This window comes from Acanthochromis polyacanthus, chromosome 18 (genome assembly GCF_021347895.1).
Source record: "Acanthochromis polyacanthus isolate Apoly-LR-REF ecotype Palm Island chromosome 18, KAUST_Apoly_ChrSc, whole genome shotgun sequence".
NCBI classification, from domain to species: domain Eukaryota; kingdom Metazoa; phylum Chordata; class Actinopteri; family Pomacentridae; genus Acanthochromis; species Acanthochromis polyacanthus.
The window spans coordinates 18,886,456-18,949,360 of NC_067130.1; the positions used below are offsets into that span (position 1 = coordinate 18,886,456).

General features: G+C 40.4%; 1 protein-coding gene across 1 annotated transcript; it reads left to right on the plus strand.

Moving 5' to 3' along the window:
- Positions 1–4,804: 4,804 nt before the first annotated feature.
- cwc27 (CWC27 spliceosome associated cyclophilin) lies at positions 4,805–49,626 on the plus strand. Its single transcript, XM_022198340.2, has 14 exons — positions 4,805–5,013; positions 7,122–7,218; positions 8,943–9,055; positions 9,176–9,319; positions 9,475–9,573; positions 9,678–9,781; positions 10,509–10,578; positions 13,035–13,114; positions 13,197–13,233; positions 13,318–13,493; positions 28,564–28,667; positions 40,787–40,896; positions 41,009–41,112; positions 49,131–49,626. Exons 1-14 carry the CDS (start codon positions 4,972–4,974, stop codon positions 49,291–49,293), a joined length of 1,443 nt encoding a protein of 480 aa, XP_022054032.1. The 5' UTR covers positions 4,805–4,971; the 3' UTR covers positions 49,294–49,626.
- Positions 49,627–62,905: the final 13,279 nt, after the last annotated feature.

The window sequence follows — 62,905 nt, forward strand, 5'->3', positions numbered from 1 at the left end:
CTTTTCCATTGTCCTCTGTCCAGTTTAAAGCCAGCAATATTGCTGCCAATTCCCCAGTGTACACTGATAACTTATCGCTTGTTCTTTTATTAATAGCAATGCCTAATTCAGGAATAACAAAGGACACTCCAACCTGACCTGAAAGTGACCTTGACGCATCAGTATAAATAACCAAATCATTTGAATAAACATAAGAAATATACCCATTAACAGAACCACTACTACACTTCTTTTCCAATAAGCTTAGATCCACCTTTATCTCTGTCAGTAACCATGGAGGAGTAAGAGAAATTGAAACCGTTGGACTTATTTCAAGTTGATCTATTCCGGACTCTTGTGTCATGCTTTCTATTACCCATCCAAAGCTATTAATCTGCACCTTTTCTTTTTCCTGACTTGGCTGCAACACGTTCAACACCGGATGACTTTGTCTATGTCCCTGCAAGTTAGCCCAATAAGTCAGAGCTAATTGCATCCTTCTAAACTCTAATGGCATCTCTCCCATCTCCACTTGAATGGCATCTACTGGGGTTGTTTTCATTGCTCCACAGCATAACCTCAATGCAAGACTCTGAACAACTTCCAATTTTTTCAGGTTGGTCTTGGCAGCTGAACTGTAAACTACACAGCCATAATCTATCACTGATCTAACCATAGCAATATAAATTGCTTTAAGACAATTCCGGCTAGCTCCCCAGTCCCGACCCCTCAAACATCTCATAATATTTATCACCTTCTTACATTTTTCCACCACCTTACTAATGTGCAACACCCATGTTAGCCTTGGATCAAACCATATACCCAAATACTTAAACTCACTTACTTTTTCTAAATTCACCCCATACAGTTTAACATTTACTTGATCAACCTTTTTTCGTGTAAAAAACATTGTTTTTGTCTTACTGACAGAAAATCTAAAACCCCACCTTATAGTCCATTCCTCCACTTTGTGTATAGCTTGCTGCATTTTACTCACAATAAAATTAATATTTTTACCCCTTTTCCACATTACTCCATCATCTGCAAAAAGAGAACATCCTACAAAACCTTCAACATCACAAAATATTTCATTTATCATAACACTAAATAACACAGGGCTTACTACACTACCTTGAGGTGTGCCGTTTTCTACATCATACTTAGCACTAAAATCTTTCCCCACTCGCACTAGAATTTTTCTTTCACTTAAAAAACTTTTCACCCATCCCAACATCTTCCCACGGATTCCCATCTGATGCAACCTTATGATTAGCCCCTCCCTCCACATCATATCATACGCTTTCTCCACATCAAAGAAAACAGCAATCACACTCTCCTTATTCACTTGGGCCTTCCTAATTTCATATTCCAAAATAACCACAGGATCCAAAGTACTCCTCCCCTTCCTAAACCCATACTGATGGTTTTTAAGTAACTCATACTTTTCTAAAAAGTAACAAAGTCTGTCATTGACCATTTTCTCCATCAATTTACCCACATGGGAGGTCAGTGCAATAGGCCTATAACTCTCAGCTAAACAAGGATCCTTACCTGGCTTACAGATTGGTATAATTACAGCTTCCTTCCATTGTTCAGGCAAATAGCCCTCTGCCCACACTTTATTATACAGAACAAGCAAAAAATTTTTACATTTACCACTAAGATTCTTTAGCATACTATAGCTAACTTCATCTTTCCCAGGAGTTGTTTTACCACACTTGCTTAACGCGTCATTTAGCTCCTTCATTGTGAATTCTGTATTAATCACACTATCATTGCCCCCTACATTCTCAAACATATTAATATGACTCCCCACAGTCTCCTCTCTTGCTCTCTTCTCCTCTAAACTTAGATTACTACTGCTATGAACTTTTACAAAATGTTTAGCTAACAGCTCTGCTTTATCTGAATTTCTAACAACCGTCTGCTCACCATTTTTCATTACTGGGTAGTTATAACTTTTATAAATTCCTGACATTCTTTTAATTGTTCCCCATACTTGGCTTATAGGTGTCTGCCTACCCAACTTCCCACAATACTCTCTCCAATAAGCTCTTTTAGTCCCTTTAATTACTTTCCTTGCCTCTGCTTCCTTCCTTTTGAATTCAATATAATTTTGATAAGACAGATTTCTTTTAAGACTCTTATAAGCTTTATTCCTTTCTCGAATAACAGTACTACAATCTTCAGACCACCAAGGCACAATCTTCCCCTTGCGCCTTCCTTCCTTCCTTTTAATCGTCTTTTCTGCTGCTCTTACAATTGCCCTGCAAAAGGACAAATTATAATCATTAACATTAGATTGCACATCAATACATTCCATTTCCTTGTCACACAAAATTCTAAACCTATTCCAATCTATGTCTTTATAGCACCACCTCCTCACTCCCCCTATATCCACATTCTCAATATTTACACCCACCTCTATACTAATTGGGCGATGGTCACTCCCTATAGTTGTCTCTCTATCCACTTTCCAACTACAAATCCCAGCAATATTTTCAGACACTAAAGTCAAGTCAATAGCTGACTCTGTTCCTCTTTTAAAATCACACCTTGTTCCACTTCCATCATTCAGGCAAACAAGACTCTTTAAATCTATCATCTCCTCAACCACTTCACCATTCTCATCATTACGACCCCCCCACAGCGTACTGTGAGCATTAAAGTCACCACAACAAATACATTTACCCTCAAGATAATTCATAATAACTTCCATTCCTTCCAGTGATAACTTTTTACATGGATTATAAAAATTGACCACAACAACCCTACCCTCCTTACCCCACACTTCGATAACAATAAACTCCAAATCTTTCCCTTTATTTAACACCCTATACTGAACACCATCTTTAATAAAAATAGCACATCCTCCACCATTTCCTCCTTCCCTATCCCTTCGTACACACTGGTATCCTCTAATAACGAAATCTAATGAGGGTTTGAGTCGAGTTTCCTGAATACAAATTAAATCTGGCTTCACCTCACTATATTGCACATATCCTTTAAATTCCTGTCCGTTCGCAACAAGGCTCCTGGCATTCCATTGAAGAATATTCAGGTCTTTTCACTAATTGCTCCACTCATCTTACTATCCTCCTCCAGCCTCCTGTACACCTGCTCCCATGACACCCCTCTAGCACCCAGATACATCTCTGCACCCTTTACCACCATCTTGGTCTTATCCACTTTATGCTTTGCCTGCTCATTACAATTAATCACGTAGGACAAAAACATCACTACATCCTTTACAGACAAAACAATACCTCTCTCACCCCTATTGGAGCCAATTCTGGACTCATCCATACCAACATTTCTTTGCGTGTGAACCTTCTTCACAGCTTCTGCGTACGAAATGTTATTTGCCACTTTAACCTTTTCAACCTCAACAGCCTTCTTTCTTACCTCACACCCACCAAACGTCACAGTGTGTTGCCCTCCACAATTGCAACACTTCACTGGGGCATTTTCAATACAGTCCTCAATCCTGTGATCTCCTCCACATTTGGAACACTTCTGCTTGCCCCTGCACACCGCTGCTATGTGGCCATAAACCTGACACTTATAACATCGAAGCGGAGGTGGTACATATTCCCTAACCGGGAAACTCAAACAGCCAACTTTCACTCTCTCAGGAATCACATTATCTTGAAACTGAATCAAAATCGACCTGCTCTGCACTCTCTGGCCATCAACAGTTCTCATCAACCTTTTAACAGATACAACTCCTGGCCCAAAACTGCTTTTAAGTTTCTCAAGGTCCTCATCGAATGGAATACCTGTAATAACTCCACGGGACCCTTTCTTCTCACCAACAACTTTACGCTCACTCACAACCAACTTTCCAATGCTTCCAAGCTGCATCGCTGCATTTTTCTGTTCTTCAGACTTGCACACTATAATAAGACATCCATCCCTCAGTACTTTTGCAAAAACAACCTCACCTAGTTTCTTTTTTAATTCCCTCGATAAAGTCAATATTCCACAACTTGCCACATTGCTCTCATCTTTAAACTTAAGGATCACTTTAGGATTAACCTGCTCTCTGACTACTCTTTTCCGATTTCCTGAACTCCCTTCCTCTGAATTCACACTTTCCAAACCACGCTTGCTACTCTGACTCGGACCCCTAAACCCAGATCCCCTCAGCCCTGATCCTGAAAAGTCAACAAAGTCACTCAATTCATCCATGTCACTGTCACCGTCCACTTGGGACGCCATCCCGCCCCAGTCACAAACCAGATTATGCCAACTACCCATTTTCCAAAATCTCCTTGTGAGAAACTCGCCCCGTAACTTCACACCAACCGAACACTTTTCAAACGGAGGGCGCTCGCCCACCTCTTCACAACTGCAGTGCCGTGGAGTCTCAAGTACGGCGAGCCGTGAGCAAAGCTATATCTGACTTGTCACCTGCCGGTTGTATTTTTCAGTGATAACCTATACATATTTTCAACCGATAAATTATCTGATATCTTATCTCTTTTCATTTAAAATGGATATTAGAGGTGTGCATGATATTATTATATTACTTCGACCAAGTTAGCTGTTGTGGAACGATATTGCTCCGTTGTTTCAGGGGATTTCTTTCTCATTGCGTACTTAGATCAAACCAAAGTTAATTTTAGGGGAGTCTAATATACTGCTTTTGGATTCTTATTGTCACCAGAACTTTTGTAGTTTGATACCATATGAATGTAAGTATCTCTAAATAAATTATAACAAAAAGTAACCAATTTAACTGGGAATTTGTTAAAAAAATATATAGATTTATTTTCCTGTTGAACACCACCCCCATGTACTCGTTAGTAAACAGTGAGCTCACATGTATAGCCAATATGGCTGTTGAGAGGAAAGTATGAAATTTTTCACCTTTAAAGCCAGCTGCTGTAACAACTATTAACGGTCTTCTGTCTGTTTTTTCAAGGCGTTTAGGGTCACACTGCGTAAGAATATATATTTTCTTGCGTTAACAAAAAACTTAAACTCAAAATGAGTAATATTTACATTCAAGAGCCACCAACAAATGGAAAGGTAAGCGCCACTTTGCAAATTAACTTGCACTTTATTGTCCTTTATGCCAAACAAAACAAAACAAAAGTTTCAGTATTTTCTTTACTACTCGAGTTTATAGCGTTGAGAACGTTTAGCTACCGATAGCTAGTCACTGTTTTCCTTGTGTATGCAGTCGCTAACGCTATTTGTGTGAGGTGAAATGTTATTGTAGGAGAACGTCTTGTTTGCTTGACAAGTGTGAGTCGATATTCTGATTATCTGGGAATACTAGCATGCCAAAGGCAGATGTTTGGTAGGCAAGGCCTGCTAGGAGCAAATTGTCAACTAACCAGCAAAAAAACATTTTATTAAATGGCTTTTCTGTATATTTCTATAACTCACAACAGTGCACTGACACATTCCCTGTGGCGAAAATCTATGAAATTAACATGAATCAGTTGGAAAGCAAAATGACGGACGAGTTTTAAATCATGCATCAAAGTCACAGATATAAAACAAGAGACAGCAGATCAACACTCCATTTGTTCTGACACTGATGTAATGAAACCAAGCAAAAAGATTAGTTGGAAGCCCTGTGCGAATACAAAGTTATGTTGGAGGCTGTTCCTATATGATTCACACCCACAAATATCGAACAATTAATAGAATAAATAAGTGCTAGCTCTGGTTTTAAGAAAAAGAGTGACGTTTAAAGAATTAATCAAGATAAAGTAAGCCTTTATTAGAGGAAATGTGCAGTCTTACAACAGCAAATGGGATTGTGCAAACATGTAATTTACATCAGTATAAAAATAAACTAAAATATGCTTAAGTACTGTTTGTTCCACATGTGGACCTTTAGATATTGCACAGGTTCCTCAGTATGTTGAAAATACCAATATCTCACATATGAGTGGTACTGCACAGATTCTTCAATGGGTGGAAATATAGATGTTGCCCATATTCTTCTGCAAGTTCTGGAGAAGGAAATTCAGCAAAAACTGACCGATTCATATATAAATATACAGCTTTTGTGTCAAGTTATAACAGCAGCTAGACTTTGACCAAAACTGTAATATATTGTTATGGCAAGACAAAGTCACGAACCTAGAAAGCATTTAAGAAAACACCCCTATGAGAAGTGGAAACATCAGGCAGCAGATGGAGCATATCAGTGCCCTATCGGGTGAAAAAATAATTTGCCTGTTAAAGGTGGTTTGGTGAGTTTTTTATATGGAACTCACATTCCTCTGTTTAACTGCAGCAAGTAGGGCTCCACAATATGTTTTTTCGACATTGACATTGCAAAGTGTGCCTGTAGAATAGTCATATTACAGCAATGTGATGAAAGACAAATGAAGTCAAACACATCTTGCTACAACCTTTTTGGCGGCTTGATAAAATACTATCTCTCACTTTCAGACAGTGTTACCAGATCTCGTGGTGGAAACAAGCCCATAAAAGCCCAACAGATGAACTGCCATGTTGTGTAAATGAGAGGCCTTTTGATAACACTCTAAATATATACATTTATTTTAGTTTACAGTAAATTGACATAAATGCGGTTAACTAAAAACTTTGAATAACTTGAATTTTTAAGCTCTGATTAAAATAAAAGGCATGTGCATTATGCATAAGCAGCAGAAAATAAGCAGCTACACTTTAGAAAACAAGCCCAAAAACCCACAACCCGTGTCTGATGAGATGCCAAAGCGACTTTATAGAAAAACAAGCCCAAAGTCACTTTTAAAAAGCCGACTTGGCAGCACTGCTTTCAGACTGAAGCCACATACAGATGGATTACAAGTTAATCTGAGTGTACACTGTCACACTTTACTGAAGCTTAGTGTTGTCATTGTAATGTAATTGAATTTTTTATTTGCAGGCTGACCAATCCTCCAATTAGCCTCACATCAGAGTAATAACAATACACAAGACAGATGTTTATACCGACAAAGAGAATATTTTGCAAATTGTTGATCGACTGTTGCAGTGTTTTAAACGGGTATCAGTGCAGTCACCTGCAATCTACTTTACCACTGTAACAGCTGCCTCCGCTCACCAGTTAACCAGACGCCAAACTCGAACACCAGATGTAAATTTACAGCTTTACACTTAAATTTCCCGCTCTGTGATCTTTCTTTTAGGTCTTGTTGAAGACCACAGCAGGTGACATTGACATTGAGTTGTGGTCCAAGGAGGCTCCTAAAGCATGCAGGAACTTTGTACAGCTGTGTATGGAAGGTAAGAAATGGCTGCATTTTCTTACACACTGTAGAAAATGATGAAGACCTGTCATTACCGCAGAATCAGATATCCACCTCTATCTCCCTGTTCTTGAAAACTCTGCTGTCAGAATACATGCCGTGGTATTTCTGTGTACATGACGGGATTTACTGCTTTTTACTTCATCAGCCTCCATGCTTAAAATTAGTTTTACATGCATTAATGTAGGTCACAGGTTTTTTTTTTTATTTTGTTATTCATAGATTTCCCTGGTTTGATAGTGCTAGCTATTTAAAATAATTGTTTTACCAACATATGTTCTATGTTTTATTCTGAAATGACATTATGATATCCATTCATCACCCTGGTGTGATCATACAACTGTTGGACCGTCATTCTATTCTCCAATGAAAACCACACTTGTACTTTACAGTAAGGCTGATGCTACAGGTACGGACCCGTACCTGTAGCATCTGTACTAGAGGTACGGACCCGTTAAGGTCACTGAAGAGCTGGTGCCGGTTAACTACTATTTGCTGCACATTACAGGCAGTTTATATGAATGACTTTGATGGCGAACATTGTATAATTTAACCAAAAATACACCGTCTCCTCTCACACTTTAGACATTGCAGTTTTTACGCTTTTAGACGCCGTGTATAAATTGTTTGAAGTCCAGCTCCTATTAATTAGTTTACCGCGTTCAGTGTGAGTGGAGATACAGCATATTGTTCTTGGGGAGGTCAGATTGCAGAGCATTGCAGCAGTCCATCCTGCAAATGATAGTAGCATGTAGAATCGTCTCTCTATTGGAATGGTCAAATGCAGTCTTCGTTGTGCTGTGAGGCTCAAAAAATTAGATTTGAGTCAAAATTGGCTGCTAATTTTTTTTTCTCCTGTTGCCATGTTTTTTTTGTACAAGTGCTGCAGTTTCACATTTTGTTTCTTGCTCTGAGTTTCACCACCAACGACTGAGGATTCCGTTTTTGTCCTGACTGAGCTGTTAAAAATTATTTGCCAACATGACTTGATATCTGACATGCAGTTAAAAGCTGTAAAGATATAAATTATTAAAGTCGGCTGCACAGTGGCTTGGTGGTTAGCACTTTTGCTTTGCAGCTAGAACATCCCTGGTTTGCGTCCCAGCTTTCTTGGGATCTTTCTGCATGGAGTTTACATGACTGTCCTTGTGCATGCAGGGTTTTCTCCGGCTTCCTCCCACAGTCCAAAAACGTGCTGAGGTTAACTGGTGATTCTAAATTGTCCGTAGGTGTGAATGTGAGTCTGATTGTTTGTCTTTGTATGTAATCCTGTGATAGACTGGTGACCTGTCCAGCCCCTGATGACCCAAATGAGGATAAAGCGGTGTATAGATAACAGATGGGTGGTTTATTAAGTATTAAAAATGTCAACCACTGCCTGATGAACTCAGAGTTTGTACTGGCACATAGGTCACTCAGATACAGCTCCCTCCAGAATTATCAGCACCCCTGGTTAAGATGTGTTGAAAGCCTTAACATAAACTCAGTTTTTATTGCAGAAGCACACTCTCACACTGCAAATTAAGTAATCAGTAAAATCTAAAGCCTACTGGAAGCCGGTGATCAGGAGTGATGTGATCACATCTCTTGGTTTAAAGCCCGACATATTACATTTCATTAAATACGATTATTTCACGCTTCTTGGGCATTCTTTTCATATTCCGGGACTGGTAAATAAGATGTTGCTCCTCTGTTTTCTAGGTTATTATGATGGCACAGTTTTCCACAGAGTGGTGCGTGAGTTCATCGTTCAGGGAGGAGATCCTACTGGAACAGGAGAAGGTGGAGAGTCCATCTACGGCCGGCCATTCAAGGTCCGACTGCTTTACTGCTTTTTTACTTATGGATTTGTAACTCAGTGTTTAATATGAACACTAACAGAACCTGATAGTGTTCTTAAAGCTTACCATGACTTATCTTTTTCAAACTTTTAGGATGAGTTTCACTCCAGACTGCGCTTTAACCGGAGGGGTTTGGTTGCTATGGCGAATGCTGGACCACATGATAACGGCAGTCAGTTTTTCTTCACCTTGGGACGTGCTGATGAGCTCAACAATAAACATACCATATTTGGCAAGGTAAATCTGAAGAACTGTAGGGGTGTACGTTACATACTGGACACAGAATACATGTTTCCCATCTGTGTTAATCGACTGTCATTTTCCCAAGCTGGCCTTGTTTAAGTTTTTTCACCATTTCTGCTTTTTTTTCCCCCCAACACTCCTCAATGCAGATCACTGGAGACACAGTTTATAATATGCTCAGATTAGCAGAAGTTGAATGTGATGCTGAAGAGAGACCACTAAATCCCCACAAGATAAAAACCGCTGAGGTACTTTAATCATTTATGTTTTTGTTTTACATGCTTGACACCTGTTTTTTTTAGTATTTTCAGTGATTTATATATTGTTTTATTGCACCTTTTGTGTCTTCCAGGTGCTGCATTCTCCTTTTGATGACATTATACCTCGTGAAATAAAGAAAGCAAAAAAGGAAAAAGACAAAGAGGAGGGAAAGAAATCTCAGTCAAAGGCCACAAAGTGAGTCCTCAGAATTCTTTCTGATTGTAACAAGGTGTTTGTACGGCAGATACTGAACTCTTTTTGTTTCTTGTTCCTATTATAATAAATTTCCTTTTTTTCTCGTGTTTTTACTGCTACTGGTGTGTCTTTAGTGTTTGAATTAGACCTGCAACAATTATTCAATTAATTAATTAGTTATCAGTTAAAATAATCGGTTATTCAGGAGGGAAATCTAGATTCTGTGATTCCAGCTTCTTAAATGTAAATATTTTCTAATTTCTTTCCACCACTATGGCAGTAAACGTAATACCATTGCAGCCTTTGTGTGAATATCATTACAACCATCATCTTAAATAATTTGTCTGCTTTTAACCTGTTTGTATTGACATTCCTGTGAAATCTGTAGTCATTTTTGTAGCTGTTTTCATAAAGACTAAATAATAATGTTATTACTTGATGGACCAGACAATTATTGGATAATACGACTGAAACAACCCACACGCTTCATTTTAATAGAAATTTACACTGGTTATTGATCAGTAATTTGAGTTGGGCATCCATTTCTATTTTTTAAACCTAAACAGATATTGTCATTTTGTCTCTTTTTTTCTTTTCATTGTTTTTCATCTTTTGCAAGTCATCTTCAGTCATATTTGATTCATGTGCTAACTCTTTTCAGTAGCTAGGTAATTAAATGTGTTTTCTCATTTTGTTACTGATGCCAATAGTATGTTCAATTTTGTAGGAACTTCAGTCTTTTATCATTTGGAGAGGAAGCAGAAGAAGAGGAGGAGATGGTGAATCAAGTCAGTCAGGTACTCAACAGTAAAGCTAGTCTGAGTCACCGGTGCAACTGGGAAATTCTGTCTTTGACCTTTGTGTCAGTCACACATCACAGCAACGAGGAGAATCTGAGTAATATTATAGTTATTGTGTGGTCGACATTTCGGCTCTGTACACTGGATTTGAAATTAAACAATCAAGATGTACTTTAAGTGCTGAGTTTCAGCTTTACTTTGAGGGTATTTAAATGGGAAACAGGTGAATGGTAGAGGAATTAGAACACATTTTATATGTGATCCCACCTTTTTAAGGAACCAAAAGTAACTGGCCAGGCGTGTGTTATAATATCAGCTCAGCAATGTCAGAACACCCAGAAGACCACAGAAAACAAATGTGATGGATAACAAAATAATCCTTCCTGGTCAAGAAAACAAACCTTCACAGCAGTTGACCAGATCAAAAGCACTCTCCAGGAGGTAAAAAGTCAACAGTTAAGATAAGACTTTACCTGAGTGAGTACAGAGAGTTCATCACAAGGTGTAAACCATTGGTGAGCCTCAACAACAGGAAGACCAGATTAGAGTTTGCCAAAAAAAGAAGCAAATCTTAGAGAGCCCGTTCAATTCTGGAACTAAATCATATGGACAAGTGAGACAAAGATCAACTTGTGCCAGAATGATGGGAAGAGAAGAATCTGGAGAGGAAAGGAGCTGCTCAAGATCCAAAGATATCATCTCATCAGTGAAGCATGGTGGTGGCAGTATAATGGCGCTGGCAGGTAGGCTGCCAATAGAATGGGTTCTCTTATATTTATTGATGATGTGACTGCTGACAAAATCATGAATTCTGAAGTGTTTCAGGCTATATTGTCTGCTCATATTCAGCCAAATGCTTCAGAACTCATTGGACAGTACTTCATGCTGCAGATGGGCGGTGACCCAAAGTGTACTGATAAAGCAACAAAGATTTTTAAGGCAAAGAAGTGGAATGTTCTGCAGTGGCCAAATGAATCACCTGACCTGAATCCAGTTAGTTTATTTATTACTTTTGGTACTTTAAAACAGTGGAGGGCACATATAAAATGCGTTGTAATTCCTACACAGTTCACCTGATTTGGATGTTGATACCCTGAATTTACAGCTGAAAGTCTGCTCTTTAAGCACATTTTGATTGTTTCATTTCAGAGCCATTGTGTTGGTGTACAGAGCCCAAATGCTGAAAATTGTGTCAGTGTCCAAATATTTATAACCTTGTCAATAGATGGTTTGGAAATCCCATCGTGGAAGTCACAAAATGACCATAAAAACCTGCAGTTGAAATGAGTAACCACCGAAGTAAATGTCAAATTTACAATATGCCTATATTGTGGAGTTGAATAAATCTTATCTATTTGTAATTTTGGAGCCAGCAGGCTACACAGAATGAAAGGCATTACAATAAAAGCAAAACTGAGATATCAAGTTATTCCAAACACATTATAGTGGGCCCTTTCCAACTCATAAAATGTAAGTCTTTTATGCAAGAGGAATGTGTATATGCATGTGGAAACTGCATTTGATTTTTCTAGAGAGGCAGTTGAAGTGTATATATTGTACCACAGTCATTTTGAATGGGAAGTAAGGATAGCTTGATTAAATTTTCTTTTTTAAATTAAATCTCTGCCAGTACAGAGTCCTAATCTGATTCTATTTTCCTGGATAGTAAACACTTTTAGTACAAAAAAAGAAATTAAAATCATCTTGCTTGACAGCTGAATAACTCTGTCATGTATTAAGAAAAAATGCATTTCTGCATCCAAGCTCTTTCTTAATGTTACATAGGTTGGAAAGGTTCAGAAAGATGTCTGAAATGTAGGGTCAAGACAGCGAAAACCTTTATTTTCTACATACAAGTCAAAAATATACTGTGAATTAGCTAAAGTACTTGGTTGTGCCACCAGGTGGAGCCTGTTGTAACAATTTGAGGAAACAGTTGGGCAGACTACAGGCGGGCCAATGTACAAATTTCAGGGGGGGGGAGACAACCCTCGTGTTGTCCTTACCAAAAAATGTTGTTGCCTTGTCTGAAAAAAGTCCAAAAATTCAGAAAAAATTTCCCCAAATTTATAAAAATTTGCAAAATCTTCAGGAAGAAAATTCCTGAAAAATTTCCCTCAAATGTTTTATTCTTTTAAATTAAAAAAAAATTCCCAAATTTGACAGCGAAATTCAAAGGATTTTTCTGAATATTCTTAAACATTTTTTTATTTGTTTTTTTTCCACCAAAAATGTTCAAAAATTTCCTGAAACAATTTTGAAAATGTGGAAGTTTTCACTGGGAATTTTTTTCTTTTTTTCCACATTTTTAAAACTTTAAAATGGGTCAGTGGGCCCCGATCTCAATCTTTACAATCGGTTTTAGACATCCCTGACTGAAAATTTTAAAAGAAAATGTCAAAAAATGTGTAAAAATTAAACTGATCAGTTCTACAATGTTTCTTTTCCTTCAGACATTAAAGGGAAAAAGCAAAAGCAGCCACGACCTCCTGAAAGATGATCCCAGACTGAGCTCTGTTCCAGCAGTGGATAAGTATGTCCAACAACTAATTCATTAGTAATATATAAGCTTTTTTTTTTTAACACTAACCCATATATATATCAAACTTTTAAAGGAAAAGAAAGAAAGGTGCATCTGGAGATTTAGCTGAGGTAAGTCAGACGTGATGCATAATCATTGCTCTTTTTCTCAGAGAGAGTTCCCAGATTAATAGAGTTTCGAATGTTTTCCTTTAGTCAGACGACGAGGCGGATGACGATGTTGAGGATGACTCTGATGCCGATGAAGAATATGACTCGGACAAGAAAGAGAAGATGAGAGAGCTCATCAGCAAAAAGCTCAAGAAAGAAAAAGGCTCAGAGAAAGCGGCAGAGCCGAGTGAGGAGGATCGAGGCAAAAAGACCAGCCGCAGGTATGACTGCACGTTTCTGTCTGGTGGGTCAAACTCCAATCTGAGTGTCTCTATAGCTGTACAAATCCAGTGGATGGCAGGTTTGGTAAATGGTCTCACTGGTCAATGCTTTGGTCTCAGGGTGCTTCAGCAGCCAAGTTGTTGCTCCACTTGTAATACAATGTGACAACCTGAAGGGGGAGCTATTGGACTATGTAATACTTTGAAATCACGATGACTCTTTTAGATGAACCCTTTTCTATTTGTTGAAAGTAGTGACCTGAGCATTGATAGTACAAACTTTATTTTTCTGACAAGCAAATATTTTGCAAATGCATGAATGAAAGGACATGACTTAAATGCTTTAAGAGTTTGGGTTGCAACAAAGTGATTACTGTCATCGTTGATTATTGTGCGATTAATAAATTCTTAGTTTTAATCTGCTAAAATTTAAAGAACTGGCAAAGTATTTCAGAATACAAGGAGACCTCTTGTAATATGTTTTGTCGATGTAGCAGTTTAGAACCTCAAAGTATTTACTTTCATGTCATTTGTGACAAGTAAAAGCAACAAATCCCAGCATTTGAGAAGCCGGCACTGGGAAATGTTTGGTATTTTTGCTTGAAAAATGTCTGTCTTTAAGCCTACATTGAGATAATCTTGAAATTTTCATGACCGCAAGTGCAGATCCAGAAGAGATGAGAATGATTTGTATAATATTTAGACAGCCCTAGGGCCTAGACACACTAAAAACAATCATTAACATGTATTAATTACTGCCTCTGTGCAGCAGCAAATCCCCCTTAAACAGTCATGTTTTGTCTGGCGGTTGCTCTGATGAGGTTGTGGTTGGATAGCCAAAGCACTTTGATGTACAAACTCATGCACAAAGTGATGTGAATTTTACAGTTTAGGATATGTGTTATTCAAAACATGTGCGTTGCTCAAATTTAGCATTTTTTTTCTTGTTTATGAGCTACAAAGTTAAAGTAGTCAGATTCAGAATAGTCTAGGCTGGAAATAGGAGAAATCGAGATGTTAAGGATGAAAGTTTTTAACAAATGCACTAACCTATATTTGGCTGCCTTATCAATCAATATATAGTCATTTACTAAAATTAATTAAATACAGTGGGAATTTTCTAAATGTTTATACAATTATGTTTAATAATGAGTCGCCACAAAACCATATCAGACACGTTAACACTTTAGTGAAGACTACATGTAACCACACCAGCCCAGGACCTCCAGATCCAGCATGTTCGCCTCCAAGATGGTCTGAGACCAGAAACTCAGACAGCTGCTGAAACAATGGGTTTGCATAACCAAAGAATTTCTTCACAAACTGTCTCAGGGAAGCTCATCTGCATGCTCATCGTCCTCTCGACCTGACTCCAGTTCGTCGTCGTAACTAACTTGAGTGGGCAAATGGTTGTATTTATATAGCGCTTTTATCCAAAGCGCTTTACATGATACATCACATTCACCCTTTCACACACACATTCACACACTGATGGCGGAAGCTGCCATGCAAGGCGCTAACCACGACCCATCAGGAGCAATTAGGGGCTAGGTGTCTTACTCAGAGACACCCCGACATGAGCTCGACGGGCCGAGGATCGAACCAGCAACCTTCCAGTTACAAGACGGCCACTCTACCCACTGATCCGTGCCGCCCCTAATGTGAGCAAATGCTCACATTGGATGGCATCTGGCATATTGGAGAGGTGTTCTCTTCACGGGTGAAATCCCGGTTTACACTGTTCAGGGCAGATGGCAGACAGCGTGTGTGGCGTCGTGTGGGTGAGCGGTTTTCTGATGTCAATGTTGTGGATGGAGTGGCCCATGGTGGCGGTGGGGTTATGGTATGGGCAGGCGTCTGTTATGGACCAAGAACACAGGTGCATTTTATTGATGGCATTTTGAATGCACAGAGATACCGTGATGAGATCCTGAGGCCCATTGTTGTGCCATACATCCAAGAACATCACCTCATGTTGCAGCAGGATAATGGACGGCCCCATGTTGCAAGGATCTGTACACAATTCTTGGAAGCTGAAAACGTCCCAGTTCTTGCATGGCCAGCATACTCACTGGACATGTCACCCATTGAGCATGTTTGGGATGCTCTGGATCGGCGTGTACGACAGCGTGTACCAGTTCCCGCCAATATCGAGCAACTTCGCACAGCCATTGAAGAGCACAGCCTGGCATCTCAAAAAATGGGCGCAAAAACAAAAGTGTTGCGTTTATATTTTTGTTGAGCGTAAGTCCTTAAATCCACATCTCCTACATGGTTCCCGAAAATGACAGCTCTCAGTTCTCACTCAGGATGTCCTAATCCGATCTCAGAGTTCAGGACTTAGGCCAATAAAGGCAGTTTTTGACTGATAGATATCAGCACGAACATAAGCCTGATCCTCTTTTTTTTGTCCTCTGCCACACTGGTGTAACAAGGCGAGAAGACAATTTGTGGCAGAACGCAGGGGATGCAAATTTTAAATCATTATTCAATAATCAAAGCATTATAGTTTAGAAACCCATTAACTGACAACACAAACTGAGCATAATGGACAGTAATAGCTGTCATAGTCAATGAATAAATGTCACGATGCCACTAAGATACAGGAGTGCTGTCCTAGTCAATCCTGGCTTGTCTTAAAGCTCGTGTCCGGAGTTTCCGTTTGTTTTCAATTTATGTTTCATTGTTTAGCAAAGCTTAAATGTGTTAGTCTAGTTCGATGCTATAATATAATGTTAGTATGACGCGATATGAAAATTTATTCATGAGCTCCGCCTTCTTCTCATAGACCCCCATGTTATTCCAAAAAGCGCCGGTTGCTGCCGACCAATCAAGTTCGAGCTTCCGCTTTGTCATGCTGTCAAATCAACGGTTACACGCACAGCAAGCACGCCAATGCAGAGGTGCGGGAGCTACGCGCTACGCAACCGCGCGCACATTTGTTTTGCTTGTGGAGGAGAGAGCATCAGGGATCAGAAAAGTTACCCACAGCTTGTCAGGCCAAGACACTGCAGGACGTTTTTTGGCTCGGGATGCTCGCGTCGCTCCCCGACCACGGCCTCCATAGCCCGCCTGACGGCTTCGTTTAGATGCCCGACCTCTGGAGGAAGATGTTGGGGCGTCTGGGACATACTCTTCGTCAGAGGAGCCATGCAATTCTGAGCTCTAGATAGAAATAAATAAACAATGTAACACATATACACGCGTAAATGCACTAAGTTTGATAAACAACGTCATCGAGAGGGCTACACGAGTGTAATTACAAGCGTGCACAAATAAAGGGGCATCACTAGGTATCTCGCGAAATCAGAGGGAGGGTGGGACCAACAGTGTTTTGGGAGACGCTGCGATTCAAACTCCGGACACGAGCTTTAACCAGCTAAGCATCAAATAAGTTCATGTCATGGTGGCCCATTGCTAGTTAAACCCCCACAATGCTCTCTGTTTGCCAACACAAAATTGCCCGTAGTCTGAGTGACCACCTCTTTGGGTCGCTACAATAAACAGTAGTAAGAGATTCCACCCCATGGAACAACCGTGTACTACAGCTAACCTGCAAAACGTTTCCTGCATACATAAAGAGAATACAGATTTTCTCTGTATTTAGAGTTTGTGGAGCAATGGTCCCACCTATCCTCTCTACACTACAAAACAGATCCTTACCAGAGCTTTGCAAGGTTCATGACACTCTACTTAACATTAGAGAACAACTTAGATGCGGAAATACAATTTTTTTGTCAATGCATTGCCAAGCTACTCAGTTATTAAACATGTACACTGGATTGATTTTAATAACCTGAATGTACTTGAAGTGTTTATTATCTACGACAGTGGTGTTGAATTGATAGAATACAAAGTCTTAAATGACTTTGTTGACCCAAATCAGATCAGACACAAACTAAGCTTAATTTGGATATCCCTAGTTCTCACCTGTTGAGATTCAGTGTCAATGTCACTCAGATTTCCTCACACATCCACTCGCGCTTTTATACATGCACAATCACCACAGAGCACCCATGTCTCAGTTGCAGCTTACTGAACCAACATCAGTGGACCTGCTATTTGAAACAGGAATGTTGGCACGCAACACAAATTACTTACTGTGCTGAAGTAGAAGCAAACGGTTCATCTGTCTGAGCCAGCAGTGTGAGTGAAACGAAGGTGAGAGTGGAAGGTGATGGTGTGTGAGACCACATTAGTATGAAAATGACCTGAGGAGAGCAGAGAGAGTGATTTATCTTTCATCTCTCTTTGATGCCGCAGGTTGGCTGGTTATCTCCGCTCCATATCCTCTTAACAGGTAGCCCTCAACCCACATAATCAACATACCCTTCTCTCATTAGCGCTAATGGGATAAGGAGCAGGCCCCCACTCAGTTGTGTGTGTGTGTGTGCCCTGACTGACAGCCAGCCCAATGCAGGCAGACTGTAGTATATTAAACACAAGCGCAGATTGTTTTGCTACAAGAACTGTAACCCAACACAGTGGTTTGTCTTGGCAGGGAATCAAAGAGCAGGCTGGTAGGTACAGTGTTAGTCCGGGACAAAGGGGGCATTGTTGCAGGGTGAGCTCGGCTCTCCCACTGTTGCTTTGCTTTGGGCTTTCAGCTGCTCTGTGCACGAGGAGGAACTCCAACTGGTATCTAGTCACCTGGGAAAAAAAGGAGAGGATGTTAAAGCAGTCACTTTCTCAGTTCTGTCTGCTGAGCGTCACTGGTGCAGGACTTTTGTTGTTTGGTCTTTATGCTCTGATATATATGTATGTATGTGTGTGTGTGTGTGTGTGTGTGTGTGTGTGTGTGTGTGTGTGTGTGTGTGTGTGTGTGTGTGTGTGTGTGTGTGTGTGTGTGTGTGTGTGTGTGTGTGTGTGTGTGTGTGTGTGTGTGTGTGTGTGTGTGTACTTGTTTCTGCTATACCGGTGGGGACTTTGACCTGACTATTTGCTATAAAGGTGGGGACTTGTCTTACGGTGGGGACCTAAAATGAGGTCCCCACGGGTGGCAACACCGTTTTCTTGGCCATATTGTTGTTAATAAAAAATGTAAAAGTGCAGAAACGTTTGTTTAGGGTTAGGCATTGATTTGGTGATGGTTAAGGTTAGGGTTAGGGTAAGGGTTAGGAGTTAGATATGAATGGGAGTCAATGGTAAGTCCCCACCGGTATAGAAAAACAAACATGTGTGTGTGTGTGAAGGACAGATCTCTGGTGTCTGTAGTACACTGAGGAAAGTTTACAATGCTGGCTGTATCCTTCCTTTCAGAGTCAAGGCTGCAGAGAAAACCGTGAAATTAGGAGTCTCCCTGAAACCAAAATAGTTTTTACATCAGGTCAAAACTATCCTATTTTGCTATCCAGCAGCCAGATGATATTCCACTGAAGTATTCCATGATTGCAAAATGCTTGGACTTGTTCACATTCAAGAGCAAGCTGCCAAATAATGGTGCACTGTACCTGGACTGAGAATAGAGATGAGTCACAATCGATCCAATTTACCCTGAGTTTGTCTCAACTTGCTGTGATATTTGATGTTGCTGGTAATTCTGCTTAAGCTTCTCCGCTCACAGTTTGACACTTCTTTTATGTTACTATTGATCGAGTCTGGTTTTGCCATGTTTGAAGCAGGCCTCTTTAGGGAGGCTGCTTTATAAAAGACACTACTGAATGAGGTCCCAAAAGCAGTGTATGTGGTAGTCGCCACTTTTGTTAAACCCGACGGGGCATGACTGGGGAAGCAAAACGCTTCCATATGGCTGTGGGACACAGTGTGAGCTGCTTCTGCCAGCAGGGCCTGGCTCCCTCTGCTGTTCCTGGTAATCGCTTTTCAGTTACTGTAGGCTGGAGATAATGGCAGAACTGTACATCCTGTTATTTATATCACTTGTTATCACATATTTGGAGACTTTAATGATACACATGGAGTGACTGTAATAGAGTCTGTAAAATTCAAGGTGCTGTCCTGATTTTTACATCATCCATATGATTTACAGTGTGTCATTAAATGAATTAGAAAATAACTTTGGGTAAGTGCTTGTGTGCGAGTGTGTGTGTGTGAGCGTGTGTGCGTATTGTTTACTGTTAGCTATCTTTTAAATGTGACATCTAGAATAAATATGATCTGTTGAAGCATTGATTTGGATAGTTTTCCAAACAAAACAGCACATCACACATTATTCATACTGTTGGAAAATGATTTTTTTTTTTTTTAAATTTCTACCGTTTTCTGGCTCTCATATATATATATATATATATATATATATATATATATATATATATATATATATATATATATATATATATATATATATATATATATCCACTGCTCAAAAAAGTAAAGGAACACTTTTTAATCTAAGTATTGCTGAACAAGTGATGTGGATGAATGTGCTAGAATAACAAAAATCTAAGTATTGCATCAAATCAGTCAAACATGTGGGATACTGATCTGGTCAAGTAAGTAAAAGAGGGGTTTTTAGTCAGCTTCAGCTGCTTTGGTGTTCATGAAATTAACAACAGGTGCACTAGAGGGGTAACAATGAGACACCCTTCAAAACAGGATTGGTTTTACACATGAAGGCCACTGACATTTTATTCCCTTCTTGTGTTTTCTGACTGTTTTTCACGAGTTTTGCATTTGGCTAGGGTAAGTGTCACTTCTGGTAGCATGAGGTGATACCTGGACCCTACAGAGGTTGAAGAGGCAGTCCAACTCCTCCACAATGGCACATCAATGTGTGCCATTACCAGAAGGTTTGCTGTGTTGCCCAGCACAGTCTCAAGACCATGGAGGAGGTTCCAGGAGACAGGCAGTTACTTGAGGAGAGCTGGACAGGGCTGCAGAAGGTCTTCAACCAATCAGCAGGACAGCTATCTGCTCCTTTGTGCAAGGAGGAACAGGATGAGCACAGCCAGAGCCCTACAAAATGGCCTCCAGCAGGCCACTGGTGTGAATGTCTCTGACCAAACAATCAGAAAGAGACTTCATGAGAAAGGTCTGAGGGTCCGATGTCCTCTAGTGGGTCCTGTGCTCGCTGCCTGACACCATGGAGCTTGATTAGCATTTGCCATAGAACACAGGAATTGGCAGGTCTGCCAATGGTGCCCTGTGCTTTTCACAGATGAGAGAAGGTTCATTTTGAGCACATGTCACAGACATGGAAAGGTCTGGAAAAGCCATGGAGAATGTTATGCTGCCTGTAACATTGTTCAGCATGACCGGTTTGGTGGTGAGTGCCATGGAGGGATGCACATGGAGGGATGCACAGACCTCCATAGGCTAGACAACGGCACTCTGACTGCCATTAGGTATCAGGATGAAATCCTTGGATCCATTGTCAGACCCTACACTGGTGCAGTGGTCCTGGGTTCCTTGTGGTGCACGACAATGCCTGGTCTCATGTGGCAAGAGGATGCAGGCACTTCCTGGAGGATGAAGGAATTGACACCATTGACTGGCCCCAATACTCACCTGACCTGAATCCAATAGAACGCCTTTGGAACATTATGTTTTGTTCCATCCAACACCATCAGGTTGCTCCTCAGACTGTCCAGGAGCTCAGTGATGCCCTGGTTCAGATCTGGGAGGAGATACCCCAGGACACCATCCATCGTCTCATTCGGAGCTTGTCCCGATATTGTCAGGCTGGATACAAGCACATGGAGGCCATACAAACTACCGTACCATTTTGAGTTGCTGCCAAGGAATTTCAGAAAATGGGCCAGTCTGCCACGTCGGTTTTTCACTTTGATTTTGGGGTGTCTTGAATTTAGCCCTCCTGGGGGGGTTGATAATTTTCATTCCCATCAAACAATGTGGCACTTTTCATTCCTAACACATTAACCAGTCCATATCAATGCTAATATCCAGTTTGTTTTTCCCCACATTGAAATATGATGTGTTTTCAAAGTGTTCCTTTAATTTTTTTTTGAATAGTGTATATGTGGTGACATTTTTTTTAAAATGATAACATGCCTTTCAAACCTGCCATCACTTTTTTGCATTCATATGATTAGATTGCAGATTATTTTCCTGAATAAACTTGTTGGAGTAGAAATGCTTTACAAAGCTTATGTCAATATACACCACAAAGATATCCAGTTTAACATCCTAAAACAACGAAGAAAACCAGCAAGTATACTGATTTGAGATGGTGAGACCAGTGAATTTGGTCGATTTTGGCAGCATGGTCTTTGGTCAGCTTCTTTTTAGCTGTATAATGTTGTCAGTCTTCATTTGTACATGCTGTGGGTTATTGTTTTGTGCACATATATTATAAAATATGAAGTATTATGAAGTCATTATGCAGCCCAAAGTGTGAATTTTACTGTGGACAGGAATCCAAAAACACCTTTTTTTTGTTGTTGTTACAAGTCTGTAGCCTGAAAGAAAATCAGTGTTCGATTTGGTACTCTGCCATGTCAACTAGAGCTGCCCCTCACAGTTATTTTCATCATCAAATAATCTTCTATTTTCTCAATTCCTTTGCTTGTTTAGTCTGTAAAATGTCACCACAGTTTCCCCAAACCCAACATGATCTCCTGAGTATTTTGTGATGGACTCGCATTAAAATAATATGAAACTGAGAAAAGCAAATCTTAGAGAAACTGTGAAGATTTTTGCTTAAAAATGGCTATAATGATTAATCGATTACCAAAATACAGCCATGGCCATAAGTTTGGACACAGCATGACTTACTATGTCTGTTTTGATGTCTATTACAGAACATAACTAATATTTTTTGACAGCACCAGTTTAATTAGTCAACAAATCAACAAGGGATATAATATTATCAATAAATTCCAACAATTGGAACAACTTTGTTCCCAAAACATAATATTAGAAGAAAATAACAAAAAATGCAGTTACTTTCACAACCGAATTTGGTAAGAACAACAAAATGACACCAAACTCTTTTGATGTTTTTTTAAAATATGAAACTTAATATAGTTCTCAGGAGTTGTGTACTGTATTGTAAGTGACAATTTTGTGGTATTTTCTAAGATTCACAAGCGTCATGGTACTTGTGTCCAAACTTATGGCCTTGGCTGTAGTTGCTGCTTAATTTTGGCTTGACCTAATTGATTAATTGGCCAACCTGCAGAGGTTTCTATTCTTCATTTTACTTTTTCTGGATTTGGTCTTCTGCCACATAGGGAATATTTTTCGTCCCCACTGTTAAAACATCTTTTCAGTTTTCACAGCACGTTAAAAAACATTCTTTTAGCCTCTAACTTAAATGGGCCATCAGACACTAATTATCCCGACCAAGCGGCCATACCCCGGACACCATGTCACTGTGTATTAATTGGCTGCACCTGTCTCTTGTCATCGGTCATAACCCAGCGCGTTCTCAGGGAAAGGTTGCAGAGATCAAGAAAGCATTCGGCGCTGCGTTTGTGCAGAAAACTGCTTGAGATAATCCAGTTCTTGGCAGCAGGATTGTGTATGTTTTGGAACTGCCAGGTTTACACATCTCTGGCCCACTGTAGCATGTCTGCCCCATATGGGGCACTTGCTTGCTGGAAACAGTTCCAGACAGCAATGCAAATCTAGGATGTGGGGGTTATACTTGAAAGTGAACAAAAAACCAGCAGAACACCACTTGGACTGTGATCAATGTCAACATTTGACAGTGTGCACAGTTACTGTGTTTTATACACCAAATATTTATGTGGAATAGAAAATTTACAACTAAATGTGTCTCATGCTCTTGATATTCCACACTTTTAATGAGTTTTTCTATTGTAACTACTACCGGTAACTAGTAGATAACTAAAGGAGCTAGCCAGTAATGGTGAGGCGGATGAGACTCTAAAAGAGGAACCTTGGTCCACTGCGTGGGTAATGTGTTGGTCTAGATCACTCTGCAAAGTCATGCAAATTCCTGTGTTGAGGTTGGATTCCTCCACTCCAGCTCACAGTTCTCCTTGGCTTTTGACCAAGCCATGGAGTGCCCCCTGAGGGGAGTTCACCCAGCCACCTTGTTATTCTAGCACATTCATCCACATCACTTGTTCAGTCGTTATACTGGACTGAATCCACCAAAGCAGGGAGAAGCTGCTGCTGCTGCCATCCTTGTGGTGTACTTACTCTAAACTAGACTTAGGTGTTAAATTTTACTTTTAAACACACATTTGAGTTGTTGTGATCATGCTTTGGCCAAATTTGAACTTAAAACCGTTTGATTTTTATCAGTATTTACATTTCTTAAAGTCAGTTGAAGGCTGAATGAAAATACAAAGATCTCCATAAAAGGCAAGTATGCCTGCTTGTACATTTTGGAAAACTATTGAATTTTTGATGAACCATACAGTCATCACTGTACTATTTTTAAGGTTGTCGAATTCCTGTGTCAACCTCAGACTCCTGCCAGACACTGGAGTATTAAATGCAAGGTTCTGAATCATGAGAGAGCCCTTGGTCTACTGCCAATCACTTCATATGCTTTCTTTATGAAAAGTTAATCATCCGCAGCTCTCTGGTTTTCACATTTTTTGAATTTTCTGATGGAGTGACAGTCGCTGGCAACCCCCAAGTAAAGTCAGACTGCAGGGACTAGCAGGGAGTCACAGAAAGCATTCAGAAGGCATCTAGCTTTGCCAGTTTAGGTCTGTTTATCTGGCAACAAATGGCATCAAAAGAGAAGCTTTCCAGTCTGTGATTGGTCTTATTTCTATAAATGACCATCGAAGTTTCCTCTCCTCCTGGCAGAATGAAAATGAGCGGACAGATGGAAGACCTCTTTGGTTGTTGCAGAAAAGGGATAGATATTTACAGGGAGAAGGCACACTCCCCCTCTTCCTTTTGAAATTCTCTTCTTCAGGTGTTTTCTTCACCAGCACTGAATAAAATATTATTCTAAACTTCAGTAATGAATAGCGCTGCAACTAACAGTAACTTCCACTGTAATCTGTCGATTATTTTCTTGATTCATGAATTAATTTTTGCTCTATAAATGTCAGAAAATGATTTTTAAAAAATAATGAATCACTAAATTTAAAGTGTTTTAAATTGCAACCCTGTTCCACACAAATTCGCTTCTAAGCCAGAGTGTGCACTTAAAACTTAATCGATGTCATGCCTTGTTAAGAAATTAATGTTTAAAATAGTTGCGAGGAAACATAACAATTTAAATAGTTGTTAGTTGCAGCCCTGTTTGAAAAGATAGAGCTAAACAGCTTTTGTCTTTTTTTTTTCACTTCCTTAATGAAATGAATACAAAATAGCTGACACTCAGCTAATCAGTGGATTGGCTATTCAGTTCAGCCACCAAAAAAAAGCAAAAGATATTTTTGCCATTCATGTAGAACTGTTTGCTGAACAGCTCCTCATCTTTGAATTTTATATTTAACAAATATTATGGTGAATAGGTGTTTCTTCTTATTAATCATCAATATATTACATTGTAAATCTAGAATGAGCCAGATTGTATTGAAAAATGTGATTACATACCTAGACAAACAAAATGTGATCTAGTCAATCTGGTCAAAGTGTGGAGAAACAAAATAATTTATAGTGCTATGATGTGAGGGTCTTAGTAGGAATTTGCTGAGCCTCAAGGTGTGTCCTAACAGATGTTGTTGGGGCTTTTCCTGTCCTTTCTGGCCTCTTCTCTCTTTATTGGCTATGGGACTGATTGTTCGGCTGTCACCTTGGATACGTCTCTTGTTTTCTAAATGGCAGCGTGTCAAGACAGGCAGAAAGTGATCGCTCAGTCCAAGGTGTTCCTCAACGAAGAATAGAAATGTAAAAAAACCTCAGCTGTCAGTCCCAGAGAAAATTCTGGACTATGCTCCTACAAGAGCCTCAAGTCATGTTTTTTTTTATCTTTGCTTGCTAATTGCACTAAAACACATGTTCCTGCAATAAATCATTTATTATTTAAGCTTTTTGTGAGCAATTATACATTCATTTATCTGCTCGTGACCTCTGCTCTGTTTTGCTAATGCAGTTCTTGGTCTGTTTTTGCCTTTGCTACCATGGTAAGAGTTGTTACGTAATATAACTTTACAGTGCTTGCTATTGATGTAGCCATAAAAATCCAGGCAGCAGGTATCAAACTTCAATGAAAATTGCTTTCTGTTGCCCTGCAAGCTTCACTAAAGCTTTTTTTTTTTTTTTTTTACACATAAAGTCTGTGAAAATCACTGCAGGACACAAATGATGGGAGGCCAAATTTAAAGCAGTGTCTGCTGCTAGCAATCATTAGTTGTTTATATATATATATATATATACATATATATATATGAAAAATGTAGCCTGACACGTCTTGTTTTGTTCTTAACTTTATTGTCACAGAAGACGGAAGAAACCAGAGAAAATTTCTGAATTCATCTTGCTCAAACCAATTAATTGATTAGGAGAACAGTTGACAATTAATAAATCAATTGTCCCAGCTCGATGTTAAATGTGAACAATCACCAACTTAGAGACTTAATGTTTAATTTAATTGGCACATCCACTGCAGTAATTTAAAACAATGCAAATACTTTATGTTTACTTTCTATCGATGTCAGTTTCCTGCTTTGTTCTGAGAGTACTAGCACAGAGACAATAAGAGCTTCACCACATTTATCAGGCTTCCCCCCTTCTTCATGTGGGTCTGTGAATGGCAGCTGTAGTCTTTAAATTATGTTATTTTGCCCACCTGTGGGTTTTCACATCTGTGTCGCATTACAATTCTGTATGTAAAATGTGTGCTTAAAAAACGAGGTTTGTTGTCATTGCTGCTAGACAGAGCAGAGCAGACCGAGTCAGACTCTGCCAACCAGTTCTGCTTCTGGGAGCTCAGTCTGGATTCAACATTTTTTCTCCAGGAAAATAAAGGACTAGCAACTACATGTCTGACTGATTCCTCATGTGTATCCTCAGAAGAACCAGCGAAGCTAACAAGGAAGAGACATGGCATCAAGTCAGACACAGCTGTTAATATTTGCAAGGCACTTACAGTTAAAATATCACTCAGTTTGATGTCTCGGTGCTTTGCCACAGACAACGTTGAAGAATTAAACAAATGTAACATGAGCTGCGAATAGAAGAATCAAAGTTCCAGATAAAAAGAAAGAAAGGGATAAAAATGAATGTCAGTGCGGAGAAGCAGATGTAAGAAACAAAAGCAGCCATTGTTTGGTCTGGAGATGCCTCACATGTTTCTAGGCCAGGGGCCCAGACTGCAGCTTACCTGCGCTTTGTGGCTGCACAATTGAATGGGATGAAAACAGAGCTGTCAGGCAGTACAAAAATATTATCATTTCCTAACATAACATATCTGCTCTGAAACTGGCAGTAGTCTCCGTCATGTGAAAGGGAACAATAATCAGCGTTACTGGTCTTATATGAGCTGGGCTTCGAGCCACCTGCCAAAATGGACACTACCTTGAATCAAGGAAACAGGGATGTGCCTTGGCCTGCCACTGTCATCTAGTTAAAGGTTTTATGAGGGTGGCTGGCCATGAGCAGTAATGCTTAATGTAGTGCCACTTAAGTGAAGGAAGTATAAAGTTTTTTATTACTACTGCCACTGACAGCATTTTGTATTCCATGTATCGTTGGAGGAACATTTATATAGTTAAATGCACAAAGCCAAAGTGTTGTCCTCTGATTTACATGCATAACACATGTGCTTTTGAGGACATGAGTCACATGACTGGGATTCAAGTAATTAATCTAATTGTCTGAGACTTGACAGAATCAAAAAAGTTTTAAAAGTGACACCAAAGATTCTTCACCCATGAACACATTTACATACTTATGCATTTTATACGGAATGCAGAAGGATTTGTTCACTTGAAACATGGCGTGGGACTTGCCTGAATTGACTGGGAACTGGAATTTGAATTTACTTGACTTTGGGCTTTGTTTTTAACTTGGAACTTTCTAGTTGACTTGGTCTTAGTTGGACTTAACCTGTTACTTCAGTGGTGTTTTGTATTCGCCTGGGATTTGACTTGAGAGTTGTTGGTCTTCATGTGCCTCCCTAAATTTTGGAGTTGGACTTGCTCCTCTAGAATTTCGACATTTTTTTGTACCTTGACGTGAAACTTCATTCATTACTGTTGACTTGGAACTTAACTTGAAACATTGACCTTGACTTAGAGTTTCATTTGGGACTTGTTGGTCTTGACTTGGTTGAGACTTGTAGATTTTGATTTGGCAACTGTTGGTCTTCACTCGGTATATAATTTGGCACTTCTTGGACTTGACTGGTGATCTAACTTAAGACTTATTAACCTCAGCTTGGGACTTGTTAGCTTTGACACTGGACTTTACTTGAGACTTGTTGATCTTGAGTAGGGGATTGTTGGTCTGGACTTGGGATTTATTGGTTTTGACTTTGAACTTATTGACTTTGTAGGACTTGTTGCTCTTGACTTGGGAGTTGTTGGACTTCACTTGGAACCAAACTTGGGACTGGATGACCTTAGTTGAGATCTTGACTTGGGATGTCGCTGCCAACATTTTAGGCTTCTTTGTGACTTGCAACATATAAAATTTGACTATATTTGATTAAAATATGATAAGAAACTGTAATACATAGAAATACCATTTTACCACTGGGGGGTCACTGTATTGCATCCAGCTTTAATGATTGCTGCTAGGATTACTCAGATATTTTTCTTACATTCGTCTGCTCAGTCTCAACACCACTTCAAGTACTTTCCAGTAGCCTGGAGGTGGGAACAATTATTTTATTACACCTCCATTAAATTCATTGGGGTAACGCAAGCTTTTAATGTACGTTCTTCATTGTGACAGTTGTACAGAGTGTTTTAATGTTTGTTTTATATGCCCACATCATTAGCCTGACCATTACATTTTGAAAAGCTTGAAGTTTCAGAACAATTAATGTTTGTTTATGAAGACCAGTAGCTTTCAAGGTGCTGATGTACAATATTTATTTACGTGCTGCATATGTTTTTTTTAACCGCAGAAGTAGGTGTAAACTATTCACTACATGTTTTTTATGAACAATCTTTGTTTGTGAACCTGTTGCTCTGTCTTCCATATGTTACTCATGTAGTCCTCTATAAAAGTTATTACATTAAGTTCTTAAATCTCATTTCTCTACTCACAGTGATGAATTACGGAAAGAAGCACGACAGTTGAAGAAGGAGCTACAGGCCATAAAGCAAAGGAAAGAAGAAGCTTCAAAACCTGCAGTAGATGAAGTCAAGGACGGTATGTTTTGTGCTTCTCTGGCAGCTTAGCCAGTGTGCAGCTTTTAACCCCCTGCATGTACTCATGACTGTGTCCTAGTAAATACTGTAAATTGGTGGTTGGTGATATACTGAGTGTACATGTATCTTACCACAGCAAGATGCGTTTTTAATTATGTTTTATAAAGCGTTCTTTCAACACTCTAGTTTTAAGTGTGAGCAAACTCTCTAAGAGGGTGGTCCGGCTACATTCTCTGCTAATGGACACTAAGAGAGACAACCCTCTGATTTTGTCAATTAGTTGCAGACATCTATTTCTTCCCCCCCTTAAGGAGTCTGCATTTTTGTGTTAAACCTTTCTGAAAATTGCATGGGTAAAGATTGTTGAGCGACCGCCACAGTTGCGCATCAAACCATTTTGTGTGTTTGTTACTTTGCAGCTTTGGCTGATGTGATTCTGTAAAAATCTGCCCCCAAATCTCCTCCGGGTCTTTACCACACTGTAGTCTGTCATAACGCCGTCAATCTTTGGATTTTTGCTGATGCTGAAACACATTTTTGAAAATTACAAAAACCGCTTCGGCACAGAGGTTAGCCTGAGGTTGTGTGTGTGTGTATTGTTGTGCAACAAAACAAAATAGCTTGCAGGGGGTTCTGTTCTGCAGCCTAACTGTGGGATTACCACCCGCCAAAATTTACAGAAGACCATGATGGGCTTTTATTGCTCAAACGTTGTTTTTGTCTCCACAAACACTGATGGTTTTATGCCTCTAAGTACAGACATTGAGCCCACTCTTGACTCACTGCTGAATGGCTCAAGATTTTAGGTGAAAGAGGACACAGTATAATCACTGCATTGTACTTTAGTACCACAATTAACTAAGATTCTGTTGGTGTCTCTGACTTAATGCGTTGCTCTTAGTGATATCTGCATAGAGTTAAGCTGTTTCTACCAACACTGAGGAAGAGTTCTTCTAAAAGACCCAGTTATATGCTCCAGTTTTGAGGCCCTGTATTGTTATACCAAGTGGCAACTGGCCTAAGCTTCTCAATTATCTTACAAGGCATTTAAACTCTGCCAGCCTCCTTTGTTTTGTGCTTCTCTGGCAGCTTAGCCAGAGGCAGGAGTTTCTTTTAAGAGTTCCTCATTACATTTCTTCGTTGGAAGCAAAAGTTAATTCCATTAGATGGAATTCGTAGATGTCATGGCCAATGGCCACTACAGGGGAGACAGATGTCTGCTCAAATGCTGTAAATCTTGAAAGTCCACTCAGCCACAGACGAACACTGTGGTGTGGATTTGTTTTATCTCATCCCACTGGACTTCCTCACAGTAAGCTCCCATTGACACCGCCATCCCTTAAAGCTTAAATCATTCTCCTGGTTCTGCATTGACCTCTTGAGTGAAGGTCAGCCTCTGGTCCCATTTCACTCACAGGTTTTTAAAACTGGTCAGTGATGGTTCAGTGGAGATACACATGGCATAATTTTTAAATATTTTACAGCTAACGATTATTTTTACTGCCACTTAATCAGCCAAATATTTTCTCCATTAAGTCGTTCATCGTAGCTCTATGAAATATTAGAAAAGAGTAAAAAACAGCAATAAGATTCACAATAATTATGTCCCGGAGCCCAAGATGACGTCTCCACATTGCATGTTTTCTTTGGGCAGCACTCCAAACGCCGAGGAGATTCAGTTTGCTATCACATAAGTCAAAGGAATGCAAAAATGTAACCATTTGAGAAGCTGGAACCAATTAAATACTTGATAATTGATTTCTTTCTAGTCAGCCAATTGGCTGATCAACATTTTGTTTCGGGTCTAAGAAGCTGAACACTATACTCTTAAATCCTCAAAATTTCGAATCAAATGATGAGGATAAAATTGCATACACACATGAAACATAACACTACTGATGTTTCCAAACATTCTTGCTTCAAACAGAAATAATAGATTACAGTAATTGCCAGCTACTGTACACAGGATATATGTACTAAATTATCAGGTAAAGGTCTTAACAGCTTGTCCAACTGTGTGCTTTACTTTACTTTGTATTTGCTGGCATTATAACCTGACAGTGAAATTTAACTTTATTATTGAACCAACCCTGATACCCAGCACACACGTCTGAAATTTCACAACTGTCATCTGCTGTTTTTTTTTAAAACAATATACACACGTGGACAAAATTGTTGGTACCCCTCAGTTAAAGAAGGAAAAACCCACAATTCTCACTGAAATCACTTGAAACTCACAAAAGTAACAATAAATAAAAATTTATTGAAAATTAAATAATCAAAAACAGCCATTACTTTTGAATTGTTGATTAACATAATTATTTAAAAAAACAAACTAATGAAACAGGCCTGGACAAAAATGATGGTACCTCTATAAAAGATTGAAAACTATTTGACCAGAGTGACATGATTAACTCAGGTGTGTCATTTAATTGACATCACAGGTGTTTCCAAACTCATAATCAGTCAGTCTGCCTATTTAAAGGGAGACAAGTAGTCACCCTGCTGTTTGGTGAAAAGGTGTGTACCACACTGAACATGGACAACAGAAAGCGAAGGAGAGAATTGTCCCAGGACATCCGAAAAAAAATGATAGACAAACATCTTAAAGGTAAAGGCTATAAGACCATCTCTAAACAGCTTGAAGTTCCTGTGACAACAGTGGCTCATATTATTCAGAAGTTCAAGACCCACGGGACAGTAGCCAACCTCCCTGGACGTGGCCGCAAGAGGAAAATTGATGACAAATTGAAGAGACGGATCGTTCGAATTGTATCCAAAGAGCCCAGAGCAACCTCCAAAGAAAGTAAAGGTGAACTCCAAGGCAAAGGTACATCAGTGTCAGATCGCACCATTCGTCGTTGTTTGAGCCAAAGTGGACTTCATGGGAGACGACCAAGGAGGACACCACTGCTGAAAAAAACTCATAAAAAAGCCAGACTGGAATTTGCAAAAATGCATGTTGACAAGCCACAAAGCTTCTGGAAGAATGTCCTTTGGACAGATGAGACCAAACTGGAGCTTTTTGGTAAGGCACATCAACTCTGTGTTCATAGACTCAAAAACCAAGCATACGAAGAAAAGAACACTGTCCCTACGGTGAAACATGGAGGAGGCTCAGTAATGTTTTGGGGCTGCTTTGCTGCATCTGGCACAGGGTGTCTTGAAAGTGTGCAAGGTACGATGAAATCTGAAGACTATCAAGGCATTCTGGAGAGAAATGTGCTGCCTAGTGTCAGAAAGCTTGGTCTCAGTCGCAGGTCATGGGTCTTCCAACAGGACAACCATCCAAAACACACAGCCAAAAACACCCAAGAATGGCTGAGAGAAAAGCGTTGGACTATTCTAAAGTGGCCTTCTATGAGCCTAGATCTGAATCCCATTGAACATATGTGGAAGGAGCTGAAACATGCCATTTGGAGAAGACACCCATCAAACCTGAGACAACTGGAGCGGTTTGCTCATGAGGAGTGGGCCAAAATACCTGTTGACAGCTGCGGAACGCTCATTGACAAATACAGAAATCGTTTCATTGCAGTGATTGCCTCAAAAGGTTGTGCAACAAAATATTAAGTTACACACGTGGACAAAATTGTTGGTACCCCTCAGTTAAAGAAGGAAAAACCCACAATTCTCACTGAAATCACTTGAAACTCACAAAAGTAACAATAAATAAAAATTTATTGAAAATTAAATAATCAAAATCAGTCATCACTTTTGAATTGTTGATTAACATAATTATTTTAAAAAAACATACTAATGAAATAGGGCTGGACAAAAATGATGGTACCCATAACTTAATATTTTGTTGCACAACCTTTTGAGGCAATCACTGCAATTTAACGATTTCTGTATTTGTCAATGAGCGTTCTGCAGCTGTCAACAGGTATTTTGGCCCACTCCTCATGAGCAAACAGCTCCAGTTGTCTCAGGTTTGATGGGTGTCTTCTCCAAATGGCATGTTTCAGCTCCTTCCACATATGTTCAATGGGATTCAGATCTGGGCTCATAGAAGGCCACTTTAGAATAGTCCAACGCTTTTCTCTCAGCCATTCTTGGGTGTTTTTGGCTGTGTGTTTTGGATGGTTGTCCTGTTGGAAGACCCATGACCTGTGACTGAGACCAAGCTTTCTGACACTAGGCAGCACATTTCTCTCCAGAATGCCTTGATAGTCTTCAGATTTCATCGTACCTTGCACACTTTCAAGACACCCTGTGCCAGATGCAGCAAAGCAGCCCCAAAACATTACTGAGCCTCCTCCATGTTTCACCGTAGGGACAGTGTTCTTTTCTTCGTATGCTTGGTTTTTGAGTCTATGAACATAGAGTTGATGTGCCTTACCAAAAAGCTCCAGTTTGGTCTCATCTGTCCAAAGGACATTCTTCCAGAAGCTTTGTGGCTTGTCAACATGCATTTTTGCAAATTCCAGTCTCGCTTTTTTATGAGTTTTTTTCAGCAGTGGTGTCCTCCTTGGTCGTCTCCCATGAAGTCCACTTTGGCTCAAACAACGACGAATGGTGCGATCTGACACTGATGTACCTTTGCCTTGGAGTTCACCTTTACTTTCTTTGGAGGTTGCTCTGGGCTCTTTGGATACAATTCGAACGATCCGTCTCTTCAATTTGTCATCAATTTTCCTCTTGCGGCCACGTCCAGGGAGGTTGGCTACTGTCCCGTGGGTCTTGAACTTCTGAATAATATGAGCCACTGTTGTCACAGGAACTTCAAGCTGTTTAGAGATGGTCTTATAGCCTTTACCTTTAAGATGTTTGTCTATCATTTTTTTCGGATGTCCTGGGACAATTCTCTCCTTCGCTTTCTGTTGTCCATGTTCAGTGTGGTACACACCTTTTCACCAAACAGCAGGGTGACTACTTGTCTCCCTTTAAATAGGCAGACTGACTGATTATGAGTTTGGAAACACCTGTGATGTCAATTAAATGACACACCTGAGTTAATCATGTCACTCTGGTCAAATAGTTTTCAATCTTTTATAGAGGTACCATCATTTTTGTCCAGGCCTGTTTCATTAGTTTGTTTTTTTAAATAATTATGTTAATCAACAATTCAAAAGTAATGGCTGTTTTTGATTATTTAATTTTCAATAAATTTTTATTTATTGTTACTTTTGTGAGTTTCAAGTGATTTCAGTGAGAATTGTGGGTTTTTCCTTCTTTAACTGAGGGGTACCAACAATTTTGTCCACGTGTGTATGGGTACCATCATTTTTGTCCAGCCCTATTTCATTAGTTTGTTTTTTTTAAATAATTATGTTAATCAACAATTCAAAAGTGATGGCTGATTTTGATTATTTAATTTTCAATACATTTTTATTTATTGTTACTTTTGTGAGTTTCAAGTGATTTCAGTGAGAATTGTGGGTTTTTCCTTCTTTAACTGAGGGGTACCAACAATTTTGTCCACGTGTGTATATCCTACAATGTGGAAAAAGTCAAAATTGTTTCCCTCAACTTGAAGTGTGTACAGTAATTTGTGCGTTTCTATGTGTTAATGTGACTGCAGATGCTTCAGACTTGTTCAAAGTGATGTGGAAACATTACCAGGGCTGTCCTAGTGAGATTGCCATCACAGCTTTTACAGAAAATTACCAGGGCGCTCATTCAGACATGCCATCAGAGTAACAGAAAGTAGTGCATATCTGAAAGGAGTTTAAGAGAGTAAATATATGAACACTCAGAAAACACCACATGTATATTTGTAACATCAGTGTCAGTGGTTGCATTTTCTTCTCGGGTCAGTGACTTCTTCCATGGTTATCTTAAGCCTAAAAGCCTTAAAAACACTGCAGCAGTTGCCTTTTTTCCTACTTACATCAGTCTTACTTCAGTCATTTAGTGTGAGGAGCCTAAAATATGCTTAAATACCACTGATGGTTTGCTTTTTTCTACCTGTAATTTTATGCCGTCAGTGGTTTGTCTACATGAAGTCAGCCGGTGCCCATTCCTCATCCTCTTCCTCCAGCAGCCGCCCATATGGCTGGCATGTGTGCGACATTACACTTGATTGGAGCGAAAAGCAAATTGTCTCTTCAGAACTCACCATCCGCTAAAGCGCACATTTTAGTTCATGACAGTCATCACGTCAGTTTTCATCACATAAATTATAGCATGTTCCTGTAGTCTGGATTTCTCCTTCTTGGCATCGGCGCCAGGTACCCGAGCCAAAAATAAGAGAGGCGCTCTGAAACCACTGTCCATTCAATACCCACTCGAAATGATGTGGCAGCGGTCTTTATCCTGCTCAGATACTACACAGGTTAGGCCTGCATGCTCTTGGCGTTTTATTGCACTGGTGCCCTGTCAGTCATGTTGTTGATTTAGACGACGTGTTTCAGCAGAGTGATACTTGAAATGCCAATTATCATGATCAAGATTAGCATGTTATTTTGTCTGCTCAGTAAATCATCTGGTAGTTTATGAGCAGCTTAGTTGTTTTCACAGGACACTTGTGGAGTATTTCCAAATGCAGTGTCTTCGCTGTTGCATATTCGGTGATAGATAGCCGGTGTTGACCTCAAAGCTCAAATCATTTCTGACGTCTTTTTGATTGATGATCAGCAGCAACGTTGCCTCAAAGCTCGGCGGCGTGCTGCTTTGACTTTCCTTTTAAAAACCGCTGATTGTTTAAGAGAGAAGGGAAACCTTTTATCCTGTGGAAGAGGCGTCTGTCATCCACAACAGGCTTCGGTTGCTACAACATCAGCAGCTTGATTTGTAGCTCTCTGGAGCCCAGGTGACAGGAGAGGGGAGGAATGTCGTTAGAAAAGGCCATCAAACTCAAAGATAGTAGTTAGTGACAACAGCTGGAGAGGGTGATGTGTGTTCCTCATGTGGGACCTCGGGGCATCATCATTCAGCATCCACCATGTCACAGGTTGCAGCAGGGAGGCAGAGCGGCAGAGGTGACTGGGAAGAGATGGAGGGAGATCACTTCTTGGTCTCATAAATCAGGAGGAAAAGGGGTTGCCCCTCGAGCAGCACAGCAGACTTCCGTGTTGGAACCGAGGAAAGAGGGGAAAGTGTGATCCAGGGCTGTGTTTGGAAATTCCAGTGATTGCTCAGTATTTGGAGGTTTAACAGCCTAAAAGCCCCAAGAAACAGGAGTAATTGCATGGTTTTCTTAAATAACAGCCCCCTCAGAGCCACCCATGGGACTGAAGCCTTTTGTTATTCAGTTGCATTTCTCCTGGGTGAACTTTTTTCACAAATACAACTTATTGTCCCCAACAACAAAAAATGAGCTCTGTCAAAAAAAACTTGTGTTGAGAAGGACGGCAGATTTTTGAGATTGTATAACATTTTGTTTAATGTAATAATCACTGTATTTGTGTTGAAAAAAATGTTAAACTGTTGAACTTACTTTTTTTAACACCTACTATCAAGCCCCTTTAAAGTGCCGCTGTAGTGTTCTTGTAGAGCTGTAAACTGTTACCAAAAATGTTGTAATTTGCAGGAACAGTATGGCATTTTGAAAAGTAGATATAGATAGGTCACATAAGGCAAATTGCACTGTTACAGAAGCAATTTACATATCATAAAACACACATGACTTGTAATATGCTGACATGAAAAGTTAAAAAAATTATGCACACATGTACAACAAAATAAAGTAGAATAAAAAAAGATTTAGAATTAAGATAAGATGGAACTCTCACAGTGCAAACAAGGAAAGCACTCAGAGCGGGCGGTGCTCTGCTCAGTTGTGTCATTTCCGACAGATGAAATCTTGAAAACTTTGTGACAGAAATCACGGCACCGTAGGATGTGGCCATTTAATATAGATGCACCCACAAGCAAAATGGCCTTGCGCTGAGCACAGGTGCGTGTTATGCATGTGTACGTTATGCACAGATACTGAAGCGCATGACAAATATGTAGCAGGCAGTGGGAATTGATGGGACCCAGAAACACCCCCACAATTGAAGCAGTTGTTCCTTGTACACTCAACAAAAATATAAATGCAACGCTTTTGTTTTTGCTCCCATTTTTTATGAGATGAACTCAAAGATCTAAAACTTTTTCCACATACACAATATCACCATTTCTCTCAAATATTGTTCACAAATCTGTCTGAATCTGTGATAGTGAGCACTTCTCCTTTGCTGAGATAATCCATCCCACCTCACAGGTGTGCCATATCAAGATGCTGATTGCCTTAGACTGCCCACAATAAAAGGCCACTCTGAAAGGCACGACATCACTGTAACTATGACAACAAGGGAACGCTACGATCACATGACTGCGATCCTACTACAAATTGACCGCTGCGGACTTATTGGGACTTATCCGTCGAAATGATGCAAGGAACAATTGATTAAATTGTGGTAGTGTTTCTGAGTCCCATCAATTCCCGCCGTCTGCTACATATTTAGGTCACGTGATTTGGTATCCATGCATAACACATGCGTCTGCTCAGCACAGCTAAAAATACATACATTTTTTGTAAGTGTAAATAAACACATTAGGAGTGTCTGACAACATTGCAGCTAAATGACAAACAGTGGAGTTGTGTGTTTTCTCTGTTACATCATTTATTTGGTGCAGTTGAACGTGTCAGAGCATCCAGTCAGAGGAGACTCAGCCAGGTGACGCTGTGTGTGTGACATTACATGTGGAAAGAAAGCACAGCAGCAGCCAGCAGACTGTGCTCACTGTCTGCCACTCAGTGACTTCACAGACTGAGCGTCTGAGCACATTAAATGCATAAAACACCGATGTCAGCGCGCTGATTGTCCCTGCTTCCATTCATGACGAGAGAAATTTTAACACCTACAGCAGAGGAGGACAGTTTGGTGGAAAATTGTTCCCAACTTCGCCGTGACTTTACTCTCTGTGTCTGCACATATTAACAGCTCGTAATTCTTTATTTGTTGCGCTACTCTGCGGTTGTGTACTTCAGACCAGTTTTTACCTCTCATACTTGTATTACTAATGATTCATTTTATTAACAGGTAGGCCTGCAGAATATTCTCTTGGTTAAATGCGTTCAGGGATAAATGTCCCTGACGTGTCTTTTTAAGGGCCAATACTGATTGATTAATGAGATTGAGATATACACTATCTTTCAAAAGTTTGGGGTCACTTAGAGATGTCCTTATTTTTGAAAGAAAAGCATTTTTTTCAATGAAGATATCACATGTCACCCATTGAGCATGTTTGGGATGCTCTGGATTGGCGTATAGCACAGCATGTAGCAGTTCCCGCCAATATCCACAGCCATTGAAGAGGAGTGGGAACCCCCACCCCACCCCCCAACCCACCCCCCAATAAAACAAAACTGCACCTTTCAGAGTGGCCTTTTATTGTGGGCAGTCTAAGGCACACCTGTGCACTAATCATGGTGTCTAATCAGCATCTTGATATGGCACACCTGTGAGGTGGGATGGATTATCTCAGCAAAGGAGAAGTGCTCACTATCACAGATTCAGACAGTTTTGTGAACAATATTTGAGAGAAATGGTGATATTGTGTATGTGGAAAAAGTTTTACATCTTTGAGTTCATCTCATAAAAAAAAAAGGGGCAAAAACAGAAGTGTTGCATTTATATTAAGGAGTGTAGATCCTTGGCTGTTGCTCGTGATGTGTAGCCAATCAGATCGCGCTGTGGGGAGGATACTGGTAGAAACCAGAGTGGGGACTAGAGGTAGTGTCCAAGATAGCACTTCCATCCATCCATCCTGTATACACCACTTTATCCTCATTAGGGTCGCGGGGGCGGGAGTCTATCCCAGCTGACTCGGGTGAAGGCAGGGGACACCCTGGACAAGTCACCAGTCTGTCGCAGGGCTACATATACAGACAAACAATCACTCTCGCATTCACACCTACGGCCATTTTAGAGTAACCAATTAACCCCAGCATATTTTTGGACTGTGGGACGAAGCCGGAGTGCCCGGAGAAAACCCACGCATGCATAGCGAGAACATGCAAACCCCATGTAGAAAGATCCCGGGAAAGCCGGGACGCGAACCAGGGATCTTCTTGCTGCAAGGGGAAAGTGGTAACCACTACTCCACTGTGCAGCCCAAGGTAGCGCTTGTTTAAGTTGATTTATTTTAGCAGGAATTGGTTAAACACATTTAAAGACACATATAATCTGAAAAATGCTAAATATCAGACCTGATAATTGACTGACACATTGTCAGAAAGCAGTGAAAACCCAAGGTGCTGTCTTGGCTTGTACATGGCTTGGTTCATTTGATCAAAGGCTAACCTCTAAGAATATTCAGTTTACTGTCATGGAAGATTAGGAAAACCAGAAAATTGTAAAGATTAAGATACTTACATTTCATGTAAAATTTTGTCTGGCTGATGATGTGAAACAGACAGAAAAGCAGATCACTCATATTAGAGAAGCTGTCAGAGAGTGCAGAGAATTTTTACTTAAAAAGTGACTTGATACTGAAGTGCAGGTAAACATTCATTACATCAAACCAAATAAGCTCACACAATGCTTCAGCTTCAGGTAAATGTATCTATATTTTCCAATATACTAGACTTTTAAATCTGGTGTCTGTGGTGAGATTTCCCTCACTGTAGCAAAGGCAGCGCTGCATTTTATGTTAACTGGCAAGGATTGGTGTGCCAATGCCGAAGAGGGGAGCTAGCAAGAGGCTACGGAGATTAGGAGCATGGTGAAGTCTCTAGAAGGAAAACCTCGGAATCTTCCAAGATAAGCTTCTAACTTTCCAGGAAAAAAAGAGATGATTTATTCTCTCTTGATCTATTTATTTGTGAATCCACTGTCATGTAATTTGTCATACCAGAAATGCTTGTCAAAAACAATATATTGTTTTCTTTTTTTGCTTTTTCTAAACTTCTTTAAGTAAAACGAGTTACAACCCTGAAATCTTTGCTAATATTTCATCAAGAGTTCATTGTTCATGCCTCTGCTAAAGATTAAATGAGTCTTTCGTTTCCCAAGAGCGATCAATTACAGAAGGTTTGTGTACAACTTGGCCACCATAATGTAGGTCATCTCTGAGTAAGATAAAATGCGGGATTACTCAGTCGGGGCATTAGGTCACTACATCTTCGTGAAGGTGGACAGCAGCAGATTGGATTCATGCCGAGCTTGTCAATCTGAGATGAGAGAACTGCCTTCTCTTTTCACCTTCCTCATTATCACATTCTTAGATCATGTATGGCAGCAACAGTCACAGCTTGACAAGCTTTACTTTCTTTTTATCTTTTTTCTCTGATCATGTTCTGCCTATTTTTTTAAACTCCTCATCTGTCAAGTGGCTGTAACAGAAAACCCAAAAATGCAGTGGAAAAAAATTCGTAAAAAGCTGCATGTCTAAAAACAATACCGTGAGTGAAATATGAGTTTTCTGTTTCTCAGAAGCCAGAATTATGAGTTGACATCATGTTGTAAATTGTACAACAACAAAATTTAATTAACCTCTTAAGCCTGAGGCTAATTTCTACCTGAAAACCAGCCCAGTCCAGTTCTGAATAGCAGTTCAATGAGTGACAGAAGCATGAGGACAGACAGAACAACTTTGGGCTCAATGGATCAGAGACACTTGAGAGAGTTTTGAAGCACTCCACTCTATAGTCTCTGCCTAAATTACCAGGCCAGGGTGAGATCTGAAAAACAGTAAAAATGTACATGTTTCCTTCCACTAAATCAAATTTATTCATGCTTGTGGAACAACAGCAGCAACATCACTAATTACTGTGAGGTTTATTAACCAAAAGAGCTGTGTCAGAATGATGAAGCAGTGATGTTACATATCCCATGTCTGAAACGGGTTTGAATGCAACAGAAACAGCAATGCTAGTTGCTGGCCGCTTTGCTGTCTTTGCCACGCTCCTGTGCAACCTTTGAAAAATGCTTCTGACTTGCATTATAACAACAGATCCAACCTGGTGCCAAAGCAGGTTCCTCCAGAGTGGAACAATTTAATATTATAGCCTTTTTAAAATGTGCTTTTGATGGTTGTGATCTGTGTGCATTTTCAAGCTTTTATCAATATCTATTTTAAAATATTTTGTAAAGCCGTCAGACTTTATGGCTTGCCTACCAGTGTATAGTAATTTGAATGCCTTAAATTAAAAGTAATCAGCATTGTTGTTTTCTTGTTTCTCCAAAGTGGATAAAAAACCAGCAAATGAGGCTGTGGCTGAGTACCTGGAGGGAAGAAAGAAGTACGAAGAGCTCAGAAAACAAAAGGTGAAGAAAGGCTCAAGCAGAGAAGAACAGGTACAGAAGCTCAACATGTGTCCATTATTTACGGAAACTAAAATGCAAAGCATTTCTGCTATATTATGATGGATTCTGTGATGGTCAACATGTAAAGATGTCTCATTTTTAGACGATGGCCCTGCTGAATCGCTTCAAGTCCAAGCTGTCATCTGCCATCAGCGAGGGTCCAGAGGAGGACGTGGAGGAGCTGGCAGAGGACGACGACAAAGGATGGTCAGTGAGCCTGATACTATTTCAGATCAATCAGTGGAATATTTTGTTCCTGGATTCAAAATGAGTTTGAGGTGCTCTTTGAATTGGATACATGTAGACTCTGAAATCTAAAAAGCTCCAAGGCGCGTTTCTTTTCGTAGTTTCAAAGCCTTTAACAAAATGCTTTATCGTGTTTACAGAAATAATGTAATTGATAGAGAAAAAATTCCTACTAGTGGAACAACAACAGGGCAATAGGCTTCAGGAGATCTGAAAAGCTGAAATTAGATTTTTAGCATGAAGTTGCACATGAAAAAGACATTGCCTTGGATTTTTTCTGATATTTATCTCCCATTTGATATAACAAATTCATGCAGATGATAAAAAAATGTGGCAGTCCAAGTTCTGACGCCGAGATTCTTTCAACAGTCAATTCTGACTGCATGAGATTTTACTCTGTCCACGATGACTGAGAAAACAGTAATAAACACAGCAAGACATATTCCCCCTGTTTAGATGCTGGCCATCATCATCAGCCTCATTATCCCTGTTTATAACAGCACTGCTTGAAGTTGGATCTGTGTATTATTTGGCATGACAGTACTGTCAACATCATTGCTGCTGAAGTAATCCTGCACCAGCAGCACTGACTTCACTGTCAGTGGTCCAGTTTTCCAGCTGGAAAACATAAATTCTTGAGATGTCAGTTTTTTTATGACTATTCACCCAAAAAGCCATAGATCTACAGAGTCACGCTGCGTCTGTAAGATCTGTCATTGATCATATGGTTGAGGAGTTTGGGTCACATCATGACCATCTCCATGCAGTTAGACTGATGGATCCAACAGGTATCTGGTCTAGTCCCACTGTTTTCACTGATGTCTTCCAGGCTTAAAGCTGCACTCATCATTGTTTAATGTAATTATCACTTCACTCTACACTATAGCTCTACAGAATATTTTACCGTTTTCAGCTCATTGTTTTGGTTTTATGGTCCACAGCTTTACTTTTCGCTTCAGTGTCACCGCTCCCAGATTGTGAACATAGTCGAGCATCTACCAGCTGAAGCAGCATATATTTTTCTCAGGAGTTGATGGAGATCCAAACTAAGCGAAACGAGTGTTAAATTTAATATGCCACAAGAAGGCTAGCTGAAAAGTTGTCAGATGTAGTTATGATCCTTGTTATTTTTCTTTAACTTGTCTATGTTAGCATCACAGCGTCAGACTCCCACTCATGGGCGGGGACTGATGGAGGTAGGCTGCCTAACTCGGAATAAAGCATGTTACTTTTTTACACTACCGGTACATTTCAAGCCCTGTTCTAAACAGGCTGTTTCAGTGTCTGTAGCTTGAAACAAAAACAGAAAAAATTTTTTTTTTTGTAAACTGCAGTACTCGTTAAAAATAGATTTTCACCATACGGGACCTTTTCAACATTAGATATGGTGTCAAAGTATCCACATATCAACCAGTTTTTACACCAACTTAGTGTTTAATTTACAGCTCAAACACGTTTAAGGATGCAGTGACTGTTTTAAAGGACTGAATGTAAAATTGTTCAACTTTCATTTAAGTGCGCTTTTTCAGAATTTCTTTTTTAGTTTTAGTTCAGTAACAGCATGTCATGTTACACCCCTGGGTAGGTTTATTCTTTGCTGCTTTATCTGCAGTTATAGTAATTTCACACCAATCTAGTAATTACTCTGTTAACCAACTCATTAGGAGGACAGTTTTGTCAGTATTTTATGCTATGTTTACAGTGTTTAAATAACTGTGTTCCATGGAAAAAGAACACTGGCTAACCCTATAAGCTTTAAATCCCTGACACTATTCACTGTAGCAGATATTAGCAGGAGCTCAAAGCGGGAAAGCACAACAGAGTCCTGTATTCCTGCAGAGTTCAAGAAGCAGTTTGGCAAACGCACTGTTTTGTGGATGGTGAAGTTCAAGCATGACAAGTTGGCACAGAAAGGTTATTTTTTATTATCCTCTGCTGAGTTTACATTGTGTCATTCCTATTGCCAGTCACTGTCAGGGTGAGTACTGAAAGAAAACATTTATTATAAAAACATGAGCAGCATAAATGAGACAGTAAAAATGGAAGAAAAAAAATCCCTCTTTGTGCTGGATATGATAAACCTGACCTCTGTCAGATCTGAAGCTCTCTTCAGGTTCTGATGAATGTGTGTGAAAGTTCAAGTGGTGTGTGTGTGTGTGTGTGTGTGTGTGTGTGTGTGTGTGTGTGTGTGTGTGTGTGTGTGTGTGTGTGTGTGTGTGTGTGTGTGTGTGTGTGTGTGTGTGTGTGTGTGTGTGTGTGTGTGTGTGTGTGTGTGTGTGTGTGTGTGTCAAGTTGGGATTTCAACCCACAGCCACCAGATTGGCCATCAGGAAATCAGCCCTGACGCTGTGTTTTCCTCTCATATTCTGTTTTTCACCAAAGATCTCAAAGTGCAACTGCACGGAGCGAAGGTTTGAAATGAATACCATGTGTTTGAATTTGAGCAAAGTGTCTGTGTGAGACATTTAGAATAACAAAATCTGTAGTTGCTATTACTCTCCAGAAGCCCCCTTCAAGTGTCTGTGTGTGGGGGCCCTAATGAATTTGAGAGAAGCCCTGGCTGGCGTTTGGAGCCTCTCCCGGCAGTAGACACCTCGCCGTGCCTCCCCCGCCAGGTATGGTGAGAGGGGAGGGACAGGGGCAGTGGCATAGCAGTCCTAGAAAAACACCAGTGGGAAGTCTGTGCCACTCTAGGAGCACTGCGAACAGAATGTGGGTTACAACAGGTCAGACATTAGAAGTCAAGTCTGGGCCAGAGGAGGTAAACTATTCCATCTGTGTCTGTGTCTACAAATTCTGACTCTACAGCCCCCTCCTCCTCCTCCTCCTCCTCCTCTGCTAACACACACAACCTCACAGAGTCCACTCTCTCAATGCAAACAGCCGCCGCTGCTCTCACTATTGCTCCTGTGCTCCTTAATTCCCGCCCCCTGCTTTAGTAAAAAAAGAAAAAGAAAGAATAATAAATTGAGGAAAGGCTTCTGTAGACTTGCATCATGGCAGCACAGAGTGGTTTTGATAAGCCCTGAACACCGGGCTTCCACGTCACGTTTCAGAGCTGTACGGCTCGGGAGGCTGTACGACGGGCGGGCTGTCATCACCAAGACTGCTAGACAAATTATCAGAGGCGGCCTGCTCACCCAGCAGGACTCCTCAGGGTCTGCCAGAGTCTAGCCATGACATTCTAGATGAGCTGTCACAACTCCTGCCGATTTCAAATGAACACAGGAGAGAGTCCAAAGCGCGCACACACCGACTGACACAGTAACGCACTGAGAAGGGAGCAGACACATAACACAGACTGTACACAGCAGCAGGCAAGCCATCAAACACAAAATATGTTGAAGTTTCTTTATTGCAGACAGGTTGAACACGAACAGTCTGCACACCTGGGAAATACAGCACAAGCTCATCTGAGTGTTTTTCCCTTCTCACAGATAAGACAGACCTGATCATCATCATCTTAAACAGCAAGGTTTAAAGACCATGACATTGTTTTGGTCTAATGTTATTTTAGGAAAATACCACAGTTGCAATGCGTTTTGAGAGATGGGGCATCACATTGCCTGCCCCTCATTCACATGAAGTTGAGCTCTACATCCAGCTGACACTGGAAACAGCAGAAAAACTTTTAAACTAACAATTATCCATTTGAAATGAAGCAACACAATGTTCAAACACATTTTGGCAAACTGTTTTTATAATATAGCAAAAAGTTTCTAAATGAGTCTCCATATTGTTCCAGTTTAAAATCCAGTCTCAAACGCTGCAATATTTGTTTAATCAGGTGCAGCCAGTGTTTGAGGGGTGTAGCTTTTAGCGATCTGCTGCTGAAGAACAAATGTCCCATGCTAGGAAGCAGCGCGAAGGTCTGCTGGGACTCTAGTGAGATGTTTTCAATATTCACATCTTTATAATCTTTTTTTAAAGTTTTCTTTTTCGGCCTTATTGACAGGACAGCAGTGAGAGAGAGACAGGAAAGTGGGGAGAAGAATGGGGGAAGGACCTTCAGCAAAGGGCTGAATTCAAACCCATGGCCGCTGTATTGGGGACTATAGCCCCTGTTTTTGAGTCATCCGCTCAACCTGTTGAGCTACCAGGGCACCCACATCTTTATGATCCTATTAACAGAAGTGCAGTTAAAGCGCTTACTGCTGAACATTGACGGTACTTTGATTTATACTGGAATTCCATCGAGGGATCCCAGACACAGTGGGAAGTTCTAATTTCTCCAGAAATCCTTTTATGTAAGCCCATTAGTCAGATCTGTAACTTGCTGCTAAAGTACCGGGCTTTGCAAAAGTTCTGTTACACGGTTTCATGATCTTTAGAGACGTTTACATGTCGGAGTGAAAAATTCCATTAAACAAAGTGAAAGTTCTACCTTATAGGCAGGTGTCATTAACACAAATTTGTTCTCCGGTGAAGTTGTGTCAAGATGGAACTCAAAAGAGTTGAGATATCTGCTCTCCTTCATGCTGGCCACAACAAGTCTGACAGAGCCAAGCAGCTGAACATCAGCCGGATGACCGTCCACAGAGTTGCGAAGAGGCTCAAGAATGGTGAAGATCTTTCAGTGATCTTTCAAGAATGGTGAAGACCTGAAAGATCTTCACCACCTCAGATTATAGCTTCTCCTACCAGTTAGTCTGACTCGCATGATGTGGATTGTGGGTAGAAGCCTGCCATTAGCCGCTCATTTCAGCTCAATTTAATCATCAGTGACAGGGCTATCTGATTCCATTTAGCTATGAAATCTGTTTTTAGTGCCGCTCACAACCAAACAGCTACAGAATGGGCTGGCAGAGTCAGACTATCCAACAGATAACCACAAGCAAAGCTCAAGTCATCAGCTTCGAAGAATCTCAGTCAAACCGGGGATCTTTGACTGATGCTTTGAACTTTTTGTCTTTGAGGAATTTCACTCACATGTCAGCCTCATGGAGGCACTAGAGGAAAGGCTAGAGAGCCAGCAAAATCATTAGGATTCAACCTCTGGGGACAATAAATCAGTGTGGTTCATATGAAGAATGCTAAAGATATCGTGGGTAGAAGAGGTGCCTACGAGAGCAAATGCGAAAAGAACAAGGCTGGCAAGTTCCGAGGACATGTGATGAGGAGGAATAGCATAGAGAATCTTGTAGTAACATGCACAATAAAAGGGAAGAAAGCAAGAGGACATCAGAGAATGACGTATATTGACAACATCAAGGACTTGACAAGTACATCGAAGGCTACACTGCATTACATACAACGTCTGACAGAAAAGTGGAAAGGCGATTAGGAAAGACACCAAAGGAGAAGAAGACCATAAATCTCTAGAATTCATGCTAGCCCTTCCTGTAGTGGTTGAGATAATTCGGTCTGAATCAAAGTGGTGACATTTCCTTCCGTCTGGCCGTGCTGCTGTCTTGGTCATCGGGTTTTCCCTGTCCACAACAAAACCCAACAGCTTTGCGACTCTCCGCTCAGACATGGATGCAGCTCACAGACTAAAGACAGGATCTGCAGTTAATCAGCCATCCTGTTTTGTTGTTTAGATTTCCTGACAGCATTCACACAACAGCTGAAGTAATCCTGCCAGTGTTTTATCAGTAAAGTGCCTGGCATTGCTGTCTCCTGGGAGGAATGCTCTGATTCTTTAATCTGTCTTTGGAGGAAGAGAACCTGACAGGGGAAATGAAAGACACATGAGCGTCTGTTCTCTAGGGACCAGGGTTTCTCTCAGGATGTTTTAGTTGCTAAGACGTCTCCAGACTGTCAGCCTGATGACACCTTTTCTCTTTAGCAGTTTAAGCTGCAATGTAAATGCCTACATTAATGTGGTCATATGCTGACAAATTTTTTTTTGTGTGGTAATCCCTGTGTCTTTAAATTCCTGCTGGGCTTAAAGTATGTGTTCAAAACAGTGTGTGTGACCTAGGCTTGACATGGCTGTATGTTGGCTTTCCACAGGCAGCAATACACAGTATTTTGGAAATATTTTAGGTATATTCCAACATAGTACTTTAAAATTAAGTCGTGACATGTTTGTTTTAATTAAAACTTGTGCTTCACAGCATATTGTGATAAATTCAAAGCTGCATTAATCCTTGTTTTTATATTCACATCAGGTTATAAGACTGTGTACAGATAAAACTGTCACATTGTACTTCTCAGATCCAGACTTTTTAGCTCAACATTTAAATTTTTTGGGCCTCGAAAGAAAAAAATCTACTACTTGCAGAAATGTAGTTCAGCACCTAGATGCAAAAGAGAGTAACAGTTTAATTATTAGCAGTTTTATATACATATTTGCCAAAACAACTGTGAGATAGTAAAATTATTTGTAAAATGTTTACGTTGGATGAAGGTGCAACTTTAATGTTGATCCTCAAAATTAGAATCACAAATAACTTATATAGAAAGTCGCTTTGCAGTCTACAGAACAGGTAAACAGGGCTGATACACAGTATGGAAAACGGCAAATTTCAGTGTGCATAAATTCGTATTCATATTTATTTTCAGTATACTTTAGGTCTTGGTTAACAATAGAAAAAAGACAAAAGAGTATTGAAAATGTATTTTTGCAGGAGTCTGTTCTCATCCTTCTTCTACACACTTTCATTAGTTTGCTCATTTTTAATTCATTAATTGACAAAAGCGAAAAAACAATCCAATGCAATACAAATACAAAAGTTTCCAAACTCCTGAATGAAAGGGAGCAGAAAGAAGAATTGACTTCTGTAATCTGCCCCTTTATAACAAACAATCAATTTACAATGAGCATTAAAATCAAACAATGTGACTATAAAGTCTGAGAGGCCTGCACGGCCACTCTCACTCATATCACAGTTTTCTCTCCTAACAAACACTGTGAGACTCTTAATTCATTTCTTTGTATTTTAAAAATATGCTGGTTTTAATGGCATTTTGAAATCTCATGATTGAGATTCTTTTGATTCCTTTTTGACAGAAATGCAACGCCTGCCTCGTGAAACTGATGTGCGGTGAGTCCCTTGTAGCAACATAACAGCGTGCACGTCAGTTATTAAATCTGACCTGTGAAATCTATAGAAAAGTCTGGAAAACTGTGGTATTTTGAAAAAGAACTGTGAAGGAACCCTGCTGCCTGAACTTATCAGCCTCAAACGTGACCAAACTTTGTATTGTTACAAGGGAGGCTTATTTATCCGTACATGTATCTGTAAAGTTCAGCTTTTAAGGCCTCTAGTCTACCTCACGCACACCCAGTGTAGAAATATCTACCTTAACCTTAAATATCTCTTACTTACCGACAGAAATAGCTTCTGTGCGTCTTTTAAGTGGGATGAACATTTAATCTGCCTTCAAGCTGAATTCTTTCAAACACTTAAGAGACTGCAGAGTCATTATCTGGTGTTTTTATGACTCCTGTAATCACTTTTGTTCAGTTGTTAATTGTTTTTTTTATGACTCTTGTTAAGGGTTTTTGTTAATTCTTGTGATTAACTGGGCTTAGCTGTGTTGTGTCTGTGTGCTGATTGCGCGTTTGTCGGATTATGAAGGTTTCAGGTTCTCAGGAGTCTCACGTGTCTCTCTTCACTAGAATTTCAAGACGGCGATGCCTCTGTAATGATTCACTGACTTTTACTGGCACACTTTCAGCACAAGTCTGACAAACCCATATTTAATGAGATACAGTACTTTGATTGCATCACGCTTTTAATTTTTTTGCATTTGTCTGTGTTTTTGGTTCATGTATCATTTTAACTTCGGAGTCCAGTTGCTTTGTGTCTGTCTTAAATGAAGATTGTTACTGATATTGAAGATGAACAATCAGATTAATTGCGATGTTTTTCTCATATTCATGTTTTTCCCTTTTTTTTTTTTTTTGATATTGTCATCAAACTGCTGCAAGTCAGAAGAGACTGACTTCTAGGTAGTTCTGCACAGTATGATTTAGTGGATCCTCTGCCACCACTCTTTGAACTCTCTCCACCTCTCCCCATCTGATTTAGGATGGGCCATGTTCTGCAGTTTGATGAGCAAACCAGAAAAGTCAAGGATGCCAACATGCAGGACGAAGACACATTCGAGATCTACGACCCACGCAACCCCGTCAACAAGCGCAGGAGAGAGGAGAGCAAGAAGATCATGAAGGAGAAGAAGGCCAAGAGGTGAGGTCGAAGGCTGGCTCTGAAAAACTGGCCATGCAGCGTCCTGCCTGTCCGCTTTTCCACTTCTACCCCGTTCAGTCTCCCGACTCCAACATCTGGATTGAGGATGCTGAACATACCGCCGCTGTAATCTGTGGTGGAACGGCTTCCTCCCTTGGAACAGCAGCAGCCGAACAACGCTCAGTGCCTCACCAGGAGTTAGACTGTGGTCGTAGTGAAGATAGCTGATTACATGTAATACTGTTAACTTTTTATGCCTTATTGTTTTCCGTTTATGTTGTCTACAGCTTCAATGTGAGCCTTTAGCCTGAAAAATAAACTACATCTATAAACAGTCCATCTGACTCTCTTATTTGAATTTAAATCAAGTGGCCGCTTTATTAGGTACACCTGGATTATCTAATTTGGTCTGATACAGCCGCCATATAATAACTATACATATACACCACCATTCAAAAGTTAGAGGTCAAGACAATTGGTCAGACAATTTCATGTTTTCCATGAAAACTCACACTTTATTCATGTGCTAAAATAATTGCACAAGGGTTTTCTAATCATCAATTAGCCTTTCAACACCATTAGCTAACACAATGTAGCATTAGAACACAGGAGTAATGGTTGCTGGAAATGTTCCTCGGTATCCCTATGGAGATATTCCATTAAAAATCAGCTGTTTCCAGCTAGAATAGTCCTTTAGCACATTAGCAATGTCTAGACTGTATTTCTGATCATGCTGCCTCCTTGTGTGACAAACTTAACCAAATCTTTGCTTAAAATTATGATATTTCTACATGTTTCATTAGATAAATTTGCCAAAAATGAACCATTTCTACCAGATTCTATAAATATATATATTCCATGTCCCAAACACAAAGCCATTAGTGACTCAGCTGCAGTCAACAGTCATGTGACAAAAATAATGAGACTTTTCAGCTGGACTGCAGGCTGGGTTTATACAGAGCAGAGAGGTCACAAGTATGGAAACTAATTCCAAATATAATAATAAGTAAAATGTCTAGCATTCAGAGCCACTCTTTTTTCCAGTAATAGTAGCACCTTTGGGCACATGGAAAGATGTTCTGCGTCTTGATTCCAGTACTTTTTCAAATTATTGTTAAATAAATAAAAGAAAATCAACTTTCCTTTTCTTCTTTTTATGATTTATGGCATCAAAACTGTGTCATACTGTACTGGAAACATTTTTGAGTTCTCTCTGCTTGTAGTCATAATTGTACTGTTTCCATAGAGATGCAAGTCTTTATGTTGCTGTAAAAAAAAAAAGAGCCCACAGAAAGTAAAAATGGGACAGGAGCAAAATACAAGGGTTCAGAGAGTTAAAAAATGTATTGAAATCAGTCAGAAAAATTGCAACTGTTATCTATACTTAGTTAACCGCTGATAGTTAAGGCATACACTACTGATTAAAAGTTTGGGGTCACTTAGAAATGTCTTTTTTTTTTAAATCACTTTTTTTCAATGATAACATTAAATGAGTCAGAAATACAGTGTAGACATTGTTAATGTGGTAAATGACTATTCTAGCTGGAAACGACTGATTTTTAATAGAATATCTACATAGGGGTACAGAGGAACATTTCCAGCAACCATCACTCCTGTGTTCTAATGCTACATTGTGCTAGCTAATGGTGTTGAAAAGCTAAATGATGATTAGAAAATCCTTGTGTAATTATGCTAGCACATGAATAAAGTGTTAGTTTTCATGGAAAACATGAAATTGTCTTGGTATCTCAAATACAGTCACATGATCGGAGTTTGATGAATGACAGCTAGGCCCAAACAAGAAGTGACGTTATTTCCAAAAGTCACATTTCTGCCTGGGCTGCACCGTGGAATAGCGGTTAGCACTTTCGCCTTGCAGCAAGAAGATCCCTGGTTAAAATCCCAGCCTGGGCCTGGGATCTTTCTACTTGGAGTTTGCATGTTCTCCCTGTGCATGTGTGGGTTTTCTCCGGCCACTCCGGCTTCCTCCCACAGTTCCAAAATATGCTGAGGTTAATTGGTTACTCTAAATTGCCCGTAGGTGTGAATGTGAGTGTGATTGTTTGTCTGTATATGTAGCCCTGTGACAGACTGGCGATCTGTCCAGGGTGTCCCCTGCCTTCACCCGAGTCAGCTGGAATAGGCTCCAGCACCCCCCGTAACCCTAGTGAGGATAAAGCGGTGTATAGAATGGATGGATGGATGGACATTTCTGCTCGTCTAGACCGAAGCTAAACCTTTTAGTTTATAAATTAACAGGGCAGCAGCATTTCCACAAGTCTCCATTTAAGGCCCCTTCAAACTCTCATAAATTTAAGAGAAGTTACCCGTTTTAAAACAAAACATATCAGTGTGAACGTAGCCGAAGCGCTCTTCACGAAGTGTTCCTTTAATGCTGAGGCGAAAACCAGAGATGGTGCAGCCACCGTGCCGCTCTTTTTTTCTGCCTGACTGTCCTGCTCAGGTCACCTCCGGAGCAGTCAGAGCTTGTAAAAAGGAACTGCCTAAACCAAAGACTTTACCTCACTGTGGTGGTTTCGGGGTAAATGATCTGCCACTGCCATGTGTGTGACCAGGAGCTGCACTTGGCCGGCACACTATTTTTTACTGCACTTCTGGGATTATGCTTAAATTTTCATATGGAACAGGAAGCAGAGTTAATGTTACATTATGAGCCCGGCTCTGCCCGAGCTGCCGCAAATCTAAAACAGGTGATGCAGTGATCTAACTGACTGTACGCGCCTCTGGGTTCCCGTCAGGTTGAAATGTGCCAGTGATGAATCACTGAGAGAAATTCTGAAATTAAAGGATACATTGGCATTTTTAAGTCTGTCTTAAACTAGTCCTCCTGTCAACACTCGCCCTGGTGAGATTCCTTCTTAATGCAACTTTAATCAAAGTAATGTGTCTGAAACTACATTCTGAAGGGTACCAAATGACAAAATTCCCTCTTTTTCTTTCTGTTTTTAGTCCCTTCGGAGCAGCTCAGTAAAAAAAACACTGTCTGTGCAAACAATAAGCAGGAATTTGGTTCTGCTTAGCTTGACTTGAACTTCAGAAAGATCTTACAGAAGACTGTGGCTCTTATCCCACATCACATACATACATTTGCCTAACTCTCTAAAACTCGACATCTGACAGTAGGTTTGAAACGCATGTTATCTAGAGATATTCCTCTAAAACAAAATAATTGAAAATGTCACCATTTATAAGAGCTAGAAAATGTGAAAGCAGGAAGAATTGTTAGATTTTCAACTGTCCAACAGTCCTCAGTCAGGAAAAATGACCAAATCTGAACTTAAAATGATCAAATTTTAATAAAATGACATTACTTCACGTGTCCCATTTTAAAGCTTGCCAAAAATAAAGCATATACACTAACTCGGTTCTGTAAAAATGATAAATTCTGCAATCAATGCAACAACTTTTCAGCTGAACTGACCACTGTGAGCATAAGGAAGACTTGGAGCATGTTTTGTGCATGTATGGGCATAATACTATTGTTTTTAGCTTTTCTAAAACTGTTCCTGTTATTAAAGATGCACAGACAGACTTCGACTGCTCAGATAAATTTCCATTTTACAAGGACGTGGCTTGCCACATAAATCAGTAATTTATGGCCAGACAGAAGGACAAGTCGGTGTAATTCATCTCCAGCACCACCAGGAGAATATTTAACGTTCCTGTGTGTTGCTTCGCCCAGCTTGGCGCAGGAAACGCCACTCTTTGCTTCTGGTCAAGTGGCTGTAAGGGATGAGATGGAATGGTAATAGCATTATCATGCTATTCTACATCTGCTATCTCCCTGTGCCCTTGTGGGTTAGTGCTAAAATAGCCAGCTAATCCTTCTCATCTCTTAGAAATTCAGGTGACACTTAATTTGTGACAGGGGTGATTTATTCTGCTCCCATTTTGCTCCGTGTGTCTTGTGTTTGTGAGATGGAAAAGCACATGGAAAAGTAGGGCACTTGAGGACCCAAATTCTTCATGCGGTACATCAATAAAACCCAAACATGAAGGTAGAGTCATGATGTTCAGCTACAAGAGGAACAAGGAGTCCTGCAGCAGGTGGTCTCTCAGCATCATGGAGTAGGTCTGGATTACATAAAGAACAAGAAAATCCGCCAAGGCTGTTCAGTCATATAATTTCCGACAGCTGAGATCTTGACAAAAGTCGTGTCAGAAATCACAACACTATAGAATGTGGCCATTTAATATAGATGCACCCACAAACAAAATGACAGGCATCTGTTATGCATGTGTACGTTATGTACGGATACCTACACATGTAGCAGCAGTCGGCAGAAATTGATGGGACTCAGAAACACCCTCACAATTTAATCAGTTGTTCCTTGTATCATTTCCGACAGATAAGTCCTGATGCGTTTACAGTGGTTGATTTGTAGTAGGATCGCAATCATGTGATCATCAGCAGGAAGCTGATGCAGTGTCCACTTGTTGTCATAGTTAAGATAAACTTCATTGATCCCACAGTGGGAAAGGTTCACCGTTACCACACCTCCAAAGGAGAAAAAAGCATAAAGGCAGCACAAGAATAAGTAAGAAACACACAGTGCAAAAACGCAGAGCATATTATATAAACAGGCGAGGATTTTTTAAAGACTATTTACATGAGGACGAGGTTGAAAAAAAGTGCAAAAAGGTCACTATAAAAAAGAGAAAGGTCAGAGCTGCTGTAACTGGCTGCCACTCAGTCAGTGCCATCTTGCCTGATAGTGTTACAGTGACGCTGTGCTGCTATCTCGCAGTGATTCAGAAATCTTTAACAAATCTGTGCATCCAGACGATAAACCGCGTCACTGCCAAAATATAATCACTTGGTCCTTGTGTCATTTCTGACCTTCCCTGAAAATTTCATCCAAATCCGTTTGTCCAGTTTTGAGTAATGTTGCTAACAGACAGACGGGCAGACAGACGTTGATCATCACATAACTCCATCGTTCCTTGGCGGAGTAAAAACTGTAGTAAATTCTCCATGAAGCTCCTACATATGTTTAATAAATGTGTGTAGAAACACGTGTCCGACCTCTGGGCTGTGACCGTCCCAGTACGACTAATTCCCTGAGCTGTGACGGACACAGTGTGCAGAAGAAGAGCGCTAGGACGAGTTAGCGTGCGTTCACGGCGGGGTATTGATGAGTTGTTGAGATCAAACAGGGGAAGATGGTTTGGACAGACACTGCAGAGTTCCATCCTTAATGGCTGGTCACTCTGAGACATCCAAGGACAGAGCAGTGAGTTCATTTGTCTCCGCTGTCAGCTTTTTGTCTGCACTTTAGTTAATGCTAAAGGACGGCTTCAGAATTTTCCAGGTCTGTCGTAATGCATCAGTCACATGCCCTGAGACACTGAGAGAGTTACCGTTTTTTTGGCAGAATCAGGCTCTGAAAGGGCAGCCATCTGTTTGGACCAGCTGAGGTAAGAAACACATCTCTCCTGGCAGGAGTGGTCTCTTCCAGGATGATACTGCCTCCATCTATTAAGCACGAATGCTGACTGATTTGAATCATGTGCTATATAATCTTTGTAGTTAACAGATCTAAAAAAAAAAGTTGAATACCTGTGAAAGATTTTAGACTTCCTCGTTAAACAGCGTTCTCCCCACCATCATCAAAACATGAAAATTAAGGAATATCATCTGGCAGAATGGTGTTCATCCCCCCAGTAGAGTTCTAGATTTTTAGAATCTATGTCAAGGTGCAGTGAAGCTTTTAGTGGCATGCAGTGGCCCAACATGTTGATAAGAAAGGTCATGATGGTGTTTCAGGGGCTGCAGATTGTCTTGGTGGTTAGCACTGTTTCCTTACAGCTAGAAGATCTCCGGTTCACACCCCGACCTTCCCTGGATCTTTCTGCATGGAGTTTGCATGTTCTCCCTGTACATGCGTTGGTTTTCTCCAGGTACTTCAGCTTCCTCCCACAGTCCAAAAACATGCTGAGGTTAAATGGTAGCTCTAAACTGAATGTAGGTGTGAATGTGAGTGTGATTGTTTGTCTCTGTATGTAGCCCTTTGACAGACTGGTCCCTTGCCTTCACCCTAAGTCAGCTGAGATAGACTCCAGGTGCAAAGACAATGGATGGATGGATGTTGGTTATCCTTTCATTTCTTACCTGTCTCTATAGAACTGTAGATAGACTCAAAGTGTGTTCATGTATTACCGCCCGGCAAACATCGTTTTCCAGAAGGTATTTTTTTGAGCTGCATGGTCTTGGTTGGTTGGTTGGTTGGTTGGTTGCTTGCTTGCTTGCTTGCTTGCTTGCTTGCTTGCTTGTTTGCTTGTTTGTTTGTTTGTTTGTTTGTTTGTTTGTCTGTAACAATTTGGTTTCCGCGCGATAACTCCAGAAAATATTGATGTAGCCTCACCATATTTGGTACACAGGTGTACCATAATAAGACACAGGTCAAGTTCGCATTTGGTGACCGTGACCTCATTTTCAAGGTCACAGGGGTCATCTTTGTCGCCGGGCGGTCCAAGTTTGGTAAAACTTCTTGTTTATTTATTTATTTTGTACCATTGTACAAGATCTGTACAAAATCTATGTAACTTTACAGAATCCAAATTTTTAATTTTTACAACATTTATCTAATTTTAGAAATATATTTACAGTATTAAATTTGAATTTAACAGTTTCTCCTTGAGAAAAAACACTGAAAATACAATGAATTTGCTTTATCAATCTTTTTATATCCACTTTTAATTTTTGGTTGTTCATAGTAGCAATTTTTTAATATTGTTTTATATTAGACATCCAAATTCAGTCTCATTTTTTGTTCATTTTTTTTAAACATTTAAAATAATACAGAATAAAAACATCCAAGTGAATGCCAGGAGGCAAATTTTCCCAGTAGAGCATTGCATTATAATGTGAGGATTAGCATTATTCTTTTAGGGTGTCAGTTTTAGTGCCTTTTAATGTACTTAGTTTCTTGTAATTACAGTCACAATGAATTCTTTGAAAGTACAGATGGACTTGTGAAAATGTGAAACTGTCCTTTAGCTTTAGCTGAATCAGGCTCCTTCTGCTTTAATATGCTTTACTTGGATCAGTGTCCTCATGCCACTGATCACGTTTCGCAGCTACTTATGAGATTTAATTTTCATATAAACCAAGTCTTTCTCTTTCCCATTACACTGCTGCCCCCCCCCCCCCCCCCCCCCCCCAGGTAAAACTCGCTATTGTCCAAAAGTGCTTGCTTGTGTCACAACAGACCAACATTAGGATGTGTTTAGCATGTGTTTGAAGATGATACAGTAATACAACAACATAATCTGAAATGATTACACTTTATCTCACTCTTTTCATTTTGAACAGAGTGAGATGTCTGAGCACTGCAGCCACTGAGCAGCATCTACATCAGTCTGCCCTGTGAGGTGTTTAGGGAATATCAGTAAATGTAGTGTCTGTCGAAAAGCAAATGTTCAGCCAGTGAGGTGTTTTACCTGTGACCAGGTGGGATCAGGTGGTCACGACAAACTGACAGTGTCTGTCGCACCATTGTGACAACTGACAAAGTTAGTCTGGAGTATCGGTATCGGTATGGGCGATACTGCACTGTGTTTACTCTGTATGAGATCCATATATCATATATATCATTTCTGTATCACACACCACTAGTGAATGGTAGCCATAGACCCAGCTATTCTCACCAGTGAGGATCTTTGGTCTGAGGGTTCATCTGTTGCACGTACATATATTCACGAGCAGTCAGAACAGACTTGGAGCTCTATGATCACACATCATAAATGGTGAACTTGTTACACATTGTATCTTACAGGCATCAGCATGTTAATTGCATTTATCAGGTACAACCTCACAGAGCTGCTCTCGGGCCTGCAGACTCTTGTTCGTCCAGATCAAAACTTAGAGAGGTCATTTGTGAGGGCATTACTCTGACGTTTGTTCTGTGAGATTTTGAACAAGTGCCTGCAGGTTGTGCTTTCTAGAGATAGACACTTCTTAAGGTCTTTAAAGAGCTGAACTTCTGACAAAGTGAGAAAAAATGTTACCAGTTCAGACAGGATCCCAGTCATGACCATGGCTTTCAAACATCCCTCCTGAGGGCACAGGTAGGACACAGTGAGTTTAACAGAAACACTCGATTACCAGGTAATACTGCTAACGCTACTAATCCTAAAACACATTTGATGGCATGTCTTTCCTAAATTAACATGCTGTAATCACTTTGCTGTGAAAAATGTGTGCAACAAATCTCATCTTGCCCCCAAAAGGTAAATCTGTGGATGTGAATAGAAAAATAGAATAGAATAATAGAAAAACCTTAAAATTCACATAAGATTTTTATTTCTGTTGGGAGAGCTGTTCGCCGTAAACCCTGAAAAACCTCACAGCACGCTCTCTGACCTGCCAAAGTGTTGGTACATCAAATTCCAAAATGCAAATTAGGTTTTAATGAAGTGTAGAGTCTTGTGAGTGCAAAGGGCACATATTAGCAGTCATTAGTTTTGCTGCTGTCCAGTCCACAGTAGTATCTGAGGTATGTAGCCTCAAAACCTTAGGGAAAGAAGATTAAAAGGCGTCACAGACACGAAACAAGTGGAGAGTAATCTGTCATTGGATCCTCCAAAGCAAACTTGTTTTCAAACTGGCTCTGCTTCATATTCAAGCTAAATGAAGTGTCTCTTCATCAGATTCTGTCATTTTGAAACGTTGCAGCTCTCTATATTTTCTGATGTTTGGCTGCTGATGCATCGCTTTGTTAACGTTAGATATACAGCTGATTAGAAAACTCCTTAAACCTACAGCAGAGGCCAAATTGCTGGCGCTGTGTGTCAATTTTTTTCTGCCCTTAAAATACCAAAAACCCAATAACACATATAAGAAACCTGTACTTCGACTTTTTAGTGTGTTCCTTGCTTGTATTATGATCTAAGAATAAACAGTTAAAGTGAACTCTCAAAGACAAATAATGTGAGAGTTGCCTTAGAAAAGCAAAATGTCTCTAATTTCAGTGTGGCTTTAAAGCAAAGTGGAGTAACTTAGTCTAAGTTCTTCCAATGACTCCCACTTTAATTTGCTGCCTGCACAGACTCTTGTGTAGCCATAACTGTGCTATTATGATATGCAAAAGACACGAACAAAGACTTTTGACAGACTTCTGTTCTCTTTGGAGTTCAGCTGATTCATGAATCTCTTTTCAATTAATTTAATTGCCGATCATTTCGCCTTTACAGCCACTTTCTCACTGTAATGACAGAGTGGAAAGATTGCACTCAGGACAAACCAACAGACACTATAAAATACGATGACTTATTCCTCCATAAGACATTTTGTTACCTCAGAGCATAATTACAGTTACAGGCGACTAAAAGAATAGATCTTTAAGAGGTTTCACATTACAGAAGCTGTCAGTGCGCCTCGACTCGATGTCCTCAGCATGTCCATGTATTATACCAACATTCACCTTTTCCTTGTCAAGAGTGAAGGACATGTGAGCTATGAAACGGAGACAGAAGCAGCATTACAATGTAACCGAGCAGCCCTCTCTACTGTACTGACCACAGCCCCATTATCATTTGTCCTCATTAGCCTGCTGTCATTTATTAGTTGTGGCCAGTCGGAGCAGAAGAGGCTAAATCACGACATAATTCATTCTTGATGGATTTCATGATGTTCTTGAGAGAGGATGTCCTTAAGTACGCCGCTGTTCAAAAGCACCATCTAGCCAAATGATGACACACACATGCACGCACCAAATTATTCAGCCTCGTCCACCACCAAGCAGAAGCTCTTGGCTTTACTCCATTGGCCTAAGTGATTGGCTATTGATTCCTTGTACACATAATCCACTTACCTGCTGTCTTTGCTGCTGGCAGAGGACAGTATAGCGACAAAGCAGAATCCCTTAAAGGTGACCTGCCAGGAGCTACCTGCTGAATCACGGAACATGCAAATCCTGAAGAGGTAAAGCCTCAGCATGCTTGAAACACACACATAACTGTCTGATACTGGGGCTGGGAAGGGCTGGATCTGACCAGTTCTGGACCTGTCTGAGACAAGAAACTGTACATAAAGACTTGGCATAGCATGGACTGACAACACAAGTGGATGTGGTGGCATCTAATTCATTGGAATCAATGCTTCTCAGCTGTGCATATGCTAGAAAACATTTCCAGCCTTCATTCATGAAGTACTCAAATGTTCCACATGCTTTTGCAACTTTGGGCCCATAGAACTTGCTCCTTCTCAGCTGAACACACAGAGCAGAGGCAACTGAAGCCATTGTCATGCAGATTTGAAGTAAACTTTTGATTTACTAAGAACTCATTTCAGAAAACTGCTTTCCAGATAAAGTCTACTAGTAGTTGAAGGCATCGATCAAACTAATGTTACCTTCTGATCTCCACAAACTTTACTGTTCAGTGCAGAGAATCAAAGTTTGTTCAGGATTTATAAGAAACCCACAGATGAAGGTCTGAGAAGAACTCAGATGGATGGTCTAAATGTGAAATCAAGACTCATGGTCACAAGTTTTAAGGCTTCTGTTAACCAGAAAGTTCAAACTAACACAGAAGTACTGGGGAACTTTGAAAACTTCAGTCCTCAGACTGTCTGAAAATTCAAACTGACAGAGATCTACTGTGGGACTTAGAAAATTTTAGCCCTCTGACTGTGTGAAAGCTCAGGTCCTGAGGACTCGGGAGGTCTGGAGGCTTAGGAAAGTTTTGGAACTGAGGGTTCAACCCTCCAGCACAAAGGGTGAAGTCCAACCTCCTGAGAAAAACGGTCGAGTCGAGACTCAAGTTAAAAAAACAACTTGAAAACGACAGAAAATGGATGATAAATGCGCAAAAAAAGGTGAATTAGTACCTGAGCAAGTAGCTCAGGGGTAAGAAGAGAGACTATCAAGTGGAAGGTAGCAGGTTCAAGACCCACCACCAATACTTCTCTGTCTTTGTCTAAGTTTTTCAAAACATTTAAGAAGGGTCTGGCCTTGAACCACCAACCTGCAGCTCTATAGGTAAATCCTTAACTCACTGAGCTACAAATCAGTTAAAAAGAAATAAACTCGTCGTCCCTTTGTCATCGTAGTTTCTGTTCCTAAAAAAGTGACTACATGGGTGGAGCCAAGGTGGAGTCTGCGTGGAGAGTAGGCGGGGAGGTGGGTGGCAGGCCCCCTCTACTCCCCCACCTCCCCCTCTCATCAGGTTTTCCCGAGTTTCTGGAGTTGCCTCAAGGTCGAAGGCAGAACATGTTGTCATGAAGAGGTGTTGAAGTCGGCGAGGATGGAGTGACTTTTAACAGTGACTAGAAGGAATACGACTAGAAGAGCAGGGGCCTCATTTATAAAGCTTATGTACGCACAAAACAGGACTAGAAAGTGGCGTACGCCACTTTCTACGCAAAGGTTGTAATTTATAAAAACAAACTTGGCGTGAGAATGTGCGCACCGGTGCGCTAACCTTGATGCTTGATGCTTGCTTACGCACAAAACAGGCCTAGAAAGTGGTGTAAATCACAACCTTTGCGTAGAAAGTGGCGTACGCTGTGTACGTTGTGATTTCTAAAAACAAACTTGGCTCTCCATGCTGGCCACAACAAGTCTGACAGAGCCAAGCAGCTGAACATCAGCCGGATGACCGTCCACAGAGTCACGGAGAGGCTCAAGAATGGTGAAGATCTTTCAATGATCTTTCAAGAATGGTGAAGACCTGAAAGATCTTCACCATTCTTTAGCCTCTCCGCAACTCTGTGGACGGTCATCCGGCTGATGTTCAGCACAAAGGAGAGCAGATATCTCAACTCTTTTGACTTCCATCTTGATACAACTTAACCGGAGAAAAAAATTTGTATTAAGGACACCTGCCTGTAAGGTAGAACTTTCAGTTTATTTAATGGAATTTTTCACTCCGACATGTAAACGTCTCTAAAGATCATGAAACCAAGTGTAACAGAACTTTTGCAAAGCCCGGTATACTATATACTGTGTTTTGGATGCCACTACTGTTGGTAGGTGCTTTTGGACACAGCCATTGTGTCCCTGTCTGGTGTAATCGGGCACTTAAAGGAGAAACGCTGCCCTGCTGAAGGTATGGCATCCATATGCACAGTAGTATGTTTGGTTCACAGCTGATAACGGAAGTGCAGAGCTGTAGACGGTGGAAGAAAACAGGTTTGACAGAGGCCATGGTGCCCAGTTGAAGCATTTCTGCTTACATCTTTGAAGGTATGAAAGGAGAAAACACATCCTCCTGGTATATGTGATGGGGAGCCTGTTGCCCTGTCCTGTGCAGCCAGCGCCCCTCAGGGCTTTGATCTCGTCCATGGCAGTTCAGTCTGGGCGTCAGCTGTGGGAAAGAGCAGCAGGGCTTAACAGGAGAGAGCCCAAACAGAGCCCAGGAGATAGCAGGTGCTGGAGCTGTGACCTTCCTATCTCAGGCCAGCATTCCTGCCTGTCAGACCCCCCGAGTCCGTGCATGCACTGTCTCCAGTCACACCATCTGGAGCTGTTTGTCCTGCTGCACTGTGTTCAAACGCAAGAGTGTCCGAAATGCTTCAAACACTCATCGCACACACTGTACTACCACAGCAACTTAGATTAAGGAAGATAAACCTTAAGAGAGGTACTGTATGTTGTTAACTGCTAATCCTCTCACCTCGCAGCTGCACAGTAAACACACAGCCTTTAGAGTTGTGGTGTATCCTCAGGACCTCAGTGTGTTGCTCAGTATTGCTGCAGGTCTGTGGGGTCAGCCACGTGAGGAAGTTTGACACATTGCAGGAAGCTTTCTGAAGAATTCCTGCCTGTATTTGAGCTCTTGTCCTTGTGATTGTTAGTATCTTATCGCTGGCGCATCTTTGCACAGCTTTGTTTTGTCGTGCAGCTTGTGAGATATTGCGTTGCTGATAAGCGGCAGCAATGGCTTCTCTCACTGTCAGTGCAGAATCCTGGAGAAGAGGAGAAATCTGTTCCCCGTCCTCTCCACACCTCTTATCATAAGCAGCCCATGGACTGCACGTCTCAGCGGCCTGATGTACTGGGATATCACTCTGTCACGTCCCATCCCATACACATGGTGCTCACTGATGTTATCCTCTATGCTAGTAAAGTTAGCATACTGGAATTAATAAACACTTTTCTGTAGTGTGCATGTTGTTATAAACAGATTTCATATCAATTTATTCATTTCCAAGGGCAAAGTAAATCAGCATGTAGACCAGCGACAGTCTCAAAAGCACAGACTTCTCGGGTATTACATGTAACAAACCCAAAAAACAATTCTGTCAAGTTGCAGGGTGAAGCTTTATTTATCAAAAATACTTGGAAAAGATACCAGCCAGTCTTACTTTGTATCCTCAACTTGAAGACTCTTTGTCTTGTTCAATCAACAACAGGCAATCGTCAATGTACTGCGCTAGCGCTGCATTGATCATTCATTTAATTGATTTGTTGTCAACTAATAAATTAATCACCAACTCTTTTTGGAACAAAATGATTGAGTGATTGATTTGAGTGATTTTTTTTAAAGTTAAGTCTATATTTTCAGGCTTCTTTCCTCCTCTTTGACAGTAAACCAAGTATCTTTGGGTTGTGGACAAAACAAGACGTTGAAGGACATCTTTTGGGCTTGGT

What these genes read in the sequence shown, in the direction of transcription:
- cwc27 (XM_022198340.2), top strand. Translation starts at nt 4,972, where the DNA reads ATGAGTAATATTTACATTCAAGAGCCACCAACAAATGGAAAG. An exon ending in GGCAAAAAGACCAGCCGCAG is followed by an intron (nt 13,494 to 28,563) that starts GTATGACTGCAC and finishes CTCTACTCACAG; the next exon opens with TGATGAATTACGGAAAGAAG. An exon ending in GCTCAAGCAGAGAAGAACAG is followed by an intron (nt 40,897 to 41,008) that starts GTACAGAAGCTC and finishes TCTCATTTTTAG; the next exon opens with ACGATGGCCCTGCTGAATCG.